This window comes from Gorilla gorilla, chromosome 15 (genome assembly GCF_029281585.2).
Source record: "Gorilla gorilla gorilla isolate KB3781 chromosome 15, NHGRI_mGorGor1-v2.1_pri, whole genome shotgun sequence".
Lineage (NCBI taxonomy): Eukaryota > Metazoa > Chordata > Mammalia > Primates > Hominidae > Gorilla > Gorilla gorilla.
The window spans coordinates 22,172,712-22,244,800 of NC_073239.2; the positions used below are offsets into that span (position 1 = coordinate 22,172,712).

Sequence of the window (72,089 nt, forward strand, 5' to 3'; positions counted from 1 at the left end):
AGCATGTGTGGAGACTCTAGTAACCAGGAGATTGCAGTCTGACGGTGGAGATCTTCAAAAGCAAGACAAAGGAGTGCCTACCGGATGCAAAGGAAAACAGGGGCCCTGGGCCAAGCGCGGTGGTTCACGCCTGTAATCCCAGCACTTTGGGAGGCCATGGCGGGTGGATCACTTGAGGTTAGGAGTTTGAAACAAGCCTGGCCAACATGGTGAAGCCCCGTCTCTACTAAAAATACAAAAATCAGCTGGGTGTGTTGGCCTGTGCCTGTAAACCCAGCTACTCGGGAGGCTGAGACAGGAGAATCACTTGAACCCAGGAGGTGATAGTTGCAGTGAGCCGAGATCACACCACTGCACTCCAGCCTCAGTGACAGAGCAAGACTGTCTTAAAAAAAAAAAAAAAGATCAGGTGTGGTGGCTCACGCCTGTAATCCCAGCACTTTGGGAGGCTGAGGCGGGTGGATCATCTGAGGTCAGGAGTTTGAGACCAGCCTGACCAACATGGAGAAACCCCATCTCTACTAAAAATACAAAATTAGCCAGGCGTGGTGGTTCATGCCTGTAATTGCAGCTACTCGGGAGGCTGAGAAGAGAATCGCTTGAACCGAGGAGGCAGAGGTTGCAGTGAGCTGAGTTCGCGCCATTGCACTCCAGCCTGGGCAACAAGAAAGAAACTCCATCTCAAAAAAATAAAATAAAATAAAATAAAAAATTTTTAAAAAAAGAAAAGAAAATAGGGGCCCTTATGCTTTGTGAGCAGAAGAATGATAAGGACAGCCATTTGTTGGGGAGGTGATGTGAGCTGTTGATTGAAGCCTACAGATCCTGGAGTCCTGTAATTGCCAGAAAACTTTGATAATCAAATCAGAGCTGAAGATAAGGTGGGAAAGGCCTGTGGCCAGGTTTTCTAAGTCTGTTTGTGTGCTGGGGAGACTTGAAACCACCAGATAGATTCATGTCTTCCTTGGAACATCAGATTCACTTGGGAGATTTTGGGGGAAAATACATATTGAAACAATATATATTATATATTGAAACTATATATAATGTATTGAAACAATATATAATATATATTGAAACTATATATAATATATTGAAACAATATATAATATATATTGAAACAATATATAATATATATTGAAACAATATATAATATATATTGAAACAATATATAATATATATTGAAACAATATATAATATATATTGAAACAATATATAATATATATTGAAACAATATACAAGGCTGTCTTCCGGCCTCACGGGGTAACTCAGTGAGCGGTAATGAGTAAGAGGATCAGCTAAGGTATTCTTCATGGAATTGATGGGGAAGTTAAGGAGATTTAGGACGTGTCACAGTGCTGAAGCTCAGGGGCTAGCACGGACTGGGGCAGCAGAGCCAGGAAATGTCCCTCTATTTTGTGTTGACTTTGTTTTTTGAGACGTAGTTTCGCTCTAGTTGCCCAGACTGGAGTGTAATGGCGCAATCTTGGCTCACTGCAAGCTCTGCCTTCTGGGTTCAAGCAATTCTCCTACCTCAGCCTCCCGAGTAGCTGGGATTACAGGCATGTACCACCACGCCTAATTTTTGTATTTTTAGTAGAGACAGGGTTTCTCCATGTTGGCCAGGCTGGTCTCGAATTCCTGACCTCAGGTAATCTGCCCACCTTGGCCTCCCAAAGTGCTGGGATTACAGGCGTGAGCCACCGCACCTGGCCTGTGTTGACTTTTTTACTACTGCCATCAAATCTGCAATCCACGTAAAGGAAAAAAAGAAAACTCTCGATTGTGGTGGTCACCTGTATAGTCCCCGCTATTTGGGAGGCTGAGGCAGGAGGTGAGGATGGGAGAATCACTTGAGCCTAGGAGTTGGAGGCTGCAGCGAGCTATGATCGTACCATTGCTCTCTAGCCTGAGTGACAGAGCAAGATCCTGTCTAAAAACAAAACAAAACAAAACAAAAAAAACCAAAATCTCACTCAACTATGGAATTATGGACATGTCATTTTAGAACAATACCCAAATGTCAATTTACGCTATGGTAAAAGCTCCAGCTATTGTTGTATTGGCGAAATGGTGGTTTTTAGGTAATCAAAAATCTGTGTTACTTAAGATTTAAACTTGTGGACCTAAAGGGATTGTTAATGTAAACAGGCCTGGTCAAGCAGTCATACAGATGCTAATTTTTATTTTTTCCTGGGTTACTTAGAGAGGTTTAGAAGAAAATGGCTTGAGTGAAGTAGTTAAAATAAGAACAATTAGAGGTATAACAGATTGTAAGATATCATACTTATTTGCCCTTGTTTTTCTCAGAACTTCAAGCTTTCTGCTCCCAACCTCTACTATTATGAATTTTCACGATAGTATTACATGCATGTAAGGTAAACAATATAGCATCATGTAAAGTAAAAAGTGATCTCTTTTCTTTCTTTCTTCAGTATCCCTGTCCTCAGGATTAGTAGCTGATAACTATTGTGTATTTTTTATTTTTCTTTTTGAGATAGGGTCTCGCTCTGTCATCCAGGCTGGAGTGCAGTGGCACAATCATGGCTTACTGTAGCCTCGACATCACGGGCTCAATTGATCCTCCCACCTTAGCCTCCCGAGTACCTGGGATTACAGGCACGTAACACTACGCCTGGCTAAGTTTTAAATTTCATGTAGAGACAGGATCTTCCTATGCTGCCCAGGCTGGTTTTGAACTCCCAGGCTCAAGTGATACTCCTGCCTTAGCCTCCCAAAGTGCTGCGATTACAGGCATAAGCTACTTCACCAGTCCTGTTACATATTTTTAAAGGACACACTATGGGCCCCTAGGCAATTTCCCAGCCATTGGGAGACTCTGGAGATAACGGTAGACAAGATTCTAGGCCTCCTACATCTTTCTTTTAACAAACATCCATTCAACAAATACTTGAGTACCTCTTTTATGCCAGGCATTGCTCAAGACATTGGGGTGCCTTAATGCACAAAATTGACAATGTGTTCATAGCATATATCCTGTTCTGCAAGTCTGTTGCCTTCATCTGTACCTCTTTTTTTTTTTTTTTTTTTTTTTCACTCTTGTTGCCCAGGCTGGGGTGCAATGGCGCAATCTTGGCTCACTGCAACCTCTGCCTCCTGGATTCAAGTGATTTTCCTGCCTCAGTCTCCTGAGTAGCTAGGACTACAGGCATGCACCACCACGCCTGGCTAATTTTTTTGTATTTTTAGTAGAGACAGGGTTTCGCCATATTGGCCAGGCTGGTCTTGAACTCCTGACCTCAGGTGATCTACCCACCTCTGCCTCCCGAAGTGCTGGGATTACAGGCATGAGCCACAGCGCCCAGCCAGCTGTACCTCTTAGACATCACTGCATTTTATTTTATTTATTTTTTAGAGACAGGATCTCACTATGTTGTCCAGGCTGCTTTTGAACTTCGGGCCTCAAGTGATCCTTCCACCTTGGGCTCCTGAGTAGCTGGGATTACAGCCACATGCCACCACACCTGGCTCATCCCATGTTAGTCCAAAATGGACCCAACTCATTCTGTTCTTTTTTTTTCGAGATGGAGTCTCACTTTGTTGCCCAGGCTGGAGTGCAGTGGCGCGATCTCGGCTCACTGCAACCTCCACCTCCTATGTTCAAGTGATTCTCCTGCCTCAGCCTCCGAAGTAGCTGGGACTACAGATGCGTGCCACCACACCCAGCTAATTTTTTGTATTTTTAGTAGAGATGGGGTTTCACCATATTGGCCAGGCTGGTCTCGAACTCCTGATCTTGTGATCCGCCTGCCTTGGCCTCCCAAAGTGCTGGGATTACAGGCATGAGCCACTGCACCCGGCCAGGCCTAAAATATTTTTTAAAGAGACAGAAGTAGGCTGGGTGCAGTGGCTCATGCCTGCAATCCCAGCACTTTGGAAGGCCGAGGCTGGCAGATCATCTGACGTCAGGAGTTCGAGACCAGCCTCGCCAACATGACGAAACCCTATCTGTACTAAAAATACAAAAATTAGCTAGGCATGGTGGTGGGTACCTGTAATCACAGCTACTTGGGAGGCTGAGACAGGAGAATCGCTTGAGCCTGTATGTGGAGGTTGCAGCGAGCTGAGATTCTACCACTGCACTCCATCCTGCACAACAGAGTGAGACTCTGTCTTAAAAAAAAAAATTATTTAAATAGCTTTTGAGGTGTAAGTGGTTTTCTGTTACATGGATGAATTAAGTAGTGGTGAATTCTGAGATTTTAGTGCATCTGTCACTTGAGTAGTGTACATCGTGCCTAATATGTAGTTTTTCATCCCTAGTCCCCCTCCTACCCCCCACTTCTGGGTCTCTAAATTCCATTGTGTCACTCTGTATGCTTTTGCGTACTCATAGCTTAGCTCTCACTTATAAGTGAGAACATACTGCTTTTGGTTTTCCACTCCTGTGTTAGCATAATGGCTTAGCATAATGACTCCAGCTCCATCCAAGTTGCTGCAAAAGATGTTATTTCTTTTTATGGCTGAGTAGTATTCCATGGTGTATATATACCACATTTTCTTTATCCATTCATTAGTTGATGGGCATTTAGGTTGGTTCCACACCTTTGCAATTGTGAATTGTGCTACTATAAACATACGTATGCAAGCGTCTTTTTCATATAAAGTCTTTTCCTTTGAGTAGATACCCAGTAATGGGATTGCTGGATAGAATCGTAGATCTACTTTGAGCTCTTTAAGGAATCTCCATACTGTTTTCCATAAAGGTTGTACTAAGTTACATTCCCACTAGCAGCGTATAAGTATTTCCTTTCCCCTATGTCCATACCAACATTTATTGTTTTTTTGACTTTTTAATAATGGCCATTTTTGCTAGGTGCAGTGGCTCATGCCTGTAATCCCAGCACTTTGGGAGGCTGAGGGGGGGCGGATCGCCTGAGGTCGGGAGTTCAAGACCAGCCTGACCAACATGGAGAAACCCTGTCTCAACTAAAAATACAAAATTAGCCGGGCATGGGTGGCACATGCCTGTAATCCCAGCTACTCAGGAGGCTGAGGCAGGAGAATCACTTGAACCTGGGAGGCGGAGGTTGCGGTGAGCCAAGATCATGCCACTGCACTCCAGCTTGGGGCAACAAGAGTGAAACTGTTGCAAAAAATAAATAAATAAATAAAAAATGGCCATTTTTGCAGGAGTAAGGTGGTATCTCACTGTGTGTGTGTGTGTTTTTTTTTTTTTGAGACAGAGTCTCACTCTGTCGCCCAGGCTGGAGTGCAGTGTTGTGATCTCGGCTCACTGCAAGCTCTGCCTCTCGGGTTCATGTCATTCTCCTGCCTCAGCCTCCCGAGTAGCTGGGACTACAGGCACCTGCCACCACACCCGGCTAATTTTTTGTATTTTTTTAGTAGAGACAGGGTTTCACCATGTTAGCCAGGATGGTCTCGATCTCCTGACCTTGTGATCCGCCCGCCTCGGCCTCCCAAAGTGCTGGGACTACAGGCGTGAGCCACTGCGCCTGGCCCTCACTGTGGTTTTAATTTGCATTTCCCTAATAAGTAGTGATGTCGAGCATTTTTTCCTTATGTTTGTTGGCCATTTGTATATCTTCTTTTCGGAAATATCTATTCAATATTCTTTGCCCACTTTTTGATGGGATTTTTTTTTCTTGCTGGTTTGTTTGCGTTCCTTGTAGATTCTGAATACTAGTCATTTGTTCTATACATAGTTTGCAAATATTTTCTCCCATTCTGTGGGTTGTCTGTTTCCCGTCCTTATTTCTTTTGCTGTGCAGAAGCTTTTTAGTTTAATTAGGTCTCATTTACTTATTTTTGTTTTCATTGCCTTTGCTTTTGGGGTCTCAGTCATGAATTCTTTGCCTAAGCCAGTGTCTACAAGAATTTTTCCAATGTTGTCTTCTAGAATTTTTATGGTTTCAGGTCTTAGATTCAAGTCTTTGATCCATCTTGAGTTGATTTTTTTTTTTCGTATTTATTGATCATTCTTGGGTGTTTCTCAGAGAGGGGGATTTGGCAGGGTCATAGGACAATAGTGGAGGGAAGGTCAGCAGATAAACATGTGAACAAGGGTCTCTGGTTTTCCTAGGCAGAGGACCCTGCGGCCTTCCGCAGCGTTTGTGTCCTTGGGTACTTGAGATTAGGGAGTGGTGATGACTCTCAACGAGCATGCTGCCTTCAAGCATCTGTTTAACAAAGCACATCTTGCACCGCCCTTAATCCATTTAACCCTGAGTGGACACAGCACATGTTTCAGAGAGCAAGGGGTTGGGGGTAAGGCCATAGATTAACAGCATCCCAAGGCAGAAGAATTTTTCTTAGTACAGAACAAAATGGAGTCTCCCATGTCTACTTCTTTCTACACAGACACAGCAACAATCTGATTTCTCTTTCCTTTCCCCACACTTCCCCCCCTTCCACTCGACAAAACCGCTGTCGTCATCATGGCCCGTTCTCAATGAGCTGCTGGGTACACCTCCCAGACGGGGTGGTGGCCGGGCAGAGGGGCCCCTTACTTCCCAGACGGGGCGGCTGCCAGGCGGGGGCTGCCCCCCACCTCCCTCCCGGACGGGGCGGCTGGCCGGCGGGGGCTGTCCCCCACCTCCTGGAGGGGCGGCTGCCGGGCGGAGAAACTCCTCAGTTCCCAGACGGGGTCGCGGCCGGGCAAAGGCGCTCCTCACATCCCAGACGGGGCGGCGGGGCAGAGGTGCTCCCCACGTCTCAGACGATGGGCGGCTGGGCAGAGACGCTCCTCACTTCCTAGATGGGATGGCGGCCGGGAAGAGGCGCTCCTCACTTCCCAGACTGGGCGGCGGGGCAGAGGGGCTCCTCACATCCCAGACAATGGGCGGCCAGGCAGAGACGCTCCTCACTTCCCAGACCGGATGGCGGCCGGGCAGAGGCTGCAATCTCAGCACTTTGGGAGGCCAAGGCAGGCGGCTGGGAGGTGGAGGTTGTAGCGAGCCGAGATCACGCCACTGCACTCCAGCCTGGGCAACATTGAGCACTGAGTGAGCGAGACTCTGTCTGCAATCCCGACACCTCGGGAGGCCGAGGCTGGCAGATCACTCGCGGTTAGGAGCTGGAGACCAGCCCGGCCAACACGGCGAAACCCTGTCTCCACCAAAAAAATACGAAACCAGTCAGGCGTGGCAGCGCGCACCTGCAATCCCAGGCACTCGGCAGGCTAAAGCAGGAGAATGAGGCAGGGAGGTTGCAGTGAGCCGAGATGGCAGCACTACAGTCCAGCCTCCGCTCAGCATCAGAGGGAGACTGTGGAGAGAGAGGGAGAGGGAGAGGGAGACCGTGGGGGGGGGGAGGGGAGAGGGGGACAGGGAGGGGGAGGGGGAGAGAGAGGGAGAGGGAGAGGGAGAGCTTGAGTTGATTTTTATATAAGGTGAGAGGCAGGGGGTACAGTTTCATCTACATGTTGGCTTGCCAGTTTTCCCAGCACCATTTATTAAACAGGGTATCCATTCCCCAGTTTATGTTTTTGTATGCTTTGTTGAAGATCAGTTGGCTTTACATAATTGGTGTTATTTCTGGGTTCTCTTTTCAGTTCCATTGGTCTATGTGGAAGCCAGATTATTTTAATGAATATTCTGCAGTTGATTTCCCTTTTCTGTAATTTTCTTCAGTTTCCTATGTTGTGTAATCACATTTAATATATTTTTCAATTATTTCAGTTTGATTTTAGTTTTCTGTTTTTTTGGAGACAGGGTCTCACTCTGTTACCCAGGATGGAATGTAGTAGTGTGATCATAGCTCACTGCAGCCTTGAACTCCTGAGCTCAAGTGATCCTCCTGCCTCAACCTCCCAGTAGCTAGGACTACAGATGTGTGCCACCATGCCTGGCTATTTTTTTTTTTTTTTTAGTTTTTGTAGGGATAGGGGTCTTGCTATGTTGCCCAGGCTTGTTTTGAACTCCTGGCCTTGAGCAATTTTCCTGAAGCACTGGAATTATCGGTATAAACCATCATGCACAGCCTAAAAGAGGAATTTCTAATGAATCTCTGAAGCTTTTCTTATTGTTTGAATTTTAGGAGAAAGGTTTTTTCCCCTGGCTTACTCTGCTTATCTAAAGACTTTGAAACAACTCTGACATCTTCAAAATGTGTTGACATTTGTTGAATTTCAGCATTAGTAGCTGTATTAGTCTGTTCTCACACTGCTAATAAAGACATACCTGAGACTAGGTAATTTATAAAGGAAAGAGGTTTAATTGACTCACATTTCCACATGACTGGGGAGGTCTCACAATCATGGCTGAAGGCGAATGAAGAGCAGAGTCACGTCTTACATGTCAGCAGGCAAGAGAGAATGAGAACCAAGCGAAAGGGAAAACCCTTTATAAAATCACCTGGTCTCATGAGACTTATTCACTACTGGGAGAACAGTATGGAAAAAACTGCCCCCATGATTCAATTATCATCTCCCACTGGGCCCTACCCTTGACACATGGAGATTATTGTAATTCAAGGTGACATTTGGGTGGAGACACAGCCAAGCCATATCAGGAGCCAACTAGCATGAAGATTTATTTTGGGAGGGTATCAGAGATTCTAATTCCTAGAACTCATTAGATCAATGACAGATAATCCAACTTTATTGTACACATAATTCATAAAATTATAATGAGTCAGGGCTGGGCATGGTGGCTCATGCCTGTAATCTCAGTACTTTGGGAGGCCGAGGTGGACAGACCACAAGATCAGGAGTTCGAGACCAGCCTGGCCAACATGGCCAAACCCTGTCTCTACTAAAAATACAAAACACAGCCGGGTGTGGTGGCTGGCACCTATAATCCCAGCAACTCGGGAGGCTGAGGCAGAATTGCTTGAAACTGGGAGCCAAGATAATGCGCTTCAGCCTGGGCGAGGAGAGCAAGACTCCGTCTCAAAACAAAAACCAAAAAACAAATAACATGAGTTAGGGCAATGTCAGATAATCCAGCTTTTATTGTACATATAATTTCTAAACTTATAATTAGATAATATATAATGTGATATAGAGTGATATGGGACATCTGCTCCTAAGTCCCTGGCCTATGTAATACACATTCCAGATGGGACTGAAGTTAAGCAGTAGGAAGCTCAGCATTCTAGCATCAATGACACAAAACACTAATTTGCTTTAATGACCAGATGTGTAATTTAAGCAAATAGTTGGAAACCACCTCCACTTTAAATTTGTTCGAACTCTTTCAGGACCTTAAATTGATTCAGTTATGTTCAGCTCAAATAGCACAGTCTAAAAACTATTTGATATAATTTTCAGAGTTATAGAAGTTTTTTACTTTAACAAATTATTATTTTATAGAATTCTGCCTCATAGTGGACTGCTAATTGAATCATCTCTCTATAAAATAGCCAGATCACCTACATATGAATTTTAGACTTTAGGTAAGCACCCTAAAATTGCTGGTCACCTGTCAAAATGATTTGCTTTTCACATCAAATTTCCACGGCAAATTATTTTCTATTCTATTCTATCTGTATCCCCAGAGGTTATTATAAAGGATACAAAGAATGACACAATGGGCATGGATTGATATTTATTTGCAACATAAAGGAGGCTAACCGTGAAATCACTACTGTATTTGGATATGGAAATTAGAACGAGTCAGGAGAAGTAGGAGATGTTATGTGAAACTTGTTTAAATAGAGCCTCTAGTTTACATTCATTTGCTAAAGAGACAGGCTGGTTCAAGACTGATGGCATCTGACAGGGCACACTTGGCTCTTGCTCTTGGACATCCCTTCCTCCAAACAGCAGAGCCCCACCCTTCCAGCCAAACACTGCACCTCCAGCCTTCCCCTTCTCACGGCAGCCTCAGTGCCTCAGCCTCCTCAGCCTCTTCTTCAACTACTAGCTTCTTCAACTTCTTCAGCTTCCTCAGCTTTCTCTGACTCCCCAGCCTCCACACCTTTTTTGCATCCTTGGAGTCTCAGCCTCTTTGTCTCCTTGTATCCTCAGCCTCTGACTTCTCGAGCCTCGACTCTTTGGTCTCCTCCATTCTCATCGGCTTTCACAGTCTGGACCTCCCTCTCTCAGCCTCCTCTTTCATTTATCTGGGTATTTGAATGAACTCTTTGCATTTATTTCTGGTGGGAAGAGGACAAGATCCTGCCACCCTTCTCCTTCCACAGGTCTGTAGATAATGCATTTTGCAAGGAAAATCAAGTTTTCATTTTCCTGAAGAGTTGAGGTCAGAGTAGGGACTGATGGTGCTGACAGTAAAGCCCCTGTGTGGTGGGATAAAAGCCTTCACTGCCAGCTGCTCATCTAGAAAATCACCTAAAGTACTGGCATCTAGACTGTCAGCTGACATCAGGGGTCCTCGTCTACCAGGACATCCTCGATTGCTCCTTGGTTTCTCAGAAGTGACTAGTGAGTAGGCTAGTGCCAAACAAGAGTATTAGACATCAGGCCTTGGAGGCCGGGTGCGGCCTCAGCTGGGCGTGGTGGCACGCGCCTGTAGTCCCAGCTACTCATGAGGCTGAGGCAGGAGAATCACTGGAACCCGGGCGGCGGAGGTTGCAGTGAGCCAAGATCGTGCCACTGCATTCAAGCCTGGGCAACAGAGTGAGACTCCGTCTCAAGAAAAAAAAAAAAAAGAAACCAGGCCTTGGGGCCTGGCATACAGTAGCTAAGTGGTTAGCTACTGTATGTATGGTGGTTAGATAAACCTTCTTGGAACTCCTTTATCTTGAATGAAATTACCATATTTAGCCATAGTTCAATGTGTTTACCTTTACACAGAAAATTGCTGAGAGAAACTCCAAATTTGATTCTGCCCCCCGCCACCTCGCTGCCTTTTTTTTTTTTTTCGAGATGGAGTCTTGCTCTGTCGCTCAGGCTGGAGTGCAGTGGTGCCATCTCGGCTCACTGTAACCACCACCTCCTGGGTTCATGCAATTCTCCTGCTTTAGCCTCCCAAGTAGCTGGCATTACAGGCGCCCACACCACACCCAACTGATTTTTGAATTTTTAGTAGACATGGGGTTTCACCATGTTGGTCAGGCTAGTTTCGAACTCCTGACCTCAAGTGATCTGCCCATGTCGGCCTCCCAAAGTGCTGGGATTACAGGTGTGAGCCACTGTGCCCACCCGCGCCCCACCTCTACACCTTTTTTTTTTTTTTTTTTTTGAGACGGAGTCTCACACTGTTGCCTGGGCTGGAGTGCAGTGGTGTGATCTTGGCTCACTGCAACCTCCGCCTCCCGGGTTCAAGCAATTCTCCTGCCTCAGCCTCCCAAGTAGCTGGGATTACAGGCGCCCACCACTATGCCCAGCTAATATTCTGTATTTTTAGTAGAAGCGGGGTTTCATCATGTTGGCCAGGCTGGTCTTGAACTCCTGACCTTGTGATTTGCCCACCTCGGTGTCCCAAAGTGCTGGGATTACAGGCGTGAGCCACCGTGCCCGCCTTTTTTTTGAGATGGAGTCTTGCTCTGTTGCCCAGGCTGGAGTGCAGTGGCATGATCTTGGCTCACTGCAGACTCCACCTCCTGCGTTCAAGGGATCCTCTTGCCTCAGTCTCCTGAGTAGCTAGGACTACAGGTGCACGCCACCATTAATTTTTGTATTTTTAGTAGAGACGGGGTTTCACCATGTTGGCCAGGCTGGTCTCGGACTCCTGACCTCAAGTAATCCACCTGCCTCGGCTTTCCAAAATGCTGGGATTATAGGCATGAGACCAAGCCTGGATGATTCTGTTCCATTTTGAGGCATATGCATTTGCTGAACTCTTCTTATTCCACAATGAGAGCCTATTTGAATAAAATACATATAGATGAAATGTTGATAGTAGTTCTGTTTATTTTCTTTATTTGTGCCTTTCAGTATTTGCTATAATAAAAAATGCATAAAAGTTTTAGCAACCTTTTACTGTGTTTTGAGACATTGTGTAATATATCTTGAGGGTTTTCTTTCGTTTATACTCGAATTTACTAGCCTTGCTTGATCTTTTTCCTCCCTATATCGAGCGACCAGATCAGCACTTTTTCTGCCCTGGGAACCAAATGTCACCCCTGCTTTTCCATCTGCTGGCCCTGGAACCCTCTGGCTTTTCATCTCCTCCTTTCCTTTCTCATTCCCCCACAAACAGTTCCCTCAGTGCTCCTGGAATAGCTCAGCTGTGTCCCGGCAGGAGGGACTCAGGTCTAGAACCCAGAGGTTACTGTGGCTGTCAGTCTAGGAATATCATGAAAACCTAGCAGGCAGGGGGAATCCCATATTTTGTGGCCTTCCTGTGTGCACATGTCTCCTACACAGGGCCATGAACTCCTCAAGGGCTGGCTCTATGCTACCTGCCCTATCACTCCCACAGCCCCTGGCAAAGGTAGGCCCTTTACACAGTTTTTTTTTTTTTTTTTTGAGATGGAGTTTCACTCTTGTTGCCCAGGATGGAGTGCAATGGCACAATCTCTACTCACTGCAACCTCCGCCTCTCGGGTTCAAGCGATTCTCCTGCCTCAGCCTCTCAAGTAGCTAGGATTACAGGCACTTGCCACCATGCCTGGCTAATTTTTGTATTTTTATTTATTTATTTAGAGAAGGAGTTTCGCTCTTGTTGCCCAGGCTGGAGTGCAATGGCACGGTCTCGGCTCACTGCAACCTTCGCCTCCCAGGTTCAAGCTATTCTCCTGCCTCAGACTCCTGAGTAGCTGGGATTACAGGCTTGCGCCATGACGCCTGGCTAATTTTGTATTTTTTTTTTTTAGTAGAGACAGGGTTTCTTCATGTTGGTCAGGCTGGTCTCAAACTCCCGACTTCAGGTGATCCGCCCACCTCGGCCTCCCAAAGTGCTGGGATTACAGGCATGAGCCACCATGCCCAGCCTAATTTTTGTATTTTTAGTAGAGATGGGGTTTACACCATGTTGGCCAGGCTGGTCTCAAACTCCTGACCTCAGGTGATCTGCCTGCCTCAGCCTCCCAAAGTGCTGGGATTACAGGCGTGAGCCACCGTCTGGCCAGTACAGTCTTAAACTTAATTACATCATCGTTTCCATAGGCCATATGAACGTATTTCTTTTTAGACCATAGACTCTCTGAGAGCAGAGGTCATGTGACATTGGTCTTTCTGTAACTTGGCACTGACTCAGCCACTGTATTATGGGCACAAGGCAGTGGGCAGTAAGTGAAGGAGTTGGTGGAACTGCCAGGTAATTGGAACTGAAAAGACAAGTGAAAACTTTCAGGATACAGACAACATGAAATAGTTTTCTGAAAACCTGTCATTTTTTTTCTCATAGGTTGGAAATACTTTTAGTATAGAAGTTTTCTTGGATCTGAAAGTACGAGATGAGCCACGGTTAATAAACAGGGATAGCCAGCGGCAGCAGGTAAACCACGTTTGGGTGACAATAGTCAGCTCACGCACTTGAGAGTGAGGTTGTATGGGGACATATCCTAACAAAGGAGGCAGGCCTGAGACACTTGGAGGAATGACTCGTTGTCACCCAGGGACAGAAACAAGGGGTGGGGGGAGGAAAAGGGATGTAAAACTGGTATGCCATTTCTGGCCTGAAAATCAAGGTTCTTCCTGTCATAAACAGGAATGAGAAAGGTGGAAAGAAAAGTTAGTTTGTGGTGCAAGATTAGTTTGTGTCCTTGAACTTCAGTGTCCATTATTAAATAGGAGCCGTACTTGCTCTGATGAAATGAGATAATGAAAGCACTCTGTAAACTAGGAAGGACCAGATGATTGTAATGTGTTAGTGATAATCGTTATCATTTTAATTATATTTAAATACATCCTGCCAGCAGGTAGAATAAAGACCTGAAGTGCTATTTGGGATCCAAAGGGAGGGCCGAGCCACCTGAGGAAGCAGGCATGAATGGGGAGAGGCAGAGGAGCCAACAGATCTTTAGGAATGCAGAAGAAAATAGGTTTTTTCAAAGGAATCCAAGGAGCAGTGAGAACTCCCGGAGAAGTTTGGATAGTGCATTGTGGTAGAAACCAAGACTGTAGGGAGTTTTTAGAAGGTAGAAATGTTCAGCAGTGGCTGGGCGCGGTGGCTCATGCCTGTAATCCCAGCACTTTGGGAGGCCAAGGTGGGCAGATCACCTGAGGTCGGGAGTTCGAGACCAGCCTGGCTAACACAGTGAAACCCTGTCTCTACTAAAAATATAAAATTAGCAAGGCGTGGTGGTGCGTGCCTGTAATCCTAACTGCTAGGGAGGCTGAGGTAGGAGAATCGCTTGAACCCAGGAGGTGGAGGTTGTAGTGAGCCGAGATCACGCCATTGTACTCCAGCCCGGGTGACAGAGTGAGACTCCGTCTCAAAAAAAAAAAAAAAGAAAGAAAAAAAAGAAATGTTCAGTAGTGTGAAATGCTGCAGACAGGTTGAGTAAGAAGATGATTAAACTTCATTGAATTTGGCTTGAAGGAAGTTTTGGTAAACTTGAGGAAATTGTTTCAGTAGGGGGTAGAGAGAGAACCCAGATTTTATATGTTTTGGAGGGGGGGTTGGACTAGGTCTTAAGGTACCCAACGAGAGGAATGGTGGCTTTAGGTATCACCACAACTGCAGGTACTTCACAGACAAAAAAAAGATAGCTTAATGTAATTTTGTAACTCTCATTCCAAAAAAGGATTTGGACCAGCGAAGTGGGGAGAAGTAGTTCAAAAAGGGTAGAAAGATTAGCTGAGAATGTTTGGAAGGTGCAGGAAAGTGGAAGGGGAGAGAGAGGAGACTCTTGATCTGTGACAGAAAGTGACAAAGTCCAAGAGGAGGGCATAGCTTTACAGATTAGAGATAACTCTCATGAGGCTGGGAGAAAATGTGCGGTGGTAAGTGTAGGGTGGTGATGGTTGTGAGGAAGGGGAGGGCTTGTAAAGGATGTTTGGAGGATCTCAGAGCATTGGGAGAGCACAAGAGAGGCAGAGCAGGAGGGAGGCTGCCCACTGAGTGCAGAGTAAGAGAGAATTGGATAGAATTGGGCAGTTTAAGAAGAGAGGCTGTGAAACTGTCCTGGAAAAAAATGATAGATATTTAGCAAATGTTTCTTGTAGTATAAAGAGCATACAAAAATTCAAAAATACAAATATCTTTTTTTTTTTTTTTTTTTTAGACACAGTTTCACTTTGTTGCCCAGGCTGGAGTGCAGTGGCCCGATCTTGGCTTACTGCAACCTCTGCCTCCCAGGTTCAAGCGATTCTTGTGCCTCAGCCTCCAGAGTAGCTGGGACTACAAGTACCTGCCACCATTCCTAGCTAATTTTTGTATTATTAATAGAGACGGGGTTTCGCCATGTTGGCCAGGCTGGTCTCAAACTCCTGACCTCCAGTGATCTGCCTGCCTCAGCCTCCCAAAGTGCTGGGATTATAGGCTTGAGCCACCATGCCCGTCTCAAATATTTATTGTCCATACCCAACTAAAAACTGTGCATTTTCACACAATTCTGAAAATATATAGTAACTAGATCCTTAATAAATGCTGGTCGAATTAAGGTCTATTTATTAGATTTCAGCTAGGCACTGACCTTATTTATGAATACAACTATGTGGCTGTGTGTGTGTGTGTGTATGTTTAAGTTGTTGCAGTTGGCATTCTATTTTTTTATTTTATTTTTTGCATACCCAACTCAGACCTAATTATGCCAGTAGCTTTGACCCAGGGCTCTGCTTTGAATAGGTTGGCAGCCCTGGGCTGACATGCTTTCCTATGCCCCTTCTCCTTTCTGGGCAGAGCGTCTGAGGTTGGGCAGTGTTCATGGGCTATTTGTTGCTTCCATCACCTGCCTCACCTGCTACCTCAGAGCTGAGCTTTGCTAACGCACAAAATGACTTCTTACTAACATATATTTGAAAGACTGAAAGTGAGTCAAGGTCCTGGTTTGCTGATTAGACAGCAATCAGTGGTTGCCCCATAGTCCTGGAAACCACTTGGGGCCTGCTGGTGTCTGTCCTGATGCTGCTGTAAGTCAGATGTTGAGGTCAGCCTGGCCCACTTAGCCATCAGCACTATGCTGCTAAGGTACCAATGTTCTGCCTTCACATTCTGCCCTGGTATTTCCATCTTCCAGGCACATCCCTGCAACTGAACCCTTCTTGCCAACCCTCTCTCTCTTGCCCCCGACTTCATTTACCTGTATAAACAAAGACTCCTCTACTGTCACCCTCTTTGGGAACACTCTATCTCTTTCTTTTCCCGTGAGGATATGACCTAAGTCCTCCTACCGCAGAGCTGGGGGTGGGACTGGGGGTGGGGCGGGATTGGCTTTCTTCTTGCTCTCCAGTACTGCCTCCTAACCAAAACCATGTGCCACTGGGCTTTGCCCCCTTCATCCACCTGTCTCCTGAGTTTTTCTCTATGCTCACTGAAGACTTTGACATTTGCTTTACAGACTTTTCCTCTCGACACTTAGTCCTGCCATCATCCTGGACAACTGTATCTTTCCTGTGGTCTTTACTATCCCCTCCACTCCACTTTAGCTGCCTATCCCATGGTCACAACCTGTGCCTGGTCATTGTCTAAGACTGGCCTATTTCTGTACTCCTAAGCTTCAGAAGCACAGCCGTGGCCCTCCTCCTCCAACATAGACTCTCTCCCATGCACCTACTCCTACAGTTTCCAACCTCACACAGCTCTGGACTACTCCATTTTATCTTTTTATCATTTACTTCCCTCTGTGACCTAATTCTCCTAGTCATTATTTCAATTATTCTCTCTCCATCAGCCTTCTTGCTTGTTTCTCCATTGTATCCATCCAGCAAACCCTGCCTTGGAGGAAGTCTCCTAATTCAACTTCTCTAGTTCTATATATACTCGGTACTTGTGTATTGTTGGTAAACACTGTATGGTTTTTCTGCCTGACAATCCTTGGGCAGCTTTAGGAAACTTCTCCCATCTCCCTTTTTCTTTTTCATACCCTCCACTCTTCAACATCTTGCTCACTCTCAACAAGAGGCCTTTATTTTTTCACTAAGAAAACTGATGTCGTAAGGCAGGGAGTTCCTTAACTTACTTGTCTGTGTTTATGTCCATCTGGCTCCCATCTTTCCATCCTCCTCCTCTTGGGGAAAGAGCTACCAGTTCCTGTTTATTAAGGCTTTGGATCTGGTCCCCCAGCCCACCATCTTTATCCATATCTTTACTCTAAGCCCATAAACTTGCTTACTTCTTTCCCATCTGAAAATGAAACCAAACCGAAACCCTTGCCACCATTCTATCTCCTTCCCTTCACAGGCAAGCTTCCTGCAAAACTAAGCCTGAATTAACTGTCTTCATTGTTTTACTTCCTGTTCTCTCCTCAGCCTTCTATAATCTGGCTTCTGTCCTATCATCATTCCACAATGAAATGCTGAGTCATCAATCTAGCCCCATGTGGACAAAACAAATTGGTGCTTCCCTTCCTTATTTTGCTTATCCTCCCGGAGCCATTTGTTCTGCTGGCTGTCCCTTCCTCCATTAGCTTCTCCTGTATGTCTCTCCTCATTGCTGTCAAATCTCAGGTAGCTCCTTTCCTGTATTGGCTTCCTTTGGACTCTCATTGGCCAAATGCCAGAATCTCTGGGTTTATTCTGTACCCTGCTCTTCCCGTTCTATGTGCTTTCCTTGGGTGACCTCATCTGCTCTTCTGGCTTCAATGACCAGGGACATGTTGAAAATTCATATGCCTCTAGTTCCATTCAGGCTTCACTTCCGAGTTCCAAACCATGTACTCAATTGTCCCCTGGACACCTCCATTTAAGTGTCCCTCAGGTACCTCAGACATAGCTTCACCCTAACAAAATCAATATCTTTTCAGCCAAACGTCTTCCTTCGGTTTCTTTGTATTGTCATCATCCAGGATCTCAGCCTCTTTTCCTCATTTCTAGTCAGTCACCAACTTTAGTGAGATGAGGTGGTAGAGCTGGTCTCCGAGACACATGCAGTGGATTGGGAGCTACTAACAGTGAGGACAACCACCTGGCAGAAATGGTGCTAGGGAGTGGGCCCAGTAAAGGAAGGGTGGCTATGGGTGATCCTTCCAATCTTGGGTGAATTTTACGTAGCATCACCAGATGCTGAGGGTAGTTGGAGTTCTCGAGGAAAAAGGAACGAGCTTGCCTGTGCCTGAACAGGAACAGGGACAGAAAGAACTCCAAAACAGTTAAGTTTGAAAGTAGAAGGGCACATGTACCTGCATCTCTGAGGGGTAAGGAGGTTTCAAGTGTTTGTGGGTTCTACCTTTGTAATGTCTTCCCAACCTGTTTTTTCCCTCGGTAGCCTCCAGGCTACTACCCACACCCAAGTCTTGTTCCGAAAGCAATTTTTTTTTTTTTAAATGGAGTCTTGCTCTTGTTGCCCAGGCTGGAGTGCAATGGTGTGATCTCAGCTCACTACGACCTCCGCCTCCTGGGTTCAAGCGATTCTCCTGCCTCAGCCTCCCAAATAGTTGGGATTACAGGCACCCACCACCACGCCCGGCTAATTTTTTATATTTTTAGTAGAGACGGGGTTTCACCATGTTGGCCAGGCTGGTCTGGAACTCCTGACCTCATGTGATCCACCCGCCTTGGACTCCCAAAGTGCTGGGATTACAGGTGTGAGCCACCACGCCCAGCCCTGAAAGAAAATCTTATTTAAGTTGTTGGCTCCAGTAACTTTTGGACATCAAGTTAAAAATTTCTTAGCTTCTCAAACAAGGTCCTTCAGAATATGGTCCCTGTTTGCTGTCTAGGCCCATCTCTTGCTACTGCATACACATTCTTTTTGCTCCAGCCACATGGAAGTTCTTCCAGTCTTCTAAAAACATCACAACTTCATCCTTAGAATGTCTGTCTCACCCTCTCTTCCCCAAGCTCATTCATTCTTCCATTTCTGCTTGTCCTTCAACACTCAGTTCAAGCACCATTTCTCAGAAGCCTTTCACAAGCCCAATCTGATTTTGTCTGGGCTATCTTGGTATCCTAAAGGATAGGATCCACAAAAATATCATTTACCACACCTCACTGTAATCCATTAACTTGCCTCTCTTCCCCAGCAGACTGGGTACTTTATGAAGGCAGGTCTCAGTCTATCTGGCTTGCTATCCCAATGTCTGGCACTTGATATTACTTACTGTTTTCTTTCTTCTCCTCTCTTCTGTTTTCTCCTCTCTTTCTCTCTCTCCTTTCTTTCCTTTCTTTTGCTCTGCCACCTAAGATGGAGTGCAGTGGCACCATCCTGGCTCACTGCAACCTCGACCTCCCGTGCTCGAGCAATCCTCCCGCCTCAACCTCCTGAGTAGCTGGGACTACAGGTGCACGCCACCACCCCTGGCTAACTTTTTGTTATCTATTTACTTATTTTTTTTTGGTAGAGACGGGGTTTCACCATGTTGCTCAGGCTGGTCTCGACCTTCTGGACTCAAGTGATCCGCCAGCCTCAGCCTCCCAAAGTGCTTGGATTACAGGCATGAGCTACGGCGCTTGGCCGGCACTTGATACTTTTAATGAATAGTTATTAACCATGAAACTTTTAAAGTTTAAGCAGTAGTATGTTTAACCTGGAAGACTTTTAACATTTAAACAGCAGGCCATTTAATTGTGGCAGTTCACATGCTACACCAGTGCATGGAGCTCCTTGTGGCCAGTGCAATGTTGCTGGCCCATCTGGCAGTGGGAAAATCTGGGCATCCAGGAGTGCATCTCTAGGAAGTATCACCAGCCCTCACACCAATCTCAAGCTGCCTGTCATCTGCAGAACCCACTAGATCAGCGCGCTTCTGGCCTTGACCCACTTGGTGGTTACCTACAGCCACTAAGAGGTGGGCAGATAGATGTTTTTGGTAAGTGGTCTCTGGGTTAGGGAGTGCATGGGTTATGTCCGTCTAGGTGGGTGTGTTTGTGTGTGTGTGTGTGTGTGTGCATGGGTGGGGGAAGGGAGGAAGGAGGCCGAATGTGCATCCCTTCTACAAGGACGCCTTTCCAGACCTCCTTATTAGGTGGCGTTCGCCTCCTCACCCTCTCTCAGCCCCTTATCTCCTCTTACATGGATCACGACTTGATTAATGCTTGTCTCCCAGCTAGGCCGCCAGCTGCACAAGGTAAGGAACCGAAGGCATTCCGGTTCTCCCTGGCAATCCTCCTTCTCAGAAGGATGCCTGAGGCATAACAAGTGTTCCAGAAATATTTCTTCCGCAAGCGCTCTGGGCCAGTCTGGATGGACCCAGCGCCTGCTGGGCTGCGGGGGCCCCGGGACCCCGGCCGGCACTGACGCCCCGCCCACCACCGGCCGGCCCGGGCGGGGTGGGGCGCGGCTGGGCGCCCTCGCGGGGACCGTTCTCCGGCTAGCGTGGGCGATGCCCGGGCGGGGAAACGGGAGGGGACGACGCGACGCGAGGTAGCGGCCTGGCCAATGAGCGCGGGTCGGGCGGGGCTAGGGGCCGGCGGCCGGGGCGCGCGCGGGGCTGGGCGTGCCGCGGGTGACGGCGGGGCCGGGCGGGCCAATGGGCGCTGAGTGGCGGGCGGGCGGGCCTGGCGGCCGGGGGCTTTAGGACGTGAGCGGGCGGCCGGCCGGACAGACTGACGTGTGAACTGCATCGCGGGAGGCGCATGGCGGGGATGGCGCTGGCGCGGGCCTGGAAGCAGATGTCCTGGTTCTACTACCAGTACCTGCTGGTCACGGCGCTCTACATGCTGGAGCCCTGGGAGCGGACGGTGTTCAGTATCCTGTCCCGGCCGCGCGCGCGGGGGCCGGGCTGGGGGCGCGGGCCGCGGGGCCGCATTTCCCAGGCCCCGGGCCTGGGGTGGAGGCTGGAGCGGCGGCCCCGCCGGTCCTGTGCGCGGAAGCCGGGGGGCAGGGGGAGGTCTGGGGGCCGAGGGCGGTGCTCGCGGGGTTAAGTGGGGGGTGGGGGAGACGAGAACTCTTGAGATCCGGGGTCACCTGTGAGTCGCTGGACCCAAGGGGGAAGCGTCTTGATTCCTGGAGGAAATCTCCGAAGGTGATGTGTAACCCTGTGTGTCGCCTGCACTTCGGCCGCAACTGCCTTTGATTCAGTCCCCTGTTCCTGTAGGAGGCGGGGATCATGTAACAGTGGAGCACATCGCTCCCGGCTTGGACGCCTTTGACCTTTAAGTGTTCCTGATTTAGTTGGCTTTGGGTCTACCAAGAATTCTAATCAGTTAACTAGCTTTTAAGCCAGGTTCTGAATTTGTAGGCATGACACTCCAGTAGTTTTTTGAAAGCAGTTTAAGTTATTGTATCTTTTTGGTCTTCAAGTTGGGGAGTTTTAAAAGTGTTATTTATTGCTTCTGTGCACCGTCCGTAGAAGTCGGCCCGAAAAGTGGTGCAATTTGTGGTTAGTTGTCGGTAGGGTTTGAAACTGTGTTTTGGTGGATAGTTAATAAATTCTTGTTAATGACTATTGAGTGGTTACTATAAGCAAAGCATTTGTGCAAAGCACGTTGTCTGTATCTTAACTCATCTAACTTTGAGAACTTCAATTAATAACTCAGGGTTGTGAAGATAGGCTCCCTGAAAGTCTGATGTTTCTTGTCTCTGCTTGTCCATATTGACATCCTTTGATGATATTCTTGCAGATTAAGTACTGATAATGAATGAGATGTAACTTTTAAAAAACTCAGGCCAATACAAAACAGGTATTTCACAAAACATGTTTAGTTTATCCACGTTCTCTCCTTTTCAGTGTGGTTTAGTTGGAGTAGCTTACTTCAGAATAACTTTGCGAATGCATTGTTGCATTCCAGTGAGTGACTGAGGTAATTTCATTCTAAGCCTTATCAAGTGTGTTTATTTGTTTTGAGATAGCTTAAGGTTGTACTCAAAGCTGAGTCTTTTGTTTAAGCACTTTTGAGGAATTTGAGATGCTTTCAAAGCAGTTTATTTATTTATTACTGTTGGCATTTCTTTCCAAACCTGGAATTTAAGAACCAGAATGCATATTTTGGATTTAGACTCTGAATATAGTTTGCTTTGATTTCCTGCACCATTTATTTGTAGCTGCAGTTTAGTCTCACTCTTTAGGGCTTGCAAGGTCATGCCTTGTAAAATATACACTTGAATGCATATTTAATAGAAGTCTCTCAGTAGAAGCAAGTATATCTTGACTGACATAACACATCCTAAAATTAATTTAAACAATGCTGGGTTAAATTGAAACTCTTTAAATCAGAGGTTGAATGTAGAGTGCACTATTAGAATCTAGTATAGATTTGACACCTAAAATCTAATATAGATTTTACACACTAAAATGCTACAGTTATCAATGATGTTAAGATTTTTCTGTTATGTTGCAATAGTGATAGTGTCCTATAAATAACTAGGTGATGGCTTTTTTGGGGGATGGAGAAATAAATTATGAAATGAAATATAGTGCCTTAGTAGATATTTGCCTTTAATGTTTTTGAGTTACCATTGGTTTAGCGACAAGTAGTTTCAATTTTTTTTCAAATAGGTGAGAACTGCAACCAACTGACATCCAATATTATAGAACCTTACGATTTTAAACTTAAGATAAAAAAGTCTTATTTCAAATTTCATGTTATTGAATTAACTCAGGTTAGAAATGCAATCGTTTGACATAAGCCAGTCTTGAATTACTATCAGCTGTTGTATTTATATTTTTCCACTTCAACTTCTAGAATCATTTAAAACTATCTGATAGTTTGGAACATCAATTTGAGATTGAATCCTCATTTTAGCTTGGTGGAAAGAACTGAATGAGAAAACTGGATTTTTTTCCCTACTTGTCAGGAGGCTTACTCTGAAGTAGTTTGAATTTCATAAATCCATTAATGATTAGTAAGCTTCACCAAGAACTAATTTGTGGCCGGCTACAGGCTTTTGGAAAGAGGCATACTTTCTACAGCTTAAACATTACATTCAACTTAATCATCAATCCTAGGAACCTAAAATTTAGAGAAATTTGCCTCTGCCTGTCTGAAAATTTGTCTCTGAGTTAGAAGTCCTGAACAGAGGAAGACTTCAGATTGAATTCTTTTCTGTGTGTGTGTGTGTGTGTGCGTGTGTGTGTGTGTGTGCGTGTGTGAGACAGAGTTTTGTTCTTGTTGCCCAGGCTGGAGTGTAATGTCACCATCTTGGCTCACTGCAACCTCCGCCTCCCAGGTTCAAGTGATTCTCCTGCTTCAACCTCCAGAATAACCGGGATTACAGGCGCCTGCCACCATGCCTGGCTAATTTTTGTATTTTTAGTAGAGATGGGGTTTCGCCATGTTGGCCAGGCTGGTCTCGAACTCCTGACCTCAAGTGATCTGCCCACTGCAGCCTCCCAAAATGCTGGGATTACAGGCATGAGCTACCACGCCTGGCCAGATTAATTTTCTTTTTTTTTCTTTTTCTTTTTTTTTTTTTTTTGAGACGGTGTCTTGCTCTGTTGCTGAGGCTGGAGTGTGGTGGCGCAATCTTGGCTCGCTGCAACCTTTGCATCCCGGATTCAAGCGATTCTCCTGCCCCAGCCTTCTGAGGTAGCTGGGATTACAGGTGCCCACTACCACGCCCAGCTAATTTTTGTATTTTTAATAGAGCCGGAGTTGGGGGTGGGGTGGGGGTGGGGTGGTTTTACCATGTTGGCCAGTCTGGTCTCAAACTCCTGACCTCAAGTGATCCGCCTGCCTTGGCCTCCCAAAAGTGCTGGGATTACAGGTGTGAGCCACCGCGCCTGGCCCAGATTAATTTCTTAAAGAGGATAGATGCATTAGTTTACATTTCCTTGCTATATAATACATTTTTAAAAATTTGAAGTTGTGGGCCGAGTGTGGTGGTGGACGCCTGAAATCCCACTACTCGGGAGGCTGAGGCAGGAGAATTGCTTGAACCCGGGAGGCGGAGGTTGCAGTGAGCCGAGATCACGCCACTGCACTCTAGCCTCAGTGACAGAGCGAGACTCTGTCTCAAAAAAGAAAAAAAAAAAAAGTTGTAATTTCAGGGGAAATTGATAACGTACTATCACTGTACTTTCCAGGGGCATCCTTGAGCATCTGAATGGATGTTTAGAAATTATTTGCTTTTCGACTTCCCAAATCAAATAGCTAGAAGTTAGTTAAAAGCTGTTGTAAATTGAAAGTCAATCTTGGCCGGGCGCGGTGGCGGTTCACCAGTCTGGCCAACATGGTGAAACCCCATCTCTACAAAAAAAAAAAAAAAAAAAAAAAATTAGCCGAGTGTGGTGGCGCACGCCTGTAGTCCCAGCTACTCGGGAGGCTGAGGCAGGAGAATCGCTTGAACCCAGGAGGCAAAGGTTGCAGTGAGCCGAGATCGTGCCACTGCACTCCAGCCTGGGCCACAGAGCAAGACTCCATCTCAAAAAAAAAAAAATAAAAAGAAAGTCAATCTTAGGCCTGGCGCGGTAGCTCACACCTGTAATCCCAGCACTCTGGGAGGCCGCAGTGGGCAGATAGCTGGAGTCCAGGAATGTGAGACCAGCCTAGAAAACATGGTGAAACTCAGTCTGTACTAAAAATGCAAATATTAGCCGGGTGTAGTAGTGTACGCCAGCTACTTTGGTGGCTGAGGCACCAGAATCTCTTGAACCCGGGAGGCGGAGGTTGCAGTGAGCTGAGATGGCGCCACTGCACTCCAGCCTAGGTGACAGCCTGTTCAAAAGAAAAAAAAAAAATCTCAATTGAATATAAGTATTTTTGAACTTACCTATGTAAGGAAATTGCAATTTATAAAAAAGATTTTAAGATGTGTTTTTAAGGAAAAGCATCTATTGGGTCAAGTCAGACACATTGTGAATAGTTCTTGAAACAGTAAGATTTATAAGTAAGTTTTGTAAATTCTTCCTCACTAGGGCCTATATGCTAAGTTTTCTTTTACCATCTGTCTTTTCTTTTCTTTCTTTGTATTTTTTTTTTTTTCGAGACAGTCTTGCTCTGTCACCCAGGCTGGAGTGCAGTGGTGCGATCTCGGTTCACTGCAACCTCTGCCTCTGGGATTCAGGCGATTCTCCTGCCTCAGCCTCCCAAGTAGCTGGGACTACAGGCCGTGCCACCATGCCCGGCTAAATTTTTGTATTTTTAGTTGAGGTGGGGTTTCACCATGTTAGCCAGGCTGATCTTGAACTCCTGACCTCAAGTGATCCCCCCACTTCAGCTTCCCGAAGTGCTGGGATTGATTATAAGCATGAGCCAAGATGCCTGGGCTACCATCTGTCTTCTGATGAGACATTTGAAGTGATACATTGGCTTTTGGTTTGTCAAGGAATATTTGAACTTTTTCCATGTGCAGACATGTTTCTATCTTACAGAGAAATGGGACATGACACCTGCATTAAGACAAAAGGTAACAATAAAAAAGAATCTGATAAGTGCCAATTAGTATTACAGTATATACTACAAAAGGAGACCTACCATAGACTGAGAACCACTGACCTTATCTCAGGAGGAGACATTTTTAACATACCTTTCAAAAGTATCCTTTCCCTACTGGCATCCCAAGGTGGGAAAGAAAAGACCAGGTTTTGTAACCAAGATAGGCTTTTGTAACAGTGAGACACGCCCTGAAGTACCTCACTGGATAACATTGTAACCATTCCTGTTGAGAGTTGAGAAAATTAAAAATAGATTGTTAAAATAATTTGAATCAACTTTGGGAGGCTGAGGTGGGTGGATCACCTGAGGTCAAGAGTTCAAGACCAGCTCGGCCAACATGGTGAATTCTTGTCTCTACTAAAAATAAAAAATTAGTGGGGCATGGTGGCTGGCGCCTGTAGTCCCAGCTACATGGGAGGCTGAGGCAGGAGAATTGCTTGAACCTAAGAAGTGGAGGTTGCAGTGAGCCAAGATTGTGCCATTGTACTCCAGCCTGGGCAACAGAGCAAATGCTCCGTCTCAAAATAATAATAATAATAATAATAATAATAATAATAATAATAATAATAATTTGAATCAGAAGTGTGCTATTTTAACCTTTTTTCTTTTCTTTTTTTTTTTTTTTGAGATGGAGTCTCGCTGTGTTGCCCAGGCTGGAGTGCAGTGGCGCGATCTTGGCTCGCTGCAACCTCTGCCTCCTGGATTCAAGCAATTGTCCCGCCTCGCCCTCCCGAGTAGGTGGGACTACAGGTGTGTGCCACCACGCCCGGCTAATTTTTATATTTTTTAGTAGAGATAAGATGTCACCATGTTGGCCAGGCTGGTCTTGAACTCCTGTCCTCAGGTGATCTGCCTGCCTCAGCCTCCCAAAGTGCTGGGATTACAGGCATGAGCTACCGCGCCTGGCCTAATCTTGTTTTATTCATTAAAAAATAAAGTCATATTAGTCTATAATCACTGGGCTATATTTGCCCATCTCTCTGCTGCTGCTGATGTTTCCATGGCATTTTATTTTCAGCAAAATGTGGGCAGTTTTTTGGTTTATGTTAGGAATTAGAGTCACCCTGAAAGACAGTTCATGTGTCTTGAAAACATTTTTTTCCCACTTTTAAACCACAGTGCTGGGCACACAAATAATGCTTAAAAAACAGTTGTTTATATATTGATTTGTTATTTTATTTTATTGATTTATTATTTTTTTGAGATAGGGTTTTGCACTTGTTGCCCAGGCTGGAGTGCAATGGCGCGATCTCAGCTCACTGCAGTCTCTGCCTCCGGGGTTCAAGTGATACTCCTGCCTCAGCCTCCCAAGTAGCTGGGATAACAGGCACCCGCCACCACGCCTGGCTAATTTTCTGTATTTTTAGTAGAGACGGGGTTTCACCATGTTAGCCGGGATGGTCTCGATCTCCTGACCTCGTGATCCGCCTGCCTCCGCCTCCCAAAGTGCTGGGATTATAGGTGTGAGCCACCGCGCCCAGCCACACATTTTAAGCTGTATGTTATTTTCAGTAGCAACTAAATTATTTTCTTAGATTTTTGCTGTATCCTCAGATACTTACAATTTAGAATTAAAAAGGACTTTTTTTTTTTGAGATGGAGTCTTGCTCTGTTGCCCAGGCTGGAGTACACTGGCATGATCTCAGCTCACTGCAACCTCTGCCTCCTGGGTTCAAGCAATCCTCATTCCTCAGCCTCCCGAATAGCTAGGATTACAGTTGCATGCCACCATGCCCAGGTAATTTTTGTATTTTTAGTGGAGATGGGGTTTCACCATGTTGGCCAGGCTGTTCTTGAACTCCTGACCTCACGTGATCCTCTCGCCTCAGCTTCCCAAAGTGCTGGGATTACAGGTGTGAGCCACTGCACCCGGCCGAAAAGGACTTTTTGCATCTCAATATACTAATTAAAGTATTTGGGAGTTTGGAAAATATGAATTTTAAGTTGTAAATAAAATAGATTATACATCCTTATGGTTGAAAGCACAAAAGATACAAAAAGGTAGTTGGTGACACAGTCTTCCTTCCACCCCTGCCTCAGCCACCCTGGGACAACCAGTGTCAGCAGTTTCCTATGCATCTCTCCTGAGATATTCTGTGAATATATAAAAAATATACTCCTTTTTTTTTTCTTTTTTTGAGACAGTTTCGCTCTTTTCCTCAGGCTAGAGTGCAGTGGTGCGAACTCGGCTCCTTGCAACCTCTGCGTTCTGGTTGCAAACGATTCTCTTGCATCAGTCTCCCCAGTAGCTGGGATTACAGGCGCCTGCCGCCATACCCTGTTGACTTTTTTGTATTTTTAGGAGAGATGGGGTTTCACCATGTTAGCCAGGGTGGTCTCGAACTCCCAATCTCGTGATCCACCCGCCTCGGCCTCCCAAAATGCTGGGATTACAGGTGTAAGCCACCTAGCCCGGCTCCTATTTTTTTTTTTCTCAAGATGGAGTCTTGATCTGTTACCTAGGCTGGAGTGCAGTGGCGCAATCTTGGGTCACTGTAGCCTCTGCCTCCTGGGTTCAAGCAATTCTCCTGCCTCAGCCTCACGAGTAGCTGGGATTACAGGCGCCTGCCACCACACCCGGCTGATTTTTGTATTTTTAGTAGAGAAGGGGATTTACTATGTTGGCCAGCCTGGTCTCAAACTCCTGACCTCAGGTGACCCACCCACCTTGGCCTCCCAAAGTTCTGGGATTACAGGCGTGAGCCACTGCACCTGGCTGGGAAATGTACAATTGTAAGATTAGGAAGTAATGCGGGAGAAGTGAATACATTTATAAGGGAGGATGGGAAGGACAACCAGCAAACCACAAGAATTCTCAGACAGATCAAGCTCTGGGAGTACAGTGGAAGCCGACCACCTTTAACCGGATTCTCCTTAAACTATCCTAACCTCCTGGAAAGTTGTCTTGTTACCTCCAGAGCCCCACTGCTTTAGTTTGAAGAAAACTGCTCTAGCCTGTTTAACATGTTAGCCTTTATATTTGGCTGATTCAGTGAGAATGTTAGGATATCTCTTAACTGTACTCCTTAGAATATTTACTTTTTCTTTAGTAGTTTTTGGTTGGTAAAGGTTGAAAATAATGAAAACTGTGCTTAACAAGAACTAAATGGTCTATACCAGGACAGGCAGAGAAAGTCATGGTTGGGTTAATGGCAGTGGGAACAGACCACACATTGATATTCTGCAGCAGTGTTTCAGCATGTGATTCTAGTGATTTGTGAGTAGTGATCACTATAGGTCCTGTCTCCATTTTCTTAAAGACTTTATGATTCCTCCAGACTATGAGTGTTGTAACATTTATGGCACATAGGAGCTAAGGTAGATTTTTTTTCCCTAAAACAGGGTCTTGCTCTGTTGCCCAGGCTGGAATTCAGTGGCTGGCATGATCTTTAGTTCAGTGTACCCTTGAACTCCTGGGCTTAAGTGATCTTCCCGCCTCAGCTTCCCAAGTAGTGGGGACTACAGGCACACACCACCATGCCTAATTTTTAAATTTTTAGTAGAGACAGGGTCTCACTATGTTGCCTAGGTTGGTCTTGAACTCCTGGCCTCAAGCAGTCCTCCTGCCTCAGCTTTCCAAAGTGCTGGGATTACAAGTGTGAACCATCGGACCTGGCCTCTTTTTTTTTTTTTTTTTAAAGAACAAACCCCAAATGCTCAAATTTAGTAATTTAAGCTATGTGTTCTAGAAGATGTACTTGATAGAGGATATATACTTTTTATAAATTGGAATGTTGAAAAAATAGTAGTTATGATCAATAGTTATGAGAAATAGAAGTTTTACTAATACAAGGGTTTTGGTCAGCATGTATTATATATGTTTCTGAAAAACTGCAAAATAATATGGTTTATAGGAAAATGTTATTGAGTCAGACCACTTAAAATGTATGCAATTTAGTAAGCAAGCACTAACAAACACAATACTTGGCATCTTGAGGGAATAACTTGGATGTCCCAGACAGGCAGGCAGCTCAGCTTCACTGGAAGCTGCCCGAGGGGACATGAACAAAGCATGGACAAAGTTGAATGGAAATATCAGCAGTAGGTGCTGATGTAATACAGACAGTGTGGGCTGCCATTGAGGCAGTGTAGGGCCAGTGCCACCTGCCACATTGGCTGAGAGCTGTGCTACCCTGGAGGAGCCTTTCTCTGAAGAGAGAGACTGGGTGCAAATGCGAATTTCTAATTTTCTTAAAATAGAGTTAAAAGGACTTCTGCCTGTATAGCAGCTGAGTTGAGAGATGTTTCCTGCAGAAGGTGATACAGTTGACCCTTGATCCACTTGGGGGTTAGGAATACTGCCCCCAGGCCCTCATCCTCACCCTGCAGGCAGTTGAAAATCTGTGTACAACTTTTGACTCCCCAGAAACTTTACTAATAGTCTACTTTTGACTGGAGCCTTATTGATAACATTAACAGTCGATTAACACATATTTTGTATGTTATATGTATTATATACTGTATTCTTATAGTAATGTAAGCTAGAGGAAAGAAAATCGTAAGGAGGAGGAGGAGAGGTTGGTCTTGCTGTTTCAGGGGTGGCAGAGGCAGAAGAAAATCCATGTATAAGTAGACCTGCACAGTTCAAGCCCATGTTTTCAAGGGTCACCTAATTATTTTCCCACTAATCTGCTCCCCTAAATGATGAAATATCCCATATGAAGGAATATAGCTCTTGTACTGTACTAGTCGTATGTGAGTTATCTGATGTTACAGAAACATGTACTGTAGCAGAACAGATTATAATTCAGAGCAGACCGGGAAATTTTTCCCCATAACACTGGGACTTCAAATCTTCCTGAGGGTAATAGAAGCTCAAATCAATAAAGGTGTGCCAGAGACACCATAACCTTAGTGTCTCTGGGATTAGAGCTACAAACCATTTCCAGGATTTTAGTCCACAGTGAAAAATTTTCAGTCTGTGATCATTACTCATTTCAGCAGCATGCTTTGTTGTTTGTTTAGTTTTAAAAGAGCTTGTCATCAAGTTGTAGTTTCTAAAAACAATTTTCATACTTAGGTTTGTATAATCAGCACACTGTAGAAAGCTTAGAGAATGGATTTTGCTTGCTAAACACTAACTTCTGATGGTGATGTGCTATCCTTTAACATGACCCTTGAATATCAAATTGGTTAACATACAGAGGACTGTGACAGTATAATATTGTGACAGTATAATATTTTCCACTTGTTTCAATGTAAGAAAACTGGAAAAGTATCAAGAGATACTTGATATATCTAGGAAAAATTAACTTTTTTTTTTTTTGAGATTGAGTCTCACTCTGTTGCTCAGGCTGGAGTGCGGTGGCGCGATCTTGGCTCACTGCAACCTCCGCCTCCCGGGTTCAAGTGATTCTCATGCCTTAGCCTCCCGAGTAGCTGGGATTACAGGTGTGTGCCACTGCGTCTGGCTAATTTTTGTATTTTTTTTGGTCTGACCTCAGGTGATATGCCCTCCCTGGCCTCCCAAAGTGCTGGCATGGGATTACAGGCGTGAGCCACCACGCTACGCACTTTCTTTACATTTCTGTTGGTGATGATCTGCAGTTTTTTGAGGTCAAAGGAAAAGAAAACTACAGTAATAAGGAAGCTTTCCTGTTTGGGGCTTCATTCAGTAGCCTGCAGCTGCTTTCACTTAGGGCTTTGATTGCTTTTCAGTAAACAGCATATGATAATACTTCGTCAAATGCTTTGTTTTCTTTTTTCATTAAGATGATTTCTTAGATTTATCACAAGTCTTGAGTATTTCTAAGGTTAAATAGCATTTTAGAATTGATTTTTTTTTTTTGAAACAGGGTCTCGTTCTGTCGCCCAGGCAGGAGTGCAGTGGCGCGATCTCACTGCAAGCTCTGCCTCCTGGGTTCATGCCATTCTCCTGCCTCAGCCTCCCGAGTAGCTGGGACTACAGGCGCCCACCACCATGGCTGGCTAATTTTTTTTATTTTTAGTAGAGACGGGGTTTCACCATGTTAGCCAGGACGGTCTCGATCTCCTGACCTCGTGATCTGCCCACCTTGGCCTCCCAAAGTGCTGGGATTACAGGTGTGAGCTACCGCGCCCAGCCTAGAATTGATTTTACAAAAGAAATTTGATTAATATAGGATTGGATTGCTTTAAATGTTGTTTTAGCTTTGCTTTTTAATGTGACTATATCATTTAGTCACATTTAATGTGATTTAATGTGACTTAAATAATTGAAATTATTTAGACTAGTGAAGATGTATAAGTCATACCCACTGGAACAAAGGTCTATGACCTTTTCCCAGTGAGAAACTACCTTTAAGTTTTCCAAAGTCTTGTGATTAGATTACTAAAGTGGGTGATGATAGTTTAGAGTTACTGATTGGAACAGGAAATGTTAGTTGCTATGGTTTTGTTTCTAATGTACTGTATTTATATGTAAAGCATTTCCTCTCTTTATTATAGGACTTTTTTTTTTTTTTTAAGTTGCTGATAATGGTCTTTTTATGGGCCAAAAAAAAAAAAAAATCTTTATTTCTTTCCTAGTTTGCTGGAAACTTAGCTTATGTTTAGGAGATTCCTCTTAAAGAAAGAGAAAACAACATACAGATTCTATATATGGCTTCACATCTACTTGCTTTTATGTCCATGGAACCCATAAAATATTTATGTTATGCCCAGGTTATGAATAACCTCTGATTGTTCATTCAGCCCTTGAACAAACATTTATCTTCAGCACCTGCACAGTATCCTGTCACATTATTTGCTCAATTCTGGGATGGTTCATGAAGCAACTGCTTTACCAAGCAATGTACTATGGCTGGAAGCAAAGGCTCAGTAGAGGTGCTCTGTCAAACACTTAAAAGTCAGTGTTTAGAGACAAGTCATAAACACAAAACAGAACAGCCCATTTTTTAGTTTTTGAGGTTGTATTCTAGATTGTACTTTGTTCTCTATTGCTTGAGTCATGGAACCCCCTCTAGAATATAGACCTGATTAATTTGTATACAGCTACTGGCACTTATGCAAACAACAAGAAGAGTTCGGTAAATAGAAAGATTACCCTATTACTTTGTATATTACCTTCCAATATATGTGTATTGCATAAAACTGATTAATTTTTACATTTTTTCTTTGTGTACAAGTGAAACAGAAGACTGCTTTATGGACGGTTAACAGGTGGCACTGAAACGTCCTCTTCAAACAAGTGGGATCCTAAAATGTTAATGAAAGAAAGGACCTCATTTTATGAAGAGACTCAGGTCCAGAGAGGTTGTGTGATCCCAGGATTACACTGTAAATTAATAACAAATTAGTAGCAGGATGAACTTGGGCAAACATAGGTCTAAGTCATGATGTTAAATGCTCAAACCCTCAAAGAACAGTTTTAATGAGGATTACATTGCCTTCTCTTGCAGAATAGGTTCGATTCTGAATTCTCACCACCCTGAAAGATAGGTGATGTGTGTCCACATTTTATTGATAAGGAGACTAGTGTTAGAGAGCTTTTGACACAAACAGGGATGGCAGAGTTATGACTCAAACCTGGGTCTCCTCCAGTGCTGTACTGTTTCTCCTACCCATTTCTTAAAACTCACAGTGTGTCAAGGGTACTTTAAATTTTGAGAGGCTTGTTACAGAATGAGATGGATTGAGAAATCTATACCAGATAGCAAATTATAGCCGGTATACTCTGTTATGTATATGTTTAGCTTTGTGAGAGCACTTTCAAGTGTCACAATAAAACCAATGCCTAGGTCGGGTGTGGTGGCTCACGCCTATAATCCCAGCACTTTGGGAGACTGAGGTGGGCGGATCACCTGACTCCAGGAGTTCGAGACCAGCCTGGCCAACATGGTGAAACCCTGTCTCTACTAAAAATATAAAAATTAGCGGGGCGTGGTGGCACGTGCCTGTAATTCTAGCTACTCGGGAGACTGAGGCAGAAGAATCACTTGAACCTGGGAGGTGGAGGTTACAGTGAGCCAAGATCATGCCATTGCACTCAGGCCTGGATACAGAGCAAGAAATTGTCTCAAAAAAAAAAAGGGAGGCCTGGTGCAGTGGCTCACGCCTGTAATCCCAGCACTTTGGGAGGCCGAGGTGGGTGGATCACCAGGTCAGGTGATCTAGAAATTAAAATTTCTGTTTTTTTTCGAGACAGGGTATCACTCAGTCATCCAGGCTAGAGTGCAGTAGTGTTATTTCAACTCACAGCAACCTCTGCTTTCTGGGCTCAAGTGATATTCCTGCTTCATCCTCCCGAGTATCTGGGACTACAGGCATATATCACCATGCCTGGCTAATTGTTTGTTTTTGTAGAGATAGGGTTTCACTATTGTTGCCCAGGCTGGTCTTGAACTCTTAGTCTTGAACCAAGGTGATCCTCCCACCTTGGCCTCCCAAAATGCTGGGATTACAGGTGTGAACCACCACACCTGGCCTGCATTTTTTGATTATTAGAAGTTCCTCACTGTCCTGTTATCTGCTTGTTCACTTACTGTGTCCCTGTATAGCTAATTTATTATTTTTTAAAAAACTTTTTATCTTTTTAGATAGAGTCTCACTCTGTCATCCAGGCTGGAGTACAGCCGTGTGATCTCAGCTCACTGTAGCCTCAACCTCCCAGGCTCAAGTGATCCTCCTACCTCTGTCTCCAGAGTAGCTGGGACTACAGGTGCGTGCCACCATGCCCAGCTAATTTTTTAATTTTTTTGTAAAAAATGAGGTTTTGCCATGTTGCCCAGGCTGGTCTCATATTTTTGGTGTTAATGGTGGAGGGTATCCTGGTTCTTGGCGTCTTGAACAAAGAATTGGTCAAAACGCACAAACAAAGCGAGGAAGGAATGAAGGGTTTTATTGAAAATGAAAGTACACTCCATAATGTGGAAGTGGGCCTGAACATAGGGGCTCAAAGGCCCGGTTACAGAATTTTGGCGAGTTTAAATACCCTCTAGAGGATTCCGTTGGTTACTTGGGGTATGCCCTATGTAAATGGAGAGGATGAAGTAAAGTTACAAAGTCATTTACTTGGCCTACACCCTCTGGAGAGGATATTTCCTGTTATAGCTGAAGTGTGAATCGGCCTTATGTTCTCTGCCTCCAGACCCTATTTTCCTGCCTCATCTCCCCACTTTGAGATGTGATCCCCATAAATCTTTATGGGAGGCAGAGGGACCAATGTTCTTTTTCTGTAACTACTTCATGCTGCCTTGAGGCCTAGTCCCTACCTATTGGGGACCACGGAACTCTCGCCCTGCTCTGTCTAGTGAAGGTAGGGTAGCTTTTTTTTTTTGAGATGGAGTTTTTGCTCTTGTTGCCCAGGCTGGAGTGCAGTGGCATCGTCTTGGCTCACTGCAACCTTCACCTCCCGAGTTCAAGCGATTCTCTTGCCTCAGCCTCCCAAGTAGCTGGGATTACAGGTTACCCACCACCATGCCCAGCTAATTTTTGTATTTTTAGTAGAGATGGGATTTCACCCTGTTGGCCAGGCTGGTCTTGAACTCCTGACCTCAAGTGATCTGCCCACCTCAGCTTCCCAAAGTGCTGGGATTACATGCGTGAACCACCATGCCCTGCCAGCAGGGTAGCTTCTTGATGGCCAGGGGTGGTGTCTTCACCTGGAATTGGCTGGAACCTTTGTTGCATGATCATCTGAAGCTTGATGGTTTCTAGGCGAGAGGGAATGAATTTGGTTAAAACATTTAATGGGAACTTCAGAGGTGGATACCTATGCTGTCAGAAATGTTTGTTACAGAGATTTGCAGAAGAAAAAACAAAACCTTGTCTGTTCTAGAACCCATGTGTTTCCCTAAAGTCTTAGTTTGGTCTGTTGGGGCCCAGTGCATGAACTTAGTCCAAAACAATGGGCTTCCAGAATTTTGTTGAAAAAATTCCCCCTTTTTGTTCACGTTCTCACTTAGGTGAGAGTATGAGCAAATCTTAGGGGCATAGCACCACTCTCAGTTACCATCATTTTCGTTTCCAGTCTCAGCACATCATTTATAGGTTAAGTCCTCATGGTTGCACATTTCCTTCAGCTCTTGTCATTCCAGTTGAAGAGCAATCATATGACATTCTAGAGATGGCTGCATGCAAGCATTTAAAACCTTTGAAAGAATACAGCACTCCAGGGAGACGATTATTATGACTGTTGGGAGGATAATACCAAGAGTTCGGAGTGTGCTCCTTACCCGGGTCCCCATACCAAACCACCTAAAATTATGTAGGTTAAAGAATGATCTGGATGAAGAGTCTGCTTGCTTGACCAAATGGTCTTTTTTTTTTTTTTTTTTTTTTTTTTTAAGAGATGGAGTCTCGCTCTGTCACCTAGACTGGAGTGCCATGGCACAATCTTGGCTCACTGAAACCTCCACCTCACAGATTTAAGCGATTCTCCTGCCTCAGCCTCCAGAGTAGCTGGGATTACAGGTGCCTGCCACCACGGCCGGCTAATTTTTGTATTTTTAGTAGAGACGCGGTTTCACTATGTTGGCCAGGCTGGTCTCGAACTCCTGACCTCAGGTAATCCACCTGCCTCGGCCTCTCAAAGTGCTGTGATTACAGGTGTGAGCCACTGCGCCCAGCTGACTAAGTGGTCTTTTCATTAATCCCCTACAACTGAATTTTTATAACCTGCATTCTATGTATTTCTCGATAGGCCACAGGTGCCAGCAGCTGCACAGATACATCTCTGTTTAGCCAATTCTATTATTTAGCATAACTTTCACAAGAGAATTTAAAATCTGTTGTGTGATGATAGCCTTTAAAGTAGAATGTGCTAGAGAGCCTATCATGAGGGATACATTTCTAATCATTGCTTCTTTCACTTTAAACCATGGAAAAAGAGCCAAATAACTGATGCCCTTCTAGAACAGGGAAGGCCTCCTGGCAATGTTCTCTTTAACCCATGATGTGGGTTAAGAGGAGTGAACCAGTGTTTTATTTTTGACTGATTATGAGGCAATGTATATACCATTAAGGTTTCTTACCTACATTGGGCCTTCATTTTTTATCTGTCAAAGTATAAGTTTACCCAGGTAGAAGGCTGGCTGCAGACTCCTTCATAAATAAAAGTACACTCCATAAATCCACATAACAGACCCCTTTTCCACTTCTGTTGTTTGTAGAGATGTAGGCAAGAAAAAAATATTCAAAGATAAGAGTTTCATGATAGTAAAGTCTTAACCTGTGAACTTGGAAAAGCTGTTCACATCAAGGATGCTATCTTCTTGGGAGAAATTTCCACCTTTGGCTTTATCTCAAAGGTTCCATTGGATGCAGTTCCAGAAGTGTGCAGGGACCCCTCTCAGTTGTGAGACCATGAACCCAAAGCCCAAGGTCCCAAAGTTTTGTTGTAGTGTGGATGGGGAGGACAGTCTTTCTCTGATGTTCTCAGAAGATTCAAACGATAAAAAGCTTTTTTTACCTGGTGAAAATACACTGTAGTGTAGTAATCTACTGTTACAACATCAGCCCTCTTGCATGGGAAAGCTTTTATACAACCAGATATCAGTGGAATGAAATCGCTTTATAAAATATTTAAATGGCCCACCAGGTGACCAAATGTACGTGAAGCTTTAATTGTCTTCCCAGTAATATGGGACCAAGCATTGGTTATAAACTATTTTAAACAATTTTAGTATCAACTGGTTTGATTTGGTTATTTCTGTGGTTTACAATAACAACATAATAACCATAATTATAGTTGATAGCGTATACTTAGACATTAGAATTTTAGAAATCCCATACAATTTTGGAACATACATTAGTATTATTCACAAAAATGTAACCTAAAGAAGACTGAACATCGTTTTGGCAATCCCGTGTATGTAAACATGTCAAATAATCCTGTTTACCTCTTTTCTGGGTGTTTTCAGGGACCCTCTGATACATCCAGAAAGCCAGGCATTAGGAAAGACAATTTTGAAACTGAAGTTTGATTTTGGAATTCCGGATTACCATATATTATGCGTTTTGCCAAAATGATGACTCAGAAATTTTATTTTATTTTATTTATTTATTTTTTTGAGACAGAGTCGTGCTCTGTCACCCAGGCTGGAGTGTAGTGGTGTGATCTCGGCTCACTGCAACCTCTGCCACCCAGGTTTAAGCAATTCTCCTGCCTCAGCCTCCTGAGTAGCTGGGATTACAGGTGCATGCCACCACGCCCGGCTAGTTTTTGTATGTTTCATAGACAGGGTTTGGCCATGTTGGCCAGGCTGGTCTCCAACTCCTGACCTCAGGTGATCCACCTGCTTTGGCCTCCCAGAGTGTTGGGATTACAGGCATGAGCCCCTGTGCCTGGCTTAGAAATTTTAAAGAAGCAAAAACCTTTTATAACCTTTTACCAAAAAGAAAAAAAAGTTTTTTCTACTATTTTTAGACACCTTGCATGTAAAACTGTTTTTAGTAGTCTTTTTTAAATTTTTTTTTTAGATGGAGCCTGGCTCTGTTGCCCAGGCTGGGGTGCAACGGTGTGATCTTGGCTTACTGCAACCTCTGCTCCCAGTTCGAGTGATTCTCATGCCTCAGCCTCCCAAGTAGCTGGGATTACAGGCGCCCACTACCACGCCTGGCTAACTTTTATAGTTTTAACTGAGACGGGGTTTCACCATGTTGACCAGGCTGGTCTCGAACTCCTGACCTCAGATTCGCCCTCCTTAGTCTCTCAAAGTGTTGGGATTACAGGCATGAGCCATCGTGCCTGACCTGTTTCTGGTAGTCTTAATTGCATGTTACAATGACGACTCTTAGCAATTTTTTTTTTTTTTTTTTTGAGGCAGAGTCTTGCCCTGTGGCCCAGGCTGGAGTACAATGGCGCGATCTTGACTCACTGCAACCTCCACCTCCTGGGTTCAAACGATTCTCCTGCCTCAGCCTCCCAAGTAGCTGGGGTTACAGGCGCCTGCCACCACGCCCAGCTAATTTTTGTATTTTCAGTAGAGACAGGGAGGGTTTCACCATGTTGGCCAGGATGGTCTTGAACTGTTGACCTCGGGATCCACCCGCGTCGGCCTCCTAAAGTGCTGGGATTACAGATGTGAGCCACCGCGCCTGGCCCGACTCTTAGCAATTTTAACTTTAGTGTAAAACGTGGTAAGTTATATTCTGATAAGGTTTGACTGTTTCTAGCATAGCTAGGGGCGTGGCCAATGCCACATGTCCCTTGGTCTTACCTAGCTGGAAGGCAGGCAAGTTAAACAATTTTCAAAAGCCAAGGAAGCAGTTTATGACCTTAAAGCATTTAGCAAACCTAATATTTGAACATAATTTAGACGAAATGTTTACATTTTGAAGACATTTTTACTAATAATCTTTAAAACTGTCTTTATTTCCCAAAGATCGCTAAAGTCACATGAACTAAAAGGCATTACACTTTCTACTTTTCTGATAAAATATTTGATTTAAGCTCTTATTATTATTAAACCAATTAATTTAAAACTTTACAGAGGAGACTAACCATTTTGCACAGGGAGAAAGCGGGCCAGAGACCAGTAAGAAATTCTTACCCTTTTGCTGGCATGCCAGGTTGCTGGGTTCTCTATCCCTGAGCGGCCCTAGCAACCCTGTTTGACTGTATGCAACCAAACACATTACCATGAATTAAGAATATTCACAAATAGTTTGCAAATTTTGGAGAAATTAGGCAGAGAGAGAGAAAAATATGACTCAAATTTTATTTATGAAAGTATACTCAGCTGGGCACAGTGGCTCCTATCTGTAATCCCAGCACTTTGAGAGGCCGAGGCAGGTGGATCACCTGAGGTCAGGAGTTGGAGACTAGCCTGACCAACATGGTGAAACCCTATCTCTACTAAAAATACAAAAATTACCTGGGCGTGGTGGCGGGCACCTGTAATCCCAGCTACTTGGGGGGCTGAAGCAGGAGAATCGCTTGAACCTGGGAGGCAGAGGTTGCAGTGAGCTAAGACTGTGCCATTGCACTCCAACTGGGTAACGAGAGGAAAACTCCATCTCAAAACACACACACACACACATACACACACACACCCTAGACATGTATACACACACACAAAGGAAGATCCAATAACTTGGAACCTTAGCCATGAGATAACAATACAAGCTTGGCGGTTTTACTTTGCCCCAAGAGATAATCCAAGGAAGGCTGTGAACCAAAATTTCGGGTAAAGCAGTCTCCATGACAGTTTGAGTTTTAAAGGCCAAACCTCCCCAGACTCCAAGGAGCGCTGGGGCCAAACAGTAGCAAAGGATCGTGTCACTTGTTAACCAGACGCTCTGCTTAGAACTGCAGCACAAAGGCCTGGATACATGTAACACCATTCCACTTTCCCATTCAACAGTAAACTCCAGATTCCAAACAATGTTGGGGCCAAACAGCATTCATTGCAACTGCAAAAGTAAATTCTAAGGAGGGCCTAGTATTAGACCTCAGAACCTCTGCCAAGAGCATCCCCTTTGGGCAGGTTGAGGTCTGCAGGACTCCTGGAGCAACCTCCTGTGGGGTCCAATCTTGGAGAGCCAGATGTCTCTGACCTTAGGTGGGCACCGGTGCCACATGCAGATTTTCTCCTCCAGAGCCTACTATGAGCTTTAGAAGAATAGCCATAAACTGTAATGAGAACTGGATGCTGGGTGTGCCTTTTCCTTAGCCAGTTGAGTTTGATAAAGGAAAAATTTAGTGTAAGAAAAGAAGATTTAAGTCCCCTGAAAAATGGGTGAGTTTACTCCAAGCTGCGCCACATGTAGGGATCAGGGACCGTGTGCGGAAAAGATAAAGAGTCCATGGCAACTATAAACAGATGCTGAGGCCTCACGAGGTGGCTCACACCTGTAATGGCAGCACTTTGGGAGGCCGAGGCGGGGGGGGTTGCCCGAGGTCAGGAGTTTGAGACCAGCCTGGCCAACATGGGGAAGCCGCATCTCTACTAAAAATACAAAAATTAGCCGGGCATGGTGGCGGGCGCCTGTATTCCCACCTACTCTCGAGGCTGAGGCAGGAGAACTGCTTGAACCCGGGAGGCAGAGGTTGCAGTGAGCTGAGATTGTGCCACTGCACTCCAGCCTAGGTGACAGAGTAAGATTCTGTCTCCAAAAACAAAAAACAAAAAAAAAAACAGCCGCTGAAAGACTGAAAAAGAAAGAAAGGAAAAAAAAAATGGAAAAAGACCCAGGTTTCTTAAGCGAACTGGGCGGTGGTAGTTAGGCTTCTCCACATGGAAACCCCTTAGTTTCACTGGCCATGGCGAGAAACCTGCAGTTGCTTCCATGTTTAGGTGCTACCCACATGGGTCCTGGGTGGGAAAGGAAAAGAGAGAGAGAGAGGAGAGAGAGAGAGATTCCCCTGTATGGAGCAGAAAAGAAAAGGAGAAAGGAGAAAAAAAAATCCCAAACTTTGGGTTTACCTCTTCTTCCTGGCTGGCTTGCCAAAATATGTTAACTGTGGAGGGTGTCCAGGTTCTTGGTGTTATGAACAAAGAATTGGTCAAAATGCACACACAAAGCAAGGAAGGAATGAAGGGTTTTATTCAAAATGAAAGTACACTCCACAATTTAGGAGCGGGCTTGAGCATAGGGGCTCAAAGGCCCTGTTACAGAATATTTGAGAGTTTAAATACCCTCTAGAGGATTCCATTGGTTCCTTGGGGTATGCCGTATGTAGATGGAGAGGATGAAGTAAAGTTACAAAGTGTTTACTTGGCCTACACCCTGTGGGGAGGCTATTTCCTGTCATAACTGAAGTGTGAATCGGCCTTATGTTCCCTGCCTCCAGACCCTATTTTCCTGCCTCACTGGTCTCAAGTGATCCACCTGCTTTGAGTTCCCAAAGTGTTGGGATTACAGGCGTCAACTGCCTTGCCGGGCAACATTTTCTTTTTTTGGGAGACAGGGTCTCACTCTGTTACCCATGCTGGAGTGTGTATACAGTCTTGAACTCTAGTATCTTGTATTTTAACCAGGCAAAAAACTTGTTCAAGTTTTGATAAGTTATTGTTTCACTTAGAATTAAAAAATCATGCTTTTATAGGCATGTAAAAAATTTAAAAGCTTGACAATTTAATGTTCACAAAATTGAGCTTAAGTTTCAGATTCTTTTTTTAATTTTTTTTTTTTTTTGAGATGGAGTTTTGTTCTTGTTGCCCAGGCTTGAGTGCAGTGGCACCATCTCGGCTCACCACAACCTCCGCCTCCCGGGTTCAAGCAATTCTCCTGCCTCAGCCTCCCAAGTAGCTGGGATTACAGGCATGCGCCACCACACCTGGCTAATTTTGTATTTTTAGTAGAGATGAGGTTTCACCATGTTGGCCAGGCTGGTCTCGATCTCCCGACCTCAGGTGATCCACCCGCCTCGGCCTCCCAAAGTGCTGGGATTATAGGTGTAAGCCACCGCGCCCGGCCAAGTTTCAGATTCTTGATTTATAGTGGAATAATCCCTGTTAGGCTAATATATGCGTGTTCCTTAAGTGATATATTCTCCATACTGAATTGAAGAATTAGTATCATAAAGACTATGTAACATACATATTCAGATAGCTGATTTATAGTAATCACTCCTACTGGAGTTGAAATTGAGCCAATGACCTTAAGATAATTACTATACCATTTTCATTTGTTTGGTATATATATTTACAAGGTTTATATAAAAGCTGTGAAAAAGCAAAATTTGTTCTTAAGTACAGTATTGCCCGGAAACTGTTTTTGTCTTTTCTGTAGTCATTATCAAGTTTGTCAGCCACAATAATGTGAGGAATATGTAGAAAGCATCATAATGAATCTAGTCACATGAACATCTCTGTTCATCAAATGTCTATTTAGCATGTTTTTTTGTTAGATGCTGGAGATACAAAAATAATATTATTTTTCTGTTTAAGGAGTTGATAATTTGAGTGAGATAAGTACATCTACAAATAGGTAATGTCAGGTGGTAAGTGCTGTGTTACTCACTTTCATACAAAGTATTAAAGGAGCTTTATGAGCATTAAGGAATAATTAGTTCTGCCAAGGGGTTGGGGTAAGAATGGGAAAAATTATGAATGCCAGGGAAGGCCTAAGGCCTAATACAAGAGGAGATAACTACTGAGCTCCTAGAATTATTAGGTTTTACTAGGGGGTGTAGGGCTTTTCATATGTAGGAAAGTATATAGTACAGTGGTTAAGAACACAGATACTTGGAGTTGGACTGATTTGTTTTGGAACTGGCCCCTGTAGTTTGTTGGGGAGGTTACTGGAACTTGATGAAGTGCTTAATTAGTACCAGACACACACTAGACATTCACAAAGTGAAAGCTGCTGCTACCGCTGTTATTCTTACTTATATTATTATTAAACAATAAGCAAAGCCAGAGCAGTATGGAAATACATAATGTTGTTTTCTGAGACTCTTGTAATATGACTGCAAGTAGGATATGTGTATATTAGGGAATGGTTTGGACTGTTGGGAAGTACAGTGGAAAAGTAGCATGGTAGTCGTGGTTGGTCTTCACCTAGGTCTCCTTTCTTTTTTTTATTTTAAGTTAATTTTATTTTTTTTCTTGGTAGAGACATTGTCTTACTATGTTGCCCAGACTAGTCTCAAACTCCTGAGTTCAAGTAATCCTCCCACCTCGGCCTCCCAAAGTGCTGGAATTACAGGCATGAGCCACTGCACCTAGCTTAAGTCCCCTTTAATGGCTGATGTACCCCCCCAGCCTCTGTGAGTGTTGGCTGCTAATGACTTATAGCGCCCCCTTTCTCTAGAGTATTGTCCTCTGCCAAGCAGCCTTCTTGCGTAGGTGGATTTTCCGTATCCCACCCTATAACCAATGATTGACAGATAAGAAGATACAAAAGGTCAGGCCCTTTGTGTCAAAGCAATGCCAACTGTATGGTATAATTTACGCTCCAGAGTGCCCTGTGGGAGCTGAGACTCTGTCCCTACTTAGCTTATTTCCCCTGCTCTATTCTACTGTACTCACTCCCCTTCTAATAAAATTCCCTCAATAAATAGCTTGCACAAGAATCCCTGTCTCGATCCTTCAGTCCTGTCTACTTCTGTGGATCCTAAGATTTGGGGCTAGATCGGAAAGTCCTTGAATACTTGCCTTAGAATCCTATACGTGCTATCTTATAGGCATTGGAAACCTAATGCATTTTAAAAGGATCATTCTAGTAAAGAGGGACATGGAAAGTGGCTAGAAGCCTACGATGGGAACTTTCTATCATCTAAGTAAAGGATGATAAATGCCTTAATCATTTATCATTGATTAAGGTTGGGGAGGTGAGATATAAAAGTCATTTGTAGGGATTGGGGAAGAACTGAGAAGTCATAGATAATTTGAATGTGGGGAGAAGGAATAAAAAACCTTCTAGACTGGATGACTTGGCAAATAGTTATGTCAGTCGGCAAAATTGGACTCGTAGGAAGAGGTAGTTTTGGAGAAGGTTAATGAGTTCAGTTTGAATTTAAGTTACCTTGTTGAATGTCATAGATGGAAATGTACCGTAAGTAGGTAGAAATATCTGTCTGCAGTATGGAAGGTGAGGTCAGGTTGACAACATGAAGGTACAGAATGGACATCCCTAATCTGAAAATAAATAGTCTGAAATGCTCGAAATCCATAACTTTTGAGCAGCAACATGACAGTCAAAGGAAATGCCCGTTGGAGCATTTTTGATACTGGATTAGGTATGCTCACCTGGTTAAGTATAATGCAAATATTCTAAATTTAAAAAAAAAACCTGAAATTTGAAATACTTCTCAACTCAAGCATTTAGGATGAGGGATACTCAACCTGTAGTTATTTAAGTTATGAGGGAATATGGGGCCCAAGACAAAACGATGGGAATTCCATTTTATCATCTGGAACGTTTTCAGCCGCAAGTAACAAAATTGAACAAGCTACTTTTAAGAGTAAAGGGGATTGGCCAGCTCAGCGTGGTGGCTCACACCTGTAATCTCAGCACTTTGGGGGGCTGAGGTGGGAGGATTGCTTGTCCCCAGGAGTTCAAGACCAGCCTGAGCAACATAGGGAGACCCCATCTCTACAAAAATAATAAAGAAATCAGCTGGGCGTGGTGGTGCGTGTTTGTTGTCCCAGCTACTTGGAAGGCTGTGGTGGGAGGATTGCCTGAGCCTGGGAGGTCGAGGCTGTGGTGAACTATGATTGTGTAACTGCAGTCTAGCCTGGACAACAGAGTGAGACCTTGACTCAAAAAAAGTAAAGGGGATTTATTAGTTTAGTATGTAAAAATCCAGCGGTAGGGTGGGATTCAGGGTTTTTTGATGAGGATTCTGACTCCATTTTTCTGTGATTATTTTTGTCCTGCTACCTTCTTGAGTCAGCTTTGTTCTGAATCTTGCTTTCCTCATGGAGGTAAAGTGACTCCAGTGATTGCAAGATTCCATCAGCAAGCTGCATATTCTAGGAGAGAGCATCTATGTTCCTGAATTCCTGGCTGAAGTCCTAAGCTTTGAGCTGATTAATCAGTTTTGACGTAGGGCATTGTTACCAAGCAAAAGAGATCCCTCTAATTGGTTAAGACCAGTCAGGGTTTATCCATGAAGATGGGTTAGTCTAACCAAAAGGGCATGGCTGCTATACTAGGAGGAGAGTGGATGTTTGCAAGGAAAGCACACAGTTCACTCTTATCTATCATCCATCATAAAGGAAAGAGCCAGTGAAAAACAGGGAAATGGTAAGAGAGATTAAAAGAGGGCCTTAGAAAATACCTCAGCCCAGAGTAGAGTTTTGAAGAGTGGAAAGGATTGTTTTGTTTTGTTTTCTGTTTGTTTTTTGAGACAGGGTCTGGCTCTGTTGCTCAGGCTGGAGTGCAGTGGTGCCCTTCCGGCTCACTGCAGCCCTGAACTCCTGGGCTCAAGTGATTCTCTCACATCAGCCTCCAGAGTAGCTGGCACTACAGGCATAAATGGAAAGGGTTTTGAAGAAGAAGGACTAAAACAGTGTCAATTCAAACAGCCTTTGGATTTGGTGGAGACCACCAGTGACCTTAGAACAATGCCTACAGTCTGGAGGAGTAAGAATCAGATGGTGTGTTGGTGATGAACAAATATATGCCAATGATATAGAAGCAGCAAATGTATATATTTTTCTTTCTCTCTTTTTTTTTTTTTTTTTAAAGAAATTAGTAAATAGAAGGCGGCAGTTTAAGGAATAACTGGATTAAGGGCGGTTAAAAAGTAAATTGTAAAAAAAAGATTATGAAAGACTTTCTGCTCTTGTTTGCTGGATGAAGAGAATGAATTTATGGCTTGAGTCAGGCAGTCTTGGTTTGACCTCTGGCTCTAAAGACAGCTTCCTGTATGGCCCTGAACAAGCTACTCAGTTTTCTCAGCTTCTGATTAGTGATGAACATAATAAACATTTCATAGGAAAGCTATAAGGGTTAAGTAAGATAACGTAATTGTGGAAGAGATTTGTCAACTAACCTGTTATACAAATATTAGTTGATAGTAAGCACATTGTTTATTTAAACCCTATCTTCTCATAAAAGAATGTAAGTTATTTTAAAAATAATAGTATGTATAGCTGAAAGGTATGTAGAGTTGAGAAAGGGGAAAGGCAAGTGAAAGAGGAGAGAGAGAGAATAATGAGAATATGAATGAATTAATAAAGCATGACCCCAGTTCAAAAAGTTATTCCTCTTAGCATCCTATGTAACTGTGCAAAGCCAAAAGCCCTTAGATTTGACATAATTTTTGCTAGCAGTATTTTGTGTGGCCCCAGAGAGAGGCCTCTTGTTGACTTCCATATATACTGTTTCAGTTCCTTTTGTAATAAAAAGAAAGGAACATGGTACACAAAGGTTAGTGTTTAGGTTATCAAGATTACCTTTATTTGAAGTTGTTGCAAATAGTAGCAATAGTGATAATAATGTTTAATAGTGATAATAGCAGTAGCAGTTGCTGTCATTTTATATATCCCTAAGCTAGTGTATGATTGATTTTAGCTTTGTCTGACTCTAAAAATACTTTTAGCCACATTCTAGTCTAATTCTAAAATTCTTTGATCATACATTCTTATTAGTTAAGTTGGTAGATCTTTTATAGTAATTAAATAGAATTTTATTCCTGTATATTTATTTCTTAGGTAGAACAGTATCACATTCTATGCTTCATTGTAAGCAGTCCTGCCGGGCGCAGTGGCTCACGCCTGTAATCCCAGCACTTTGGGAGGCCGAGACGGGTGGATCTCCTGAGATCAGGAGTTCGAGACCAGCCTGGCCAACATGGTGAAACCCTGTCTCTACTAAAAATACAAAAATTAGCTGGGTGTCATGGCGGGCACCTGTAATCCCAGCTACTCAGGAGGCTAAGACAGGAGAATCACTTGAACCCAGAAGGCAGAGGTTGCAGTGAGCCGAGATCGTGCCATTGCACTCCAGCCTTGGGTAACAAGAGCAAAACTCTGTCTCAAAAAAAAAAAGAAAGAAAGAAACAAACAAACAAACAAAATTTGAAGCAGTCCGATGTTTTCAACTACACAGGGAGAATAACAGTACTTACTTTATATGGTGATAGTAAAGATAGAATGAGCTAAAAACAAAATAAAACAAAACCAGCTTAGAGTGGTGCCAGGCATGGTTGTTAGTGGCTAGTATTATCATTCTTGTTTTTTTTATCAGTGCTTGATATAAATGAGAAAGCACTAAGTTAATGGGTACTTCAGCATAAAAGAGTTGTTGAAAACGTGGAGATTTAGTTTTGAATAAATTAATAATAATAAGTTTCCTTAGCTACAACTCAGATTCCATGCTGGTTTCCATTGTGGGGATGGCACTATACACAGGATACGTCTTCATGCCCCAGCACATCATGGCGATATTGCACTACTTTGAAATCGTACAATGACCAAGATGCGACCAGGATCAGAGGTTCCTTGGGGAAGACCCACCCTACGAAGTTGGAATGAGACCATCAGATGTGATAAGAAACTCTTCTAGATGTCAACATAACCAACCTTATAAAGACTAAAATTCATGAGTAGAACAGGAAAATCATCCTGACTCATGTGTTGTGTTCTTTATTTTTAATTTTCAAAGAGGCTCTTGTATAGCAGTTTTTGTCTATTTTAACATTGTAGTCATTTGTACTTTGATATCAGCATTTTCTTAACCTTTGTGACTGTTTCAATATTACCCCCGTGAAAGCTTTTCTTAATGTAACTTTGAGTACATTTTAATTGCCTTCTATTTTTAAAACTCAAAATCATTAGTTGGGCTTTACTGTTCTTGCTATTGTATGGCATATACATCTGCCTGGATATATTTCTACTCTTGACCAAAGTTTTGTAAAGAACAATATAAGATTTCGGGTAGGGGTATGGGGAGGGAAGATATTTTATTGAGAACTACTTACAAAAGATTTATCTGTAAGCTTGAACTCAGGAGTACAGTTTTAGCTATCTAGACTCTAACAGCTTTTGCTTTAAAATTATTAAAGTGTTTCTTAATGAAAAAGAAAAGATCTTGCTAAAGTTAAAATAAGGAACATTTCACCTTTTAAATATTTAATTCTTATGTGGACTTATTTCCAGAAAACTTTGGTGATAATTCTTGAGACAAAAGGTGGTTAAGTAGCATTATTATGTAATGCTTATATACCATAGAGTTTTTAATAGAAGAGAAACCCATTTCCTCCGAGGGTCACTATTAACAATGTACTTCCTTAAATTTAGTTTAATGATTGTAATGGGTGCTGCATTTGCACATTGCATTAAGCTATGATGAGACGAATTGTTGTTAAAAATTATAGCAAAAAGAAATGTAAACTTGGTTAAAATCCTTTCACTCTTTGTATTGTTTTTTTAAGGTTTTTATTCCTTAAATGTAAAATGACTACCTAATTTTTTGATGTAAATACATTAAATTCAAAGAGAAAAAAAATCAGCTGATGTAGCAGTATATCTTTTCCTTGATGGTTAAATATTGATCTAGTATTTATATTGCTGAATTATTTTCTGTGGAGGACCAGATAAGCAGTAAGTATGTCTTATCCTATATGTTTTGCAACATAAAAATATTGCTAATTAAAAAGAATTAGGCAATTATGTGTGTTGCTGGGTTTTTTTTTGTTTTTTTTTTGTTTTTTGAGACGGAGTCTTGCCCTGTCGCCCAGGATGGAGTGCAACAGCATGATCTCGGTTCACTGCAACCTCCATCTCCTGGGATCAAGTGATTCTCCTGCCTCAGCCTCCTGAATAGCTGGGTTTACAGGCACCTGCCACCATGCCTGGCTAATTTTTTGTATCTGTAGTAGAGACGGGGTTTCACTGTGTTGGCCAGGATGGTCTCAAACTCCTGACCTCCTGATCCACCTGCCTCGGCCTCCCAAAGTGCTGGGTTTACAGGCGTGAGCCACCACGCCCGGCCAAAATTGAGGTATTTTTTGCCCTACGTTTTAAGGACTAGACTTTTGAAGTATTTTATAGTCTAGAGGTCTCAAGTAATATATATGTGTTTAATATTTTTAGAGTCAATTGATACCACAATTAGGAGTAGTGAGAATAATATGGAATTACTTGGTTTGAAGTAGTTAAAAATTGGATATGGTTATATCTGAGCTGTAGTCATATTATCTCAAGAAAAATAATACGAGGATTTAACATAAGATTTGTTCTATTAATGCCCAAATTTGGCTTTCCTCTACTATCCCCCATAGAGAACCACTAACAAGTGGATGTCTAATATTCCTCTGGTGAGTTGAAGGCAGGAGAAGTTGAGAATCATTAGTTTCAGTGGGTATCCAGGTGACCTATCCTGGCCCTCTACTCAGAAACCTGCAATTTGTCTTCACTCTGAGATTCATTAAATTGCTGTTGTATAACTGATGGTTATTATGAACACTGACCTGTGAGACATATGGAAGATAAAGTTTAGTCTTACAGGAAATCTTGAGGAGAGTCAAAAGAGAAATGGGAGATGTCTCTTGAGAGGTAATCAGAGAAGTTTATGCTCACTGTCTGATGCAAATGTCTGGTCTATTTGTTAGTAAATAACAAACAGGGAAATCATTTTCACTTTTTGTTAAAAATAAGGTGTTTACAAGCATACCTTGTAGTTATTGTGGGTTCAGTTTCAGACCACTGCAATAAAGTGAATATCTCAATAAAGTGAGTCACATGAAGTTTTTTGGTTTTCCCCTGCATATAAAAGTTACATTTACGCCATCCTGTAGTCTATTAAGTGTGCAGTAGCATTATGGCTAAAAAAAAAAAAAAAAAAAAAAAAACCCCACAATGTACCTATCTTAATTAAAGAATTATTTATTGCTGAAAAAAGCTAATGATTATTTGAGCCTTCAACAAGTCATAATTTTTTGTTGGTGGAGGGTCTTGCCTTGATGTTGATGGCTGCTGACTGATCTGGGTCATGGTTGCGGAAGGTTGGGGTGGCTATGGCAATTTTGAAAAATAAGACAACAATAAAGTTTGCTGCATTGATCAACTCTTCATTCATGAAAGATTTATCTGTAGCATGTAAGCTATTTGATAGCCTTTTACCCACAATGGAACTTCCTCCAAAATTGGAAGCAATCCTTTCAAACCCTGCTGCTCCTTTATCAACTAAGTTTATAAAATATCCTAAGTCCTTTGTTGTAATTTCAACAATGTTCATAGCACCTTCACCAGGTGTATATGCCATCTCAAGAAACCACTTTCTTTGCTCATCCATAAAAGGCAAAACCTTGTCTGTTCAAGTTTTACCGTGAGATTGCAGTAATTCACTCACATCATCAGGCTCCATATGTAGTTCTCTTGCTATTTTTAGCACATCTACAGTTAACTTCCTCCACTGAAATTTTGAACCCCTCCAAGTCATCCATAAAAGTTGGAATCAACTTTGCAACTCCTGTTACTGTTAATATTTTGACCTCCTCCCATGAATCATAAATCTTTTATTATAATGGCATCTAGAATGGTGAATCAGTTCTGGAAGCTTTTCAATTGACTGCCTAGGTCCATCAGAGTAATTACTACCTATGGCAGCTATAGCCTTACAAAATGTATTTCTTAAATAATAAAGACCTCAAAGTCAAGGTAAATCCTTGATCCATGGGCCACAGAATGGATGCTATGTTGGCAGGCATGGAAATGATATTAATCTCCTTGTACATCTCTATCAGAGCTCTTGGGTGACTAGATGCGTTGTTAATGGGCAGTAATATTTTGAAGAGAATCTTCAAAATAGTAGTAGGTCTCAATGGTGGGCTTAAAATATTTGGTAAACCATGTCGTAAACAAATGTGCTGTCACCAGTCTTTATTGCAAAGTTCCATTAATAGAGCACAGGCAGAGTAGATTTAACATAATTCTTTTTTTTTTTTTTTTTTTGATACAGAGTCTCTGTCACCAGGCTGGAGTGCAGTGGTGTGATCTCGTTTCACTGCAGCCACTGCCTCCCGGGTTCAGGCGATTCTCCTACCTCAGCCTCCCGAGTAGCTGGGACTACAGGCGCGCACCACTGCACCCAGCTAATTTTTGTATTTTTAGTAGAGACGGGGTTTCACCGTGTTGGCCAGGATGGCCTCAATCTCTTGACCTCATGATCCATCCACCTCGGCCTCCCAAAGTGCTGGGATTACAGGCGTGAGCCACCACGCCTGGCCTGATTTAGCATAATTCTTAAGGGCCCTAGGATTTTTGGAATGGTAAATAAACATTAGTTTCAACTTAAAGTTACCAGCTGCATTAACCCCTAACAAGAGTCAGCCTTTGAAGTTTTGAAGCCAGGCATTGACTTGTCTCTAGCTATGTAAATTCTAGAGAGTGTCTTCCAACATAAGGCTGTTTTGTCACAGTGAAAATCTTATTTAGTATAGCCATCTTCATCAATGATCTTAGCCGTAGCTGCATTATTTGCCACATCTTCCAAATCAGCATTTGCTGCTTTACCTTGCACTTTTATCTTACGAAGATGACTTCTTTCCTTAAACCTCATGAACCAACTTACACTAGCTTCAAACTTTTCTTCTGCAGCTACCTTACCTCTCTCAGCCTTTGTAGAATTGAAGAGAGTTAGGGCCTTGCTCTGAATTAGGCTTTAGCTTAAGGGAATATTGTGGCTGGTTTGATGTTTTATCCAGACCACTAAAACTTTATTTATTTTCAGCAGTAAGTCTGTAATACTTTCTTGCCATTTGTGTGTTCACAGGAGTAGCATTTCTAGCTTTAAAACAATTTATTATTATTTTTCCCTATCAGCAGCCTGGAACATTTCTAGCTTTTGATTTAAAGTGAGAAATGTGGCCAGGCACAGTGGCTCATGTCTGTAATCTCAGCACTTTGGGAGGCTGAGGCGGAAGGATTGTTTGAGCCCAGGAGTTAGAGACCAGCCTGGGCAACATGGCACGACCCCATCTCTACAAAAACTTAAAAAAAAAAAAATTAACCAGGCATGGTAGTGTACACCTGTAGTCACAGCAAGTTGGGAGGCTGAGGTGGGAGGATCGCCTGAGCCTGGGAGGTCGAGGCTGCAGTCAGCCACAATCGCACCACTGCACTCCAGCCTGGGCGACAGAGTGAGAGCCCCATCTCAAAAAATAATAAATAGATGTGTGACTTTTATTTTCACGTGAACATTTAGAGGCCATTGTAGGGTTATTAATTGGCCTAATTTCAATAGTGTTATGTCTCAGGGAATGAGGAGCCCTGCAGAGAGAGAGACACAGAAGAACTGCTGGTCAGTGGAGCAGGCAGAACATACACAACATTTATCAATTAAGTTCACCTGTTAAATCGGGATGGTTTGTGGCACCCCAAAACAATAACATCACAGATTACCATAACGGATATAATAATAATGGAAAAGTTTGAAATGTTGCAGGAATTACCAAAATGTGACACAGAGATACGAAATGAGCACTCGAGGCTGGAAAAATGGTGCCATAGACTTGCAGGGTCGATTGAGAGCATTGCTACGAACCTTCATCATGTAAAAAATGCAATGTCTGAAGCACAACAAAGTGATGTGCAACAAAACGAGGTATGGCTAATTAGATGATTCTCCATGGACCACTAGTGTTTCTGTATATCTTATAAGCAGATGTACTGACTGCATAATTTTTCAAGGATGTTTATATGATAGAGAAGATAGAGATAGTATCTCCCTCCAAAATGAAGGGCAGGTATATTTAGAGCCTTGGAAGATAGAGAGTGCCTCTTTCTGGACCAAAGGGCATTATAAAAGCTTTATGTTCCCTATGCTCAGGGTTCCTTTCCTGTAATGCAACCATCTGCACATACAGATATCACCTGGTCTTTGTATTGCCCTGTGGGAACTGGGGCTTGGGAACCAGAACAAGAAAATGTTGATATTTTGACTATTTCTGTGAGTAATAAAGTTCTTTGTCTCTAACCCTGAATCTCTTGTCTTCTGCTAGCATCTACAAAGCTGTCAGACTAGCCTGCAAGTAGAGTAGAATCTCAGACTCTTCATAGTTTTTGATAGTTTAGGTGATGAGGATGGGATGCTGGCAGATGTGGTCTTCTGGAAGAGGAGGGATAATGGACCCACAAACTAGGTTTGAAGATGAGACAACTTGGATCAAGAGGTAAATGCATTTGCCTAAGTATTGGGTGAGTTAAGAGAATAAGGATCCCTAATATCCTACTTGTTAATTAATAGTTAGGGGCTGTATGGTGAGAAGTAGGATGAAAACAGCAGCCTAAATTGTGCCTCAGTTGTTACTCTCTTCTGAGCAGATAGCAAAAGGGATCTTATGACAATGGGACAACAGGTGCCATGGTCTTGGACTAGGGGCAGTGGTAGCTATGGCTACTAAGCTAAAGAATCCCCAAAATGGAAATAAATAATGTGAGCAGTGAGGAGGTGCTATTCAATACAGACATTTGGGTGGTCCAAAAACCTCAGAAGCTCATTCAGATGAGCCGTGAGTGAGGGCCACTTGAAATTGAATGCAAGGCCTCAATTTTCTCAAAGAAAACTGCTCTTCTTCTGTGCCTTTGACCTTTTCTTTGCCTCCTACCCTGACTTCAGCTTTGTTAAGGAGAAAGATAATTAAGAGTGAGACCTAGCCAGGCGCAATATCTCATGCCTATAATCCCCGTACTTAGGGAGGCAGAGGTGGGCAGATCACTTGAGTTCAGGAGTGAAAGACCAGTCTGAACAATGTGGTGAAACCCCGTCTCTACAAAAAATACAAAAATTAGCCAAGCATGGTGGTACACACATGTAGTCCCAGCTACTTGGGAGGCTAAGGTGGGAGGATTGCTTGAGCCCAGGAGGTTGAGGTTGCAGTGAGCAGTCTTTGCACCGCTGCACTCCAGCCTGGGTGACAAAGCAAGACCCTGTCTCAAAAAAAAAAAAAAAAAAAAATCCAATATGCACTTATGCAGTTGCTTGAATATGGTGGGGAACTGTGGAGGAAAAAAATTCAAACTTTATGGTGCTGTTGCATATAACTATTCAAGGCATGAGTCTGCAGCCGCTTGGAAAGAAGGGGCACCTTAATTCAACTGATGGGATTTGGGCAATTTTTGCAGTAAAGAGAAATTAAGTGACCCTGTTGCAAGTGGCCCTTTGGGTCTGTTTAGTGTACTGTTGTAGCTTCCACTGATGAATATATAATTGGTATCAATGTTTTACATGATTGCAATTTGAATGCTTATAAGTGCCAGAGGTGACTCTACTGATTGGGAAGAGATGCTGTATTAGTCTGTTTTCATACTGCTGATAAAGACATACCTGAGGCTGAGAAATTTACAAAAAAAAGAGATTTAATTGGACTTAGAGTTCCACATGGCTGGGGAGGCCTCACAATCATGGCAGAAGGTGAAAGGCACGTTTCACATGGCAGCAGACAAGAGAAGAAAGCTTGCGCAGCGAAAATCCCCCTTATATAATCATCAGATCTCATGAGACTTATTCACTATCACAAGAACAGCACAGGAAAGACCTGCCCCCATGATTCAATTACCTCCCACTGGGTCCCTCCCACTACACGTGGGAATTCAAGATGAGATTTTGGTGGGGACAGAGCCAAACCATATCATTCTGCCCCTGGCCTCTCCCAAATCTCGTGTCCTCACATTTCAAAACCAGTCATGCCTTCCCAACAGTCCCCCAAAGACTTAACTCATTTCAGCATTAACTCAGAAGTCCACAGTCCAAAGTCTCATCTGAGACAAGGCAAGTCCCTTCTGCCTATGAGCCTGTAAAATGAAAAGCAAGTTAGTTAGTTCCTAGATACAACGGAGGTACAGATATTGGGTAAATACAGTCATTTCAAATGGGAGAAATTCACCAAAACAAAAGGGCTACAGGCCCCATGCAAGTCTGAAATCCAGCAGGGTAGTCAAATCTTAAAGCTTCAAAATGATCTCCTTTGACTCCATGTCTCACATCCAGGTCATGCTGATGCAAGAGATGGGCACTCCCATGGTCTTGGGCAGCTCCATCCCTGTGGCTTTGCAGGGTACAACCTCCCTCTTGGCTGCTTTCATGGGCTGGCATTGAGTGTCTGCAGCTTTTCCAGGCACACGGTGCAAGCTGTTGGTGGATCTACCATTCTGGCATCTGAAGGATGGTGGCCCTCTTCTCACAGCTCCACTAGGCAGTGCCCCAGTAGGGACTCTGTGTGGGGGCTCCGACCCCACATTTCCCTTCTGCACTGCCCTAGGAGAGGTTCTCCATGAGGGCCCCGACCCAGAAGCAAACCTGCCTGGGCATCAGGAGTTTCCATACAGCCTCTGAAATCTAGGTGGAGGTTCCCAAACCCTAATTCTTGGCTTCTGTGCACTCACAGGGTCAACACCATGTGGAAGCTGCTGACACTTGGGGCTTGCACCCTCTGAAGCCATGGCCTGAGCTCTACGTTTGTCCCTTTTAGCCATGGCTAGTGTGGCTGGGATGCAGGGTACCAAATCCCCAGACTTGGTTAAGCTTCAAACTGATGGTGTTCATTGAGTTGCTGCCACTGTTCAGCCTCAGTGCCAGCTCTGCCGAGCCAAACATGGGTGGGATTGCTCCATTCCCTTTGCAGAACTCAAGGCTATTCTCATATCTCTGGCCAGTGTTCCTTTTGATAAAGCTTGTTATATTTTTACTGACCTCTGGGCTATAGCCAAAGGCCTGGGAGTTTAGTCCGTCACTTGGAAAACTACAGATTGGTAGATTAAAGACACCCTCTCTGGGGCTGCAAAATGTGGTAATAAATTAGTTAAGCTGTTGGGTCACTCATGTAGATGTCTATAGTAAGGGCCAGTTCTCTGGTATCAAGCTGCTGATCAAGACTGCACTGTCCAGATTGCTCCCATTTCTGACTAGATCCATCATTGTACTGGACATGGTGACCTATCTACCACTGTAGGTTTGGCATAAAATAAAGAAAAAGACCGTTTCTAATGCAGAAGCTACCTAAAAGGCAGACTTGTGAAAGTGTTGCAGTGAGGGGGGTCACATAGCATGAGCCATCACCTCCATCTCCCCACACCTTGTTCCTGGCAGATTGACTACATTAGACTTCCGATCTCTTCTCAGGGCTACCCATTGTGCTGCAATGCTGTTGATACTTTTTCAGTGACGATTACACAAGCGGGTGTTTCACTGCACAAGCTCTCTTGTCTGCCGCCAGGTGAAACGTGCCTTTCACCTTCCTTTCAACACAATATTGCTGTTTTAACCCGATCAGCAGATTCCAGCTATAATATTGTAGCCCTTGAAACTAATCTGTGTCATGTGTTTGGCCTTCTGGGCCTTTGCAGCTTGACAATGGAGTGAGGTGTTTTTTTTTTTTCTTTCACAAAAGCTATTCAACAAAGTGCTGACAGTCAAGGCATTTGATGGACTTTCCATACTCCCTACCGTTCACAGGCATCTGATATTGAATACTGGAATGGCCTTTTCCAAAATCAATTCAAATAGAATTTTACTCTAGCTCTCTCTTCTCCTTCTGGACCATGGACCTTAAGTAGGCAGTTTGGTCACTGAATGTGGCTATGCTCAGAAAGAGATCACCTCTCAGCCACTTCCTGGTTAATGATCAGGATGACCTATTGCTATTTTAAAATTTGGATTCCTCCCTGTTAGAAATAAAATGCTTGTTCCTTGGTGCCACAAAGAAATAGCACTTGAACATAAATTTAATTTTCTCAGCAAGATAATTTTTACTTCTATAGAAGGGTGTGACTCACGAATGGAGTAATGGTGAGAGGATACCTGAACAAGAGAGGGGAAGGGGTTCTTATTCTTGATGCAGGTAGCCCCTACTGCTCTGTCATTCCCCTATTGGCTAGGGTTGGACTATACAGTCTAAGCTAATTCTGATCGGCTATTTTAAAGAGAGCAGGGGTATGAGCCAGAGTGGCGGGGTGAGTAGTTTGGCAGGAAGACCAGTTAGGAACAGGGAACTAAAGGTGACTTAGGCCAGATCAGGTGACCAGGGTTGACTCAAGTCAAAGCAGGTGAGTGGGATGAGTCAGGATGGAGCAGGTGACCAGGTGAACAGATGTGAACTACTGATTAAAACTGGTGGGAAAGGTTTTTTACTGAAACTATGAGGAAGTTAAACTTTAAAATGGAGGACAAAGAACTGAACATACTGACATAATGATTCTTTAAAGAGAAATTTGGAACTCATTGTATCCAACACTCCCTGACCATGCTGCTTTTCTGTTCACTAATGGCAGTCCCAGGACAGTGGGTTGGTAGCCCAGCCAGAAAGAGGCCTAGGGATTTCAACTTAATTCTGGCTCAGTCCCCTGGATTCTCTAGTTGAGTTGTTGTGAGTCTATATCATGAGGTTAATCACCACTTGGCTGAGTACATTTGCTTCATAAGTCACCCAGTGGCTCATGCAGGCCTAAGTAGGTGGCGTGAGTCTCCGTAAGTTTTATAAAATTGCCTTATCCCTTTTGTACCTGACTCTTTTGGATGAAAGGTCTGGGTATGAGTAGAGATGATTGGAAAAAGGTGAATGATAACTATTGGAATAGGACAAGCTGATTTTATAGTGATGGAGAGAAAGCAACTCCAATACACGAGGGGAGAATACCTTAGATGCCAGGAGGGGGAAGAAGGATCTCTAATAATATCCTTCAGAGCCACCCCTGGGTCTTTCCTCAGGAAGAAAAAATGCCCAGATGCAGCTCTCCAAAACTGTTGCAAACACTTTAAATGGTGAAACTGCTGAATCTGCCATCCCCCACGATGGTGCTGACCATGATTTTGATTGTCATTCCCCTTCACCTTAGCAAGAATCTATCAGATAAAGCAAAGGATTGCCCCATTTTCTATATCTCCCATGCAAGACACTGGTTAACACCGCTGGATGTCTTCCTCACCTCCCTTCCCATAGCTATTGCTTAGTCATTCCATGGGGTGAATGAGCAACACCTGTCTGATGGCATAGATAATTAGGGCAGTTTGGACTGACAGCCCTCAGGCAATTTCTGCAAAAACAGGGACTAGCCTCAATTATTCAAACTGAACCAGGAACCCTAAGGCTTACCAGCTTGCCAGGAGGCCAAGTTGGAGGAACTGTCAAACTATGCCCTCTGAATGATGTATGTCCCACTTAGGGAGACCAACAACACTTTCTTTCCAGGGGCACTCTGTGTGCCCTCAGGTCTTTATTTCCTGTGTGGAATCCAGGAGTTATTTTGTCTCCCCTAAAAACACCCTTAGGGGTAATCATAAGATCCCTTTAAGTGTTTAAGGAAGCACCACTGACAGATCATGTGGCCCTCAGATGACCACAGAGATCTCTCCAAAATGAGGCTTTTCTTAGGTAATGGAGAGATCTCTGCAGTAAGACAACAGATTCTTAGGCTGGGCGTGGTGGCTCATGCCTGTAATCTCAGCACTTTGGGAGGCCGAGGTGGGCAGATCACTTGAGGTCAGGAGTTTGCGACCAGACTGGCCAACATGGTGAAACCCCATCTCTACTAAAAATACAAAAACCAGCTGGCCATGGTGGTGTGCACCTGTAATCCCAACTACTCGGGAGGCTGAGGCAGGAGAATTACTTGAACCTGGGAGGTGGAGGTTGCATTGTGCCGAGATGGTTCCACTGAACTTCAGCCTGGGTGACAGAGTGAGACTCGGTCTCAAAAAAAAAAGAATCAAACAGATTCGTTATTTATGTATACTTTGCTGGCAGTTATCCCTATAACAGTAGTCATCCAATTAGAAAAGTGAAGTGGTAAAAATTTCGCTGAAGTTTTCAGTGACATGCCTGGACCCTGAAAGGAAAAGCAGGTCAGCCTCAGCTCACTAGCCATGGTTGTTATGAATGAAATAATTGCCCCAGACTTTCTTCTCAGGTGAAGTCTGTGCAATCTCTGCTCTATCTTGCTGTGCCAGGATTAATGCCTTAGGCCAAGTGAAAAGGTCAATATAGAAACAAAGAGAAAGCCACTTGGCTTTCTAAGTAAACCATGATGGTGTATGGGATTTGTTAAGCTGATTGGGACCAGGACCCTGGGGGCCATGGCTGGGGTTAATACTGCCGGATGGCCTCATCTTGCTGTACAAAGTGCTGTTGATAAGAGCCTTAATTAAATGCTGTGTGAGACAAATGGATTTGGTCCCAGCCTCTGTTAAATTAATTAGAGTGGCTGATGGAGTGGCATAATATGGGAAAAATTTCCAGGAGCCACCACTGTATGGAAACTATACAGTCTTATGGCTATTGTTGGGAAGAAATTCTCTCTGAGTCTTTTGCATGTCTGCATGTCTTGTGAACAGTGGCACTGATTGTCTTTGTTCCATACTATCTCCTCAAAGAAGCTTGTATAGGAAACAGCCTTGGAAGACAGATAGTGTCGCCTTCCAGAAGAAGGAGCAGGTTTGCTTAGAGACTTAGAAGACAGATATAATGTCTACCTCTGAAACAAATGGCAGGCATACTTACTGTTTAGTATAAAAAGATTAGGGTTCTTTAAGCTTGGGGTCCTCTCCTGCAATGAAACCCATTGCATGTGTAGATGTCCTCTTTGTGCTACACTGTGGGGTTTGGAGCATACAAGAAAATGCTAGTACTCTAGCTACAGAACTTTGGGAGGCTGAGGCGAGCAGATAGATTGAGCCCAGGTGTTCGAGACCAACCTGAGCAAAATGATGAAAACTCATCTCTACCAAAAAAACAAACAAAATAACCACCAAAATTAACCACTCTGAGGTGGGAGGATGGTTTGAGCCCAGGAAGCAGAGGCTGCAGTGAGCTGAGATCATGCCACTGCACTCCAGCCTGGGCAACACAGCCAGACTCTGTCTCAAAAAGAAAATTACATATCTTGTTTTTGGTATCTAGTACCTAATTTATTATTTGCTGTCATTCCATAACAAAAATAGAAATAGCTTTTTCTTAATTTTAAAATAATATGAGCTTATTGTAAAGAAAATTTCAGAAAAATTGGATGGTACCTATTACACTTTGTTAAAATCATATTAATACTGTAATAATTACTTATTGTTGAGAACTATTATGTGCAAGTGGTTTACACACAGAATGTAGCCCTGTGTGGTAGGTGTCATCTTTCTTTCTTTTTTTTTTTTTGAGACAGAGTCTTGCTCTGTCACCTAGGCTGGAGTGCAGTGGCGCGATCTCGGCTCACTGCAAGTTCCGCCTCCTGGGTTCACACCATTCTCCCGCCTCAGCCTCCCGAGTAGCTGGGACTACAGGCTCCCGCCACCATGCCTGGCTAATTTTTTGTATTTTTAATAGAGATGGGGTTTCACCGTGTTAGCCAGGATGATCTCGATCTCCTGACCTCAAGGTCTGCCTGCCTCGGCCTCCTGACCTCAAGGTCTGCCTGCCTCGGCCTCTCAAAGTGATGGGATTACAGGCATGAGCCACCGCATCTGGCCAGGTGTCATCTTTCTTTACAGATAAAGAAAGCAAGGCTCATTGAGACTTTCCAAAGGTCATATACTAAGTGATGAGGTGGTGCAGATTTATGTGTATAGCTGTTAGGCTGGAAAACTCTGTGCTTGCCCCTGGTAAATGGTTCCCAAACAAAATGATCATCCTTGGTAATTCTGGTTCAGGAGATCTATGATGGGGCCTGGGAATCCCTCAGAGGTTGATTACGCTGTGAGGTGTGTAGTTCCACAGTATCAGCCTCCTTTTCTTAATTTAGAGAACAGTACAAGCAGGCCTGACTTAATTTTTGATGGTTTCACTTAGGGTGCCAAGTTGCTTGTACCCATGTTTTTGCTTCTGCCAGCAAACAGCCTTAAACATGTAAGCTTACCTCCACATATCTGCTTGCTAGTGCTTTGGGCAAGTCCGACTGTCCTTAAGGTCTCAATATGTCTCCGGCATCCCTTGCCCCTCTGTGGCCCACCTTCTAAAGGTCCTGGGCATCTTGGTTGCGGAGGCTGTGGATACTCAAGCTGTGGGCTCAAGTTGAAGAGAAAAGAGAAAGAGGTCAAAACTAAGTTAAGCAAAGTTAGGAAATAAAAGAGGGAAGAAAGAAAGAAGGGGAGACGGGGAAAGAGAGAGACAGAGAAAAAATTTGACAAATGAAGAAATATTTTGTAATAATAGAGTAATGAAACCCATTTTTTCTTGTGTGGGTGATAATCCATTTCTAAAGGCCGTTTTATTAGTGGCATCCCAAACGTATATTTTCAACACTTTAAAATGTCAGATAAAAGGAAACAGAACTCCAATGATATGTTAGAGAAGACAGGTTTGGACTAGTGCTCACATGGAAAGATTTACATTCTGTGGTACCAGGGTCACCTTTAGCTTTGAGGTCTTTGCATTTGACCACTGCTTAAGCTAAGATTTGGCAGTGTGAACAGCTCTGAGGTGAGGGATTGCAGGCTAAAATGTTTAGTCAGTATGAGGGTTGGGGTATGCATTTTCAAGGGAAGGCTGTTCACATACTGTCTACCTGCAGAGGGGAGTTGCTGGTGCAGAGCAATGGCAGCCCAAGAATGCAGGTGCCCCATCTATTTCAGAGGCATAAGAAGGACCAACCACCTGATTATTAATGTCTGTGTATGCCAAAGGGCTGTGAGGAGCAGTAAGTTCCCCTTCAAGCTCTTTGTTCTTTCTTGTTCTGTAAACAACCTCTCCCGCCCTTGCCGCGCCCAGACATGCCTTCCCGCCCAGACGTGCCTTCCTGCCTAATTGGTAACTGGACAGCCTCTCCCTTCCTGCCTAATTAGCCCTATTCAATTTACAGCAGTAGCCAATCGGGTCAGCTTAGATTGTGCGGTCCAACCCCAGCCAACAGGGGAAGGATACAGAAACAGGAACTGTGTTAGGGTTAAAAACCCCTTCCCTCTTTTGTTTGGTGTGCTCTGTGATTGCCTCAGATGCAGGCAGCACCCTTCTGCAGAAGTAAATTGCCTTGTTGAGAAAACTTTTTGCTTGAGTGCTGGTTCTTCTTTGCAGCACTGAGCATCCATTTCTAACAGGGCAATATGTAATAAATGAACCATTTTGTAATTTCTTGAAATACTCATTGAATGATCCTTACTCTCCAAATATCTTCTTACACTTAATTGTCAAAAATGTCCTAAAACTGATCAAACCCAGTGTTAGTAGAAATAGAAATGAGAGTTCTTATTCATTGTTATTGGTGGGAATGAGAACTAGTACAAGCATTTGGAAGGTAATTTAGTATTACTAAATGTTTTAATGTTTGTATTATTTGATCTAGAAGTTACACCTTCCTCAAGTTTATAATGATAAATGTACAAGAAAATATATACATTTTTGTTTTATTTATTCTCCTACAGAAAGGAACATTTGGTATTTTTAAAACTTTTTTTGTGTGTGAGATAAAACACATTCAAATAAGTTTATTAAATTCTAAAGGATGGTTTAATGAATAACTATGAAGTGAATATTCATGTAAGAAGTGAATACTCATGTAACCAACACATAGGCCAAGAAAGATAACAATGCCAGTTGCCCAGAGGTCTGCACATATACTTCCCAATTATAATTCTCCCTTTAGAAGTAACCTCTTTCCTGAGTCTCATATCTGCTAGAACTGTCGGCTGTCTAATATGGTAGGCATTAGCTACATTTGACTACTTAGCACTTGAATTTTGGTTAGTCTGAATTGAGATGTTCTGTAAGTGTAAAATTTACCCTGGATTTTCAAGACTTAGTGTGAAAAAAAAAGAATGTTAAAAAAACTTTCATTTTATTTTATTTTAGTTATTTATTATTATTTTTGAGACAGAGTCTGGCTCTGTCACCCAAGCTGGAGTGTGGTTGTGCAATCTTGGCTCACTGCAACCTCTGCCTCCCAAGTTCAAGCCATCCTTCCATCTCAGTCTTCCACCTCGGCCTCCGGAGTAGCTGGGACTATAGGCGCATGCTACCATGTCTGGCTAATTTTTGTATTTTTTAGAAATGAGGTTTCACCATGTTGCCAAGGCTGGTTTTGAACTCCTGAGCTCAAGTGATCCACTCGTCTCTGCCTCCTAAAATGCTGGGATTAAAATGCTGTGATTCTTCACATCTGGCCACTTTTAAATATTAGTTATATGTTTAAGTGATGATATTTTGAATATCTTAGATTAAATAAAATGTATTTAATTTCAACTATTTCTTTTTACTTCATTTAATGTGGCTACTAGAAAACTTAAAATTAAACTTACAGCTTACTTTTGTAGTTCACATTATTTTCACATTGGGTAGCTCTGCTCTATAGGTAACCACAATCTTGACTTTGTGAAAATGATTTTCTTCCATTTGTTTAGATTTCTATCACCTGTGTGTGTACCCATAAAATAATAGATTTTGGTTTTGCCTATTTTTGAAATTTGTATAAATAGAAAATGCTTCACATATTCTTTTGCATCTTGCTTCTTTTGCTTATGTTTTTATAACTTATCCTGCTGTTATATGTAGGTGTAATTCATTCATTTTCGTTGTTGTATATCCTATTCCATTTTATGGCTATGCACAGCAATTTGTTTATCCATTCCATTATGCTAATTTATAATCCTATCAGTAACGTATGCGTCTACAGCCTTGCTTTTAATGGTGAAAAATTGGAAACATTTCAAATGTCCATCATAGGCATTGATAGGTAAATTATAGTACATCTATACAATGAAATGCCATAAAATTATTTATTAAAAGAATTAGATGGCCGGGCACGGTGACTCACGCCTGTAATTCCAGCACTTTGGGAGGCCGAGGCAGGCAGATCACCTGAGGTCGGGAGTTCAAGACGAGCCTGACCAACATGGAGAAACCCCTTCTCTACTAAAAAATACAAAATTAGCTAGGCGTGGTGGCGTATGCCTTTAATCCCAGCTACTCTGGAGGCTGAGGCAGGAGAATCACTTGAACCCGGGAGGTGGAGGTTGTGGTGGGCTGAGATTGCGCCATTGCACTCCAGCCTGGGCAACAGGGGCTCCAGCCTGGGCAACAAGAGTGAAATTCCTCAAAAAAAAAATATAGACAACGCTATCTGAAATAATTTGAAAAGATGTTTATAATATACTGAAAAATTCTAAAAATTTGTTGGCATATAATTCTTCATGGCAATTTCTTATGATCACTTGTATTTCTGTGGTATCAGTTATAATGTTTCCTCTTTTATTTCTGATTTTATTTATTTGAGTCATCTCTCTTTTTTCTTAGTCTAGCTAAAGGCTTGTCCATTTTACTTTTCTTTTCAAAAACCTACTTAGTTTTTCTTTTCTATTGTTTTTCTAGTCTCTATTTTATTTATTTCTGCTCTGATCTTTATTATTTCCTTCCTGCTGCTGACCATGGGTTTAGTTTGTTCTTTTTCTAGTTCCTTGAGGTGTAACGTTATTAATAGTTTGCTTATTTGAGAGCTTTTCAGGAGTGTGTTGTTTAATTTCCACATCTTTGTGAATTTTTCAATTTTCCTCCTGTAATTGACTTTTGGTTTTATACCATTGTGGTGGGAAAAGTTACTTGATGTGATTTCAGTCTTATTTTTTTGTTTTTGAGAAAGAGTCTCACTCTTGTTCTTCAGGCTGAAGTGCAATGGGTTGATCTCAGCTCACTGCAACCTCCTGGGTTCAAGAGATTCTCCTGCCTCAGCCTCGCCACTAGCTGGGACTACAGGCATGCGCCACCACTCCCAGCGAATTTTTTATTTTTAGTAGAAATGGGGTTTCACCATGTTGGCCAGGCTGCTCTGGAACTCCTGACCTCAGGCGATCCACCCGCCTCGGCCTCCTTAAGTGCTGGGATTACTTCTTAAGTGCTTGGATTACAGGCGTGAGCCACCACGTCCGGCCAGATTTCAATCCTCTTGAATTTGTTAAGACTTGTTTTGTGGACTAACATATGATCCATACTGGAGAACGTTCTGTGTACTTAAGAAGCATGTGTACTCTCTCTCTCCTGCTCCGCCATATGAAGATTGTGCCTGCCTCCCCTTCACCTTCCACCATGATTTTAAGTTTCCTTAGGCCTCCCCAGACATGCCTCCTGTACAGCCTGTAGAACTGCAACTGAATTATGGAAGAGTCAGAGACATCTTTGGTAAAATGTAAAGGATATTCTCTTCAATATGATACCATTGATGTTGACTTTTTAGAAAATTTAGATGAGTTTGAAATTAGAGATGATGATGTCTTCATAGTCACATACTCCGAATCTGGAGCTATCTGGTGTCAGCAGATATTAAGCTTGATTTATTTTGAAGAACATTGGAAGAGAACTGAACATCTGAAAACACTGTATCAAGCTCCCTTTCTTGAGTACAGCAGCAAAAACATGAATTTTTGTGAAAGACCATCTCCTCATCTCTTTGCAACCCACCTCCCATACTATTTGGTTCCAAGAGGGATAAAAAACAAAAAAGTCAAAATGATATGTCTATACAGAAACCCAAAGGATGCTATGTGCTCATATTTTCATTTTTCAAAGATGATGACAATGTGTAAGCCTACAGCTACCACTGAGGATTTTATGAAACAATTTTTAGAAGGAAAAGTGGTAGGAAGCCTTTGATTTGGCCATATCAAATGTTGATATGAGCACAAATGCCACTTCAACATTCAGTTCATAATGTATGAGGAGATGAAGAAGGATCTCAGAGGTTCTGTATTAAAACTCTGCAAGTTTCTGGGGAAAGAACTGAGTGAGGAGGCCATGGATGCCACGTGGAGGCCACATTTGAGAACATGAAGGATGACCCACTAGCAAATTATGCAAACTTACTAAACATTAGAATCAGGAGAAAAAGTAAAGAAGGGCATTTCCTTCACAAAAACACCATTGGAGACTGAAAAATTTACATGACTTTTGAGCAGAATGAAAGGTTTGACAAGATTTTCTGAAGGCAGATGAAAGATTTTCCACTGATGTGGAATATGGGATACAAATGAAATTCATCTGTGATACAAATGAAGTATAGAATTCTAAGCTCAGCACACAGAATCCTAAGAGAGCACTTTCGGAAGGAAATACATTAAATTTTACACTTTAATCTTTGACTATCATTGAATCACATTGAAAAATCTCAGTGATTAGGAAGATTAATATAGTGACCTTTATATGTCATCTACCACCTGCAGAGTTTTCAATTTCCAGAGATTCCTTAGTTTCTGATCAAATGAAGATTCCCCATATTGTTTTGGCATATCATTATGAATAATTTTTTATTTTATTTGTAGTAATTCCTAAGTTCTTAAACAAAAGGGGAAGTTTTAATGTGTGAGCAATGCGCTGTCTTGAAATAGAAACCTCGTCAATTTTTACAAACTGCTTATGACCTGTTCGTCATATTCAAGATTTTAATTCTTATGTAATAACGTTATTTTTATGTAATCACATTTCATAGCTTCTAGGGTCTATATTTTACTTTGGAGGGTTGGTACCCCACAATATTCATATATGTTGTATATTTTTTATTTGGATATTATTCTAATGTTGTGAGAAAGCTATTTAATTACTTTTACAAATAGATAACAAATTGACCCAACATCATTTACTGAATAGTCCATCATTTTCTCACTGCTTAAAATAGACATGATCATGTTCTAAAGAATTGTGTGTGCATGAGTTGACTCTGTATGCATTGTTCTGTGGATGTACTTAACACTTCTTCTATCAAGACAATGATGTTTAAATTTCTAAAATAATTTTATAAACTCTTATGGAGGAAAAAAAGTGTGTATTTTGCTGCTGTTGGATGGGATGTTTTGCATATGTGTATTAGGTCTATGGTGCTGTTCAAGTTTGCTGTTTAACTATTGATTTTCTTTCCAGATGATCTGTACATTGTTAAAAGTAGGATATTGAAGTCTACTATTATTGTATTGCTATTTCTCCCCTCAATTCTGTTAATATTGGCTTTATATAGTTAGGTGCTCTGATGCTGGGTACATATATATTTACAGTTGTTACATCCTCTTGACGCATTGACCCTTTTATTGTTACATAACAACCTTCTTTGTCTCTTTTTACAGTTTTTCACTTAAATTCTATTTTGTCTGATATAAGAATTGCTACTCCTACTCTTTTTTGGTTACCATTTTCTTTTTTGTATGTATGACAGTGGCATGATCATGGCTTACTTGGACCAAGCCTTGACCTCCCAGGCTCAAGCAATCCTCTCACCTCAGCCTCCAGAGTAGCTGGGACTACAGGTGCCTGCCACCATGCCCAGCTAATTTTTTAATACTTTGTAGAGATGGAATCTCACTATGTTGCCAGGGCTGGTCTCAAACTCCTGTGCTCAAGTGATCCTCTGCCTCAGTCTTCCAAAGTGCTGGGATTATAGGTGTGAGCCATTTTACCCAGTCTACCATTTTAATACAATATCTTTTTCCATTCCTTCACTTTCAGCCCATGTAGGTCCTTAAAGCTAAAGTGAGTCTCTTGTAGGCAGCTTATAGTTGAATCTTGCTTTTATTTTTTATCCATTCAGCCCCTCTGTGTCTTTTGATTAGTGAATTTAATCCATTTATACTTAATTATTGCTAGGTAACGGCTTATCATTGTGATTTTGTTAATTGTTTTCTGACTGTTTCTCTTTTGTTCCTTTCTTTCTTGCTTGTTCCCTTCCTTTGTGATTATATATATATATATATATATATATATATATATATGATAAAGGAATCAAAGCATACCACTACAAAATATATATAGTGGTATGCTTTGATTCCTTTATCTTTTGTGCATATATTACAAGTTTTTTATTTTGTGGTTATTATGCGACTTACATTAAACATCTTATAACAGTTTATTTTAAGCTGAAAAGAACTTAACTTTGACTGCATACAATTCTACACTTTAACATCTTCTTTTCCTGCATTTTTTTTTTCTTTTTTTTTGAGATGGAATCTCGCTCTGTTGCCCATGCTGGAGTGCAGTGGTGTGATCTTGGCTCACTGCAACCTTTGCTTCCTGGGTTTAAGCAATTCTCCTGCCTCAGCCTTCCAAGCAGCGGGGATTACAGGCATGTGCAACCACCCCTGGCAAATTTTTGTATTTTTAGCAAAGATGGGGTTTCACCATGTTGGCCAGGCTGGTCTTGAACTCCTGACCTCAAGTGATCTGCCTGCCTCGGCCTCCCAAAGTTCTGGGATTACAGGCATGAGCCACAACGGCCAGACTCCTTCCCCTGTATTTTATGTTATTGGTGTCACAACTTACATTTTAAAATTATGTATCCATTAACAAATTATTACATATTTATTTTTAATAGTTTTGTCTTTTAACTTATATTTGAGTTAAAAGCTATTTATACACTCCCATTACAGTATTAGAGTATTGTGAATTTGATTATACTCTTACCTTAACAGTGAGTTTTATACTTTCATAGTTTTCGTGTTGTTTGTTAGTATCCTTTTGTTTCAACTTGAAGGAATCCTTTTAGCGTTTTTTTTGTAAGACAGATGTAGGGTGGGCCGGGTGCGGTGGCTCATGCCTGTAATCCCAGCACTTTGGGAGGCCGAGGTGTGTGGATCATGAGGTCAAGAGATCGAGACCATCCTGGCTAACACGGTGAAACCCCATCTCTACTAAAAATGCAAAAAATTAGCCAGGCATGGTGGCGGACACCTGTAGTCCCAGCTACTTGGGAGGCTGAGGCAGGAGAATGGCGTGAACCTGGGAGGCAGAGCTTGCAGTGAGCCGAGATCGCGCCACTGCACTCCAGCCTGGGCGACAGAGTGAGACTCCCTCTCGAAAAAAAAAAAAGACAGATACAGGGTGGTGAGCTCCTTTAGCTTTTCTTTTTTTGGGAGTCTTTATCGTTCCTTCATGTCTGAAGGACAGCTTTGCCAGGTGTAGTATTCTTGGTTGGCATTTTTTTTCTTTTAGCACTTTGAATATATTATCTCACTCTTTCCTGGCCTTTAAGGTCTCTGCTGATAAACCTCCTGATAGTTTTATACAGGTTCTTTTGCATGTGGTGAGTTGCTTTTCTCTCATTGCTTTCAAAGTTCTTTTTGTCTTTGACTTTTTGAAAATTTGATTATAAATTTGTGTAGGTGAATAACTTTTTTTTTTTTTTTGAGACAGAGTCTCGCTCTGTCACCCAGGCTGGAGTGCAGTGGCCAGATCTCGGCTCACTGCAAGCTCTGCCTCCTGGGTTTATGCCATTCTCCTGCCTCAGCCTCCTGAGTAGCTGGGACTACAGGTGCCCACCACCAAGCCCGGCTAATTTTTTGTATTTTTAGTAGAGACGGGATTTCACCGTGTTAGCCAGGATGGTCTCGATCTCCTGACCTCGTGATCCGCCCACCTCAGCCTCCCAAAGTGCTGGAATTACAGGCATGAGCCACTAAGCCTGGCCAGTGAATAACTTTTTATATTTAATCTACTTGGGTGTTCTTGGTATTCCTTTTTTTTTTTTTTTGAGACAGAATTTTGCTCTTATTGCCCAGGCTGGAGTACAATGATGTGATCTTGGCTCACTGCAACCTCTGCCCCTGGGTTCAAGTGATTCTCCTGCCTTAGCCTCCCGAGTTGCTGGGATTACAGGAGTCTGCCACCATGCCCAGCTAATTTTTGTATTTTTAGTAGAGATGGGGTTTCTCCATGTTGGCCAGCTGGTCTGAAACTTCTGATCTCAGGTAATCCCCTGGCCTTGGCCTCCCAAAAAGTGCTGGGATTAAAGGCTTGAGCCACTAAGCCTAGCCTCATATTATTATTATATGGATCTGGATATTCATTTTCCTCTCCAGATTTGGGAAGGTTTCTGCCATTGTTTCTTTAAATAAGCTTTCTGCCCCTTTCTCTGCTCCTCTTGGCCTACCACAATTGTATATTTGTTTACTTGATGGTATCCAGTAAGTCCTGTAGACCTTCTTCACTCTATTTAAATAATTTTTTCTTTTTGTTCCTCTGGGTAATTTTAAATGACCTGTTTATATGCTCACTTATTCTTTGTTCTCCTTTATTGAGACTGCTGTTGAAGCTCTCAATGGAATTTTTCAGTTAATCGTTACATTCTTTAGCTCCAGACCATCTGTTTGGCTCTTTTTTATGGTTTCTATATCTTTCTTGAACTTCTAATTTTGTTCATGTATTGTTTTCCTTTTTTTTTTTTTTAACAGAGTCTCACTCTGTCACCCAGGCTGGAGTGCAGTGGCAGGGTCACAGCTCACTGCAGTCTTGACGTCCTGGGCTCAGGTGATTCTTCCGCCTCAGCCTCCTGAGTAGCTGAGAATACAGGCATGTGCCATCGTGCCTGGCTAAGTTTTTGTATTTTTTGTAGAGACAGGATTTTACCATGTTGCCCAGGCTGGTCTCAAACTTCTGGACTCAAGCAATCTGCCTGTCTTGGCCTCCCAACATGTTGGGATTACAGGCATGAGCCACCACAACTGGCCTCCTAATTTTGTTTAGTTGCCTATCTGTGTTTTCTTGTAGCTCACTGAACTTCTTTATTTTTGTTTTTTTGAGGCAGAGTCTTGCTCTGTTGCTCAGGCTGGAGTCCAGTGGCATGATCTCAGCTCACTGCACCTTCCACCTCCAGGGTTCAAGTGATCCTTGTGCCTCAGCTTCCCAAGTAGCTAGGATTACAGGTGCATGCCACCATACCCAGCTAATTTTTGTATTTTTAGTAGAAATGTTTTGGCATATTAGCCAGGCTTGTCTCGAACTCCTGGCCTCAAGTGATCCACTCACCTTGGCCTCCCAAAGTGCTGGGATTACAGGTTTGAGCCACTGAGCCTGGTCTGAACTCATTAAAGATGATTGTTTTGAATTCTTTATCAGGCAGGTTGTAGATCTCCATTTCTTTAGGGTTTGTTTCTGGTGCTGTATTTTGTTCCCTTGGTGGTGTCATGTTTCCTTGATTATTTATGATCTTTGTGTTCTTATGTTGGTGTCTCTGTGTCTGAAGTAGATACCTCCTCCAGTCTTAACAGACTGGCTTTGTCAGAGAAAGCCCTTCACCAGTTAAACTGTCCAGAGGTTCTGGGCTGGCAGAGTCTATGAACAGGTTTGCTGATTGAGTCCTTGGGTGAGCTGGCCAAATGCCTATGTCAGTGGGCAAATGGGCCTGGTACCCAGATCTACAAGAGCTGGCCTGCGGTGGGCCTTGGGGTAGGTCAGGAATTTGAGTCTATTGGTGTAGGTCTAGAGCCTGGGTCTGCAAGGGTGGCCTGGTGTTGGAATTGACTTGGAGCTTGAGTTTGCAGGAGCAAGCGTGAATCCTGGGTCTGTAGGAGAAAAGCCTGGGGCCTGAGGTCATGGAGGCTGGCTTGATACTGGTGTGGCCCTAGAACCTAGGCCCACAGGTGCCAGCCTAGAGCTTTGCTTCATAGGTACTGGCCTGGTACCTGGGGCTGCAGAGGCCAGTCTGGAGCCTGGGTGCATGAGGGCCAGCCTAGTCCTTATGTTCACTGGGGTAACCCTGGTGTTGGGGTCTGCAGTAAAATTAAAATTAGGTGCTCAGTTTACTCTCCTTCTCCACACAGAGGCTATCTCTCTCCATGCTGCGCTATGTGGGCTTAAGGTAGGAGTGAAGTGAGTAATGTGAAATTGTCCTTCTGACTCTCTTCAATGCATCTTTTCTTATTTATATATCTTACTTAGGTGCTGTAAACTCTCACCTGGATTCTGTAGCTCTTGTGAAATTATTTTTGTGTGTTGATGGTCGTCTCAATTGATGTTTCTGTGAGGGAATGAGCACTGGAAATGTCTTTTCTTTTTTTTCTAATCTTTAAAGCCACATTCAAAGCACTGGAAACTTCTATTCCATTGTTTTGCTGATATCACCCTTAGAAATCAAGATAGTAAATTTTATGTTATGTGTTTTACCACATGAAAAAATTGGAAAAAAATTGATGACTTTTAAATAAATTTAAGGAGAAAATATATAAGATAAAGTACCATTTAAAAAAAATTTACTCAAATAATTTACCCTCTTGGTCTTTATTTCTTTCTACAGTACTGGATTTCTACCAGCTTTTATTTCCCTTCAGCCTGGAGATTCAGCCTGAAGAACTGCCTTCCACGTTTCTTATAATGAAGAGCTATGGAGACAAATTCTCTCAGCTTTTATCTTTCTAAGGATGTCTTTATTTTTTCTTAATTTTTGAAGTGTATTTTCACTGAATAGAGAATTCTAGACTGACAGTTCTTTTTCTTTTAGTACTTTCAATATATTTCTCCGTGTCATCTGACTTTCATTACGTCTGAGGGAAAGTCAGCCTTCGCTTGTATCTTTTCCCACCTGTATATGTTTTTGATGTATTTACCAGCCCCCTTTTCTGGCTGCACTTTTTTTTTTTTTTTTTTTTTTTAAAGACAGATTCTCATTCTGTCAGCCAGGCTGGAGTGCAGTGGTACATTCATAGCTCACTACTGCCTTGAATCCCTGGGCTCAAGCCATTCTTTCACTTCAACCTCCAAAGTCGCTAGGACTATAGGTGCATGCCACCATGCCCAACTAATTTGTTTTTTAATTTTTGTAGAAAAGAGGTCTTGCTGTGTTGCCCACATCAAGTCTTGAAATCCTGTGCT

General features: G+C 42.9%; 1 protein-coding gene across 1 annotated transcript; it reads left to right on the plus strand.

The window, feature by feature from the left end:
* Positions 1-20,432: 20,432 nt before the first annotated feature.
* On the plus strand, positions 20,433-49,296 carry SPTSSA (serine palmitoyltransferase small subunit A). The gene is made up of 2 exons (XM_031001948.2): positions 20,433-20,618; positions 46,933-49,296. Exons 1-2 carry the CDS (start codon positions 20,507-20,509, stop codon positions 47,034-47,036), a joined length of 216 nt encoding a protein of 71 aa, XP_030857808.1. The 5' UTR covers positions 20,433-20,506; the 3' UTR covers positions 47,037-49,296.
* Positions 49,297-72,089: the final 22,793 nt, after the last annotated feature.

Bases quoted from the DNA above. Each gene is read 5' to 3' on its own strand.
- SPTSSA (XM_031001948.2), top strand. From the start codon at position 20,507: ATGGCGGGGATGGCGCTGGCGCGGGCCTGGAAGCAGATGTCCTGGTTC. The intron at 20,619-46,932 runs GTATCCTGTCCC...GCTACAACTCAG, and splicing joins CTGGGAGCGGACGGTGTTCA to ATTCCATGCTGGTTTCCATT.